Here is a 72,089-nt window from a genome sequence, read left to right on the forward strand (position 1 = left end):
CTATAGTAAGGTAATGAAATAGTGTCAGTGACTAATTGACAATCAGATTATATTCAGGGTTTAAAGGTGGTGCATGCAATTTTAACATGTTTGAATTGGCAAAATTACCATCAACATAATCTCTATGAGACCACTTTTGTAGACAAGTACAACCTTTAATTGAACTATCCAAGCATGACAATTAGAGAGCTAGAAAGTTTTGGATGAAGTTGAGAGCCACTGTTTAAGAATATAAGTGCATGCATGATTTCTGTTGATATCATTTCAAGGGTTAGAATCGGAGGTAGCAGTGGTATCCATATTGAAAATGGATAAGAAAAAATGTATGTGAAGCAAAGAATCTCTTATTAACATGTCATGAGTCAAGAATTACCAAAATCTTAAGCTGCATGTTAGATAAAAAAAATGATGATTTTATATTACCTGTCTAAAATGTATTAACCGTCTAAAATTTAATACTTCAATTCATTAATTTGTTAATTACATTCAATTCATGTGCATCAAAGATTTCTACATGCATGCTGATTTACCGATATATTGCTTGTTTCATTGGAATTCTTAAGATGTATTCCATTAATTGAGAAGATTTAGTTTAATTGATCGTACAAATGTATGAATTGTTATAAATTTTTTATACTTTTTATAATTCACACCAATAAAAAAAATATTCCACAGGGTATTGCCTTGATTCAAATGACAAGATTAATCAGCATTTTCGTAGACTTCAATCTGTTACTATATAATATTCTCTATGCACATATTTTTTTTTTTACCAAACACCCCGTTATTGTCGCTCTACTTTCTTCAAAAAAAGTAATTGTACCCTACTAATATTTTGAAAAGCCACCATCAATTTATATAGACAGCAAGGTAGATAACAAAGATCACTTTCTATACATTCACTTTTATTTCCTTGGGGACCAATTAATATTACGTACAATTTCATTGGTACAAGGAGGGCGTTTTTGAAAATCTGTCTTTTTGCTCCTTTCCATCCCCATCCAAATTTGCCAATAATTCAAGGAGCTATAATAAAGGACAATCCCCTGTTGATTTTTTCTTGTATTAAACTTTGTTCTTTTTTTCCATAGTGGAACTTCACTATTAATGCTCTCATATAATTCTTGATTGTGACCTTCCCGGAAAACACAGAAAGAAGATAGATAGTGACCTTGTTTACTATATAATACAACTTGACAGATTTTCATGACTAAATAATTTCTGGTTTGGGCATTATTTGGTGTCTCTCGTTCTTGCACTCTCTTTACATATATACATGGTCCCTACCATCTCTACAAAAGGGAATAATATTAATTAATAGATAATTAAGGCCTCCTTGATTCACCTTAATTGAAAAGGAAAGAAAAAGAGAGTCCTAGCTAGTGCAAGGTTTAGTTTTGCTTTCTCTGGCCCGGCTAAGAAAGCGAGTATAATCCTCTTAATTAATATTAGGTTACATGCATGGCAATATCATAATTGGTAGATTGAGATTATAGACTTATAGTGGTGGTCAATTTCATATCCATATGGACACAGTGCATGCCTCTTCAGCCTCTAAGATTGTTCAGAGACACATCCAATTAATTAGCAATCCTATCACGTACATGATTGACTGTTGTTAAGTAAATTATCACTTATTAATTACTTGTATTAAATTTGGTGGGGGCATAAAGAAGATTTAATTTCCATAGAAATACAATCATGCTTATTTCTTGTTGATAGAAATCTAACCATAAGTGATAACGACTTCATTTTATAATACTACGTGCTGTTCCAATGTTGACCATAAAGTTATCAATCATACACAGCCCACCTTATAGCACTCAATGCACCAGAGAGACATTGAGAGCTAGAGAAATAATGCGTGATACATATACTTTGTGTCGTTGTGTGTTTGTTTTTCAATCAAATATGAGATATGTTAATCTGATTTTTAATTCTTATTATTTATCCACAACTGAAGCCGTACACACAAAAAAACTAAAATATATATGTGTTCATAAATATAAAATATTTAAAATTTATTCCTGCAAAATGTGTTGTTTTTTTAATTTGAACTAAGTTTAGAAAAATTCAAAACTACATTTATAATTTTTTACATCAATTATACATATAACCGTTAATGTAAAATCTAACATTTTTAACACCAATTGTTATACATATAACTAATTAACTAATGTAAAATAACAATGTAAGTAGATTGGAATGTTCAAACCTTGTTTCAAATCTAACAAACAATACATTTTAATTTTGTGAGATAAAAAATGTAATAAAAATTTGTTAAAAACAAATTTCAAATATTTTTATATTTATCAGAATAAAAAACATATTTTTTTTTTTTGTAAATTTTCCCTATTATCAAGTTTGTACATTAGATGATGACAATGACACTTAATTTGTGACTTTTTTTTAATGGCCAAAAAGTGTTTAGGAGAACTATTTAAAATGTCTTCAATCATTTTTTGACGAATTTTGGTCATCATAAAATGTTTTCCTATAACTGTATTTCATAACATGACCTTCTTCTACGTACTAACCCAATACCCAAAACGTATTCCACTTATCAAGGTCAGGAAGCAAAAGCAAAATCCAACAAAACCAAATAAAATTTAAGTAACCTAAAGCATGAAATCAACTAAAAAGATTAACTCCCATAGGCAAAATCCAACAACATTCCCAAAACCCCCGAAAACACAAAATTAAACGAGAGTCAGAGTTAATTATGTGTTTACGTTGCGCCACCACTTGGAGCTCCTCTAGCTCAAGCGTCGCCGTTTCCCGAACCATGGTGGAGCACCATGGTGAACCTTGTGTGAAACAAACACTGGAATGCGTCCCTCAACAAAACTCACCTCCTCAACTTCACAACACAACCCTCTCACTACCCCCATTTTTTTTTTGTCTTTTAACTATTTTGTGATCTGGGTATTCTCTATGTTATAAATTGTTTATTTGTCGGCTTATAGGATGGAATCAAAACCCAAGATCCATCCATGCCATGATTAGATTGAATTGAATCATAGAGTGAGAGAGATAGAGAATTGGGGGTTATGGTTTTTGACTTGTTACAAATTTTAGGGAAACATTTTCTTGGTGGCTACCAAAAAATGGTAAAAGACATTTTATATAGTTGTCTGAGCAATTTTTGATGGTTTAATTTATAAAAGAAGGCCACAAATTAAGTGTTACGTCATCTTTTGATGAAGAAGTTTAACGGTAGAGACTAAAAATAAAAGAGATAATTTATAAATTAAGAATGGTCAAATAAAAATTTAAGGATTAAAAATATATTTTTTAAAAAATTTAATAACTAAAAACATAATTTATCCGCTTACAATTGGCCCAAAAAATAGCCCATTACAAATAAAATGGCAAAATAAAAAATACACTAAACAAAATATTAATATTTCTTATGAATGGTGAATTTTGTCTTTTAGTGGGTTTTGGATTGTAGAAGTTACAGATTTATCTTTAAATTCACTTTTAAACAAAATCATTTTTTTAAAATTACGTTTTCTAAATTAAGTTTGCCGAAGTACATTAAAAAAATCCATAGGTGATGGACAATGAATTATAATATATATTTGGAAAAATGGTATATTTGAAAATGTAAAACAAAATTACGAAGCTTTGATCTGTTACATTGTTATTCTAATGAAGAAACCTACTGGTGCAATAATGCATTATAAAGAAACCAAACATATCTCTCGAAAGTGAAGTACAAAATTTGCAAATCCAAAAGAATATTCATGCGCTGCCTTATTTTCCCCTGTAAAGTTGGTTGGCTAAAAACGCAATAAGCTGATCTTCTACCATCTTGACATGTGTATAGAAAATGACCTAAAATAAAAATAAAAATAAAGGAAAAGGAAGAATATTAAAGAAAATAATTATCAACTGAGTAACATAAAAAAGGCACATATTCTCCAGCTTTTGATAAGCAGAAGCATGTGAGTTCCTGTACTGGAATCCTAGATCTAACAGCAATATATATAGGTCAATTATTCCAATTTAATTAAGCTAAGTCTAACTCGTTGAATTTTTGCACTTTACAAGACTACCCTTTCGAGCTTTTAATTGCATATATGACATTATGTTAGTATGTGTTTTAGTTTAAATGTTAAAAATGGGTGATATTCATAATACGTATTTGGATGATATAGCTTGATTTAAAATATTGGAGCAGCCTAGAAATCAAATTGCTATTAACTCATAAACTATGTCTTTGTGGGTGAAAAAATTAATGACTAAATGTCAGTTGCTTGCATTCAAGTACATGCAAGCCTTCAAATTGCCAAGGGAATACTTTTTTTTCTTCTTCTTCTTTACCTAGATTTCTCAAACAATTCTAGAACATGTGTTTCTCTCTTCTAAATCAATTCTAATATTTGTTTTCTTCTTCAAAAGGACAAAGTAAGAAACAAACATAGCCTTGTTGACAACAATTTGCTTTTCCTAAATCTCCTTCTGTTTTCAAAACATGGCTACACTACTGTTTCTAATTAACTATGATAAGGGAGAAAGAGAGGAGATTATTAATTTGTGAGGGGGACCCCTATGAAGTTTGAATATAGGAATCTCACGAGGCCTTGAAAGTTGGAGTCTTTGGGTGAAGTGTTGGAGGGGTAGAGAATATTCTATTGCTACCACAGTTCAACAACAAAAATCCAAAGATTTATATTAAACAATGCTACAAAAGAAAAACATCATTAGATTATGATTAAGGATTAGGAAAATTAATAGTTAAAGTCAGCTCACAAGGAGACGACTGCTCAAACTTCCAAAAATTCACTGCCTTTGTCAGCTGGCTGTCTCCTTCCATTTTTATAGTAACTTCGTATTCCCCCCTTTTTCTTCCTTTTGTGGTGGTGACATGGTTGAATGATGGTATATTTTTCTTATTCCGAAAATACAGGTCAATTAAATTTAAATACTTTTATCCAATAGAAAAGAAAGAGAAAAAAAAAAAAGGTGCATAGCGTTGATGGTAAGCAAACTCCTTCCCCCCTTTTTCTTCCTTTTGTGGTGGTGACATGGTTGAAGATAGTGGAGAAGACTTTTGTTTCATTCATACCTCCGCTGCTAATCTTATAGTAGTATATACCTTATTAATGAATGAATTGAAAAAGGTAGATGCAGCTTTATTTAACAACCAATTATTCTGTTTTCGCTCTCTCCCTCTCTAAACGTTATCACAAGAAAAAACATCATTTTTGCGTCTAATTTAAACCATTATACTAGTCCTTAGGTTTAAACATTTCCAGCTAAGTTAAACCCTTTATTTTAAAAGAAAAAAGAAACTGTACGTTAAAGATGCTGAGAAAAAGCTAAAAGGTATAAAATATCTATCATCCAAAAATTTGCAAGAAAAAAAAGGTAATTATAAAGCTCGCCATATATTTTTCTTTTCCAGCTAAAATATTAATAGCCAAATCCACGTCTTCGTGGACCTTCAGTTCATGTTAATAAGTTAATTAATTAGTAAAATATATGCTTCACTGCTTGGTTACATCACACAATGATATGATGATAGTAATAGACTAATAGTTAATGATAAACTATATATATAAGCGATATAATAACAAGAATAATAAGAATTAAGAACACAGAAACGTACAACTACTAAAAACTATTATTAATAACGCTAGAAATTTCAGTTCATCATGTGAGACATGGTCATGTTATCATCTGGACGATTATTCCCTTTTTTTGTGTTTATTTCGTCGTTTCCTTTGAAAATTTCCCTTCTCTTGAGAGTTTGAAGAGTGCATGGACACACGTGCATGGCTGTTTTCTAGGAAGCTAGAGTTCAAAAACATGAACAGATAGATAGCTGTTCGATGTTTAAGATGGAAAATTTGCTCTTTCTCTTTCCTTTCAATATCCTGTGGCAAGCAATGGCATTTTACGATATTTTGGTATCTATGATATCAATCTTCAACGATAAATGACGTGCACTTTCGCTTTGACTAGGTTCAAAAGACTCAATATTTTGCCTTTTGTGGAACATGAACGTTTAAATAAAGAAAGGTCTATGGGACTGGGTAGGCTTCTCTTTCCAAGTCATACTCATCAACACATGAGACACAATGATTTCTCTTTAGGATAGAAATAGGACTTACCTTTGATTTAATTAAATAGCTGCAGTAGTTAGGGTAGTTCAAGCTGTCATATATTATATCTTATATATCTTCTAAATGCACCAGTTAATGCTTTTGAACAACCACTTTTACATAGGCATGATTATACAACTTTATATATATAAAAGAGTTTGATGGTGATGCAGTATAATATAACCTTTAATCACAAATTAATATTAATATTAATATATTTTTAAAATAATTATTAATAAAATATTTAATAAATTTTGATTAAATAACATCATAAAATTATTTAAGACATTAATACATAAATTATTTTTTCTATATGTTAATTATAAGTATGACCGAGGTAACTATATCGAAAGTAGCATAAGCTAGCTAGCTCTGTATTCAGTCACTAGTTAGTCTTAACTCACCAAAATTCTTGTTGAAGAAGAAAGTTTCGGCTTTGAGAAAAGATTTGAAATGTGTAATTTTAACATCGTAAAGTGTGTAAATTTCGATGAATGAATAAAAGTAAAACAAACAGATCTTTATAGATGGCAGTGACTAATTACACTTTTGTTTTCTTTTTCATTTCAATTCAAACGGAAATTGAGACATCTAAAGAAAGTTGTATTATTATTTTGGCGTATAGAGAAAACAAAAAATTGTATTGTGAAACAAATTTTTGTAAAGTCAATGAAATTAAAAGAAAAAAAAAACTAATGTTTCTTTCAAACCAACAACAAAATTTTAACACCTGTCAGGCTGTTATAACATGGCTTCACTAGAAATTAATTTTGATGGATTCACCTTTTACGATAAGATCTAGAGTATTGTTAGGTATAAGTTTGGATTGCATTTCAAATTACCCCAATTTACTTCTATGTTTTTAATTCTTTCAAAATTTATATCTTTTTTAATAGGCAAATTTATATTTTTGGTCCCTCAGTTTATTTCCAGTTTCAGATTTAGTCCTCAATAATTTAATTCACGAATTGTGTTATCTTATTTTGTAAAATTGTGCAATGTTGGTCCCCACATCACAATTGAACATTGATCGTTACAAATGATGTTGACGGCCACATGTCATGTTCTTATTGGATGATGACGATCACGAGTCATGTTCTGATTGGTCAATGAAAATAATAATGCATTTTATCTTTCATGGAGTTGACATCCAATCAGAATATGACACGTGACAATCATCATCCAATAAGAACGTGACACGTGGCACAATTGCTAACTATCAACATCCAATTGTGACTTGAGGAACCAACATTGTACGATTTTACAAGATAGGAGGACCTAATTCGTGAATTAAATTATTGAGGGACCAAAAATACAATTTTTCCTTTTTAATAACTATGTATTGATAATATTTTTTTACTTAATTGATAATATTTTGTATATAGTATGATATCGTATTCATATTGATATTATTTGTTTTGAAATAAGTACTATAAAATATACTTTTTTAATTTCATACTTTATTAAATTTATTATATATATATATATATATATATATATATATATTACAAAAATGTTATTTATTAACAGGAAAAAATGTCAAATGTTAGGATTGTCTTTATCTAGTATAATTAATAATTAATATTTTTTAATATAAAATTAACTATTAATATAGATATTATACATTAGATTAATATTTGATGTAATATTATATATCAATAATATTGTGTACCGATAAATAATTTGTTTGTATATCTTATTATAATACTATTAATTATAAACTTATAATGTTTAAAACAATAGTTTAATTATCATTTCTGAAAAAATAGTTTTGTTTTATTAGACACATTCTATATTAATAAATTCCAATCAATACAAAATTTTTAGTAAATGACATTTGTTTTAGTTTGTTGTTTAAAAAAAAAAAAGCAGCTAAAAGATACCTTTACCAAAAACAAAAGTTTGAAACTAGTGTAACATAAATTTTGAATGATTTGGATGGGAAGCTTCGATGGTCACATGTACACAACTAAAGCGATGAAATACCATATATGTTGCTTCAATGTTTTTCTACTTTCTAGCTAATTGAGTATTACTACACCGCAGTACATACACTTTAGCTTTCAATACACACATATAGTAACAGCATAGGGATTTCTTACTATAAAATAAACAAACCAGCTACCAGAAAGGGTTATTGGATGAGAAAGGATTAAAATAATAAAGAAAACATAACACAACAACAATTATGGGATAATCATTCCAAATGGAGATTAACTTTCTTCCGACCTCATCATATGTGTCATCATACACCTTTGCTTCACTTCTTCACCCTTTCTTTTCCCTCTCCCTTATCTCTCTCTTTCTTCTTTAACTTTTCACTGCCTCTCACAGCATCTTGAGTTTATTTTATTTTATTTTATTCCACCTAAAAAGTAGATAATTAAATCAACTGAAACATGAGAGAGATCTCCCATCTTGAATATACCACTCTGTGCTGTTTAGGGTTGGAGGCATATATAATTAACAAGGCTACCTGCCCATTCTCTTGGGTCTTTCTTAATTCAGCCACTAATACTTCTTCCCTCACTGAACTCTTTGTGTGAGTTTCTTATTGAAATTTGAGTCAAACTTAGAATCTGAGACACAGTTTTGAAGCTAAGAAAGATGGATGAAGGAGAAATCATCACACATACTGCTTTCCCTCAGAACCTAACTGCTTCTGCTGCATCTAATGATCATAACAAACCTCCTTCTGCTTTGAGGAGGAAAAGAAACCTCCCAGGAAACCCAGGCATGCTTGTTTCTTTCATAGTAGATTCTCTATTTTCTCTTCATCAATATCGCTTATATATAAGCTTTATTATTATATATAGGTATCACTACTAGAAAAATTAAATTAATAATGAAACAATTTATATATATGTAAGTTTTAGAAAAATTAATATCACTCAATTTTTTGTGAATTAGTATTAGTAATGAAAAAGAAATTTTGTTGTCACAAATTTTTGTCATAAATTCTTTGATTTTTTTTGTAGTGTATATTCAAAGCTAAAATGCTTTCTCATCAAGAGAAAAGAAAAAAAAAGTTATACAAAAGATTTAATATGTGAATCTTTTTTCCCTATCTGCACAGATCCTGAAGCAGAAGTCATAGCCTTATCACCAAAGACCCTGATGGCTACGAACAGATTCTTGTGTGAAACTTGTGGGAAGGGTTTCCAAAGGGATCAAAATCTCCAACTCCATCGACGTGGACACAACCTTCCATGGAAGCTTAAACAGAGAACGGGTAAAGAAGCAAGAAAAAGGGTTTATGTGTGTCCTGAGAAGAGTTGTGTCCACCACGACCCTTCAAGGGCTCTTGGAGACTTAACTGGGATTAAAAAGCACTTCTGCAGAAAGCACGGTGAAAAGAAGTGGAAGTGCGAGAAGTGCTCGAAGCGTTATGCTGTGCAGTCAGATTGGAAAGCACACTCCAAGACCTGTGGCACTAGAGAATATAAATGTGATTGTGGAACTATCTTTTCAAGGTAACTAATAATTATTAACCTATTCATCTGAGTTATAGATTTGCTCATGACATACCTCTCTTACCAGTCTTATAGCAACAAGTTATTTTGTTTTGCAAGAGTGCTGTAACTTGACCTTGAGTCCTAGATTATATATAGTGGTATAAAAACAACAACTCTAACTCAAAGGATTAATTGGTCTTTGGCTTTGGGTCGATGAATATTGGGTTCACATAAAAAAAACTCTCTTTCTCTAGGTTTATTCTGACTATTTGGCTTTCAGAGAAAAAAAAGAGAGAATATCGAGACCTAGTTCAAACAAAGGATTTGAAAGAAGCCAGTGCCACACAAGTTTTTGATAAACCTTTTTGGCAACCTTAGCCCTAAACGACAAAAGTTCTTAGTTTGGAATTATCTTAATTATAGTTACCTATTATGTGATTTTTAATTCAGATTTTCCTTGGTATATATAGTTTGAGGCTATAGACTAGTTATTAGTATCGTACAAGTCATAATGTCTTAGTCATGTTACCATGTTACTCATGTTGGACTTTTGTGGAGCTAATGTTAGAGGCGTACGTTTGTCTTCACCTAAGTAAGAATAATGCATAAAAATCCAAAAGTAACAACTTGTTACCAAGAAGCAAATAACATTATTTGAGTGATTAGGAAGAGGAAAACAAACATATTTGAAGTAAGTTTTATTCTACACGAATTCCAATGCACCAAAATGGGGAAGCAACATTTTATTAGTATCAATTATAACACATTACATAACCTTTGAATGTGTGTTTAATTTTTTTTTCTACAAATAGTCTAGCAACTAAATAATTTACTTTGTTATTTACTAAATACTTGAGAAATCATATTAACAGAAAATTAAACATACTTTGAGTGGTTGTTAAACAGATAAACAAACACCCATAATTTAGACTTCTTAAATGTATATATGTTTCTTTAGATTATTGTTATGATTATTATATATTATTAAAATTATTATTATTATTATTATTATTATTTGTTAACACTTTTGGTTGAGCAGGAGAGACAGCTTCATCACACACAGGGCCTTCTGTGATGCATTGGCAGAAGAAACGGCTAGGGTAAATGCAGCCTCAGACATAAACACATCCTTAGGGGGCAACAACATTGGTTACAACATAATGGGAACATCCCTAGGCCCTAATATGGCAACCCATTTCCCTTCAATTTTCAAGCCAGTTTCAAGCACTGATGAAACAAGTAACCAAACCTCAAGGGGACTACCCCTTTGGATGAGTCAAATAACATCTTCTCAGGCTCAAGAAAGAATAATGGTCAACACAAATTTGCGTGAGATTCATCAACTTGGTTCTGCCACAAGCTCATCATCAGGAACAATATATGATGGCAACTCAATTCTCCAATGCCCAAATCTTCCACCTTCTAATAACTATCAACTAAGTTGGGTGTTTGGAACTAAAATTTCCAATAACAGTAACAACCAAGAGTTAACAACTAGCACTACTACTTCACTTCCTCTAGGAAACACAAGTGCCATTCCTTCTTGGTATAGTTCCCAACACCAACCTCAACATCAACAAGCATGTCCATCAGCAAACATGTCAGCCACAGCTTTGTTGCAAAAAGCTGCTCAAATTGGAGCAACCTCAAGTGACCCTTCATGGCTTGGGAGCTTAGGTTTGAAATGTGGTAACAATAGCCAAGGTCAAGATGGTAATAATAATAAGTATAGTGGCATGTACGGATCAAGCTTGGTGCTCACAACCACTCTTGGGAGTGAAGCAGATAACTCTGGATGTGAATTGTCACAAATGCACCCTCACAAACGAAGACACGTGCTCAATGAAGAAAGTGGAGGGGGGCAAACTAGGGATTTCCTTGGTGTTGGTGTGCAAAACCATTTTCCACACTTCATCAACCAAGGGGTGGACTTGATTTGAAGATATGGGTTCAATGAAAAATGATTTTTTCCACACTCATTTGAGAATGTACACTTTGGAAGGAGGACCAAGAGAGTGATAATGTGATGAAGAAAAGGAAAGAAGAGATAGGCAAATGTGTAAGTAAATTAATTAAGTGTAAAATTGGAGTGTGAAAAAATCTTTTAAGTTGATATTTAATTGTGAAATTTAAATTAAATGTCTTTCTTTTCTGTATATATTTTCTCTGTCTATGTGAAATGGGATAATTAATAACAGTAAAAGCAAAGGTGGATGGAGTTGAAGTTAAAATTGGAGGAACAGAATTTAGTATCTGGAAACTTTGCAGAGAGGAAAAGGTGGGAATTGAGTGCTTGATGAGGCCTAAAAAGTTTGCTCTTAGAAAAACTATTGAAGGGTTGAAAGGAGAGAGATCCATGCATATTCTTTTGAATGCTGAAAGCTGACCCCTTTTTAAAAAAAAATTGGTGGCTTTAATTAATTTTTGATAAAAGGGTGGGACGGTTGTGGAGTAGTGGGGGCAAAGTAAACGACAAGCTTTGGAGTCCATTATTATTGCACAGTTGTTTCATTTCATCTGTGTTGTGGTTCATGTCTTTGTCAAAATGGGCTTAAAAGGAGAATTTCCAGTGACAAAAAAGCATCATTCTAGTACAAATAGGCTTTTAGCTTATAGGTTAAAATAAATTAATGTACCCCTTTTCGTTCACCCTGCAATGCATATTTGTAGTGTGACCAGATTGGCTAAGTTTTCTAAGCTAGCATGCGGAAAAATTGAGCTAAGAAGATCGAGGCACATTATATTATCTGTTTATTATTATTACAAGTTTTTCTCTTCATTTTAAATTTCTCTTGCTTTTTCTTTGTTCCATCCCTCCTCTTCTTTCCATGCACTCAGCGCGGAAAGTGCGGTAATATGCCTTTTTCATTAGTCTTTAGGGTTAATTATTATATATCGGTTTTATTTTTTAAGTAAAACTTTTAAAATAATTATTATAAAAATAGTAATTTTATTATTATTTTCTCATACATGAGATACCATAAAAAGTTTTATATGATAAATATATACCTAAATATATTCTTAATGGATATATCTTGTTGTGGTACACAGTGAAAATAAAAGAAATTAAGAACCCACCACGTAACATAAATAGTTAGTAGTTTAGATCTTTTAAAGTATATGATAGAAGTTTGATTATTGACTATTTGATTACAGTAATGCATATGTAAGAAATAAATTGTCCCTTGACTAAAAATCCTCCAAAAAACAAATGGACGAGCTACCTGTGGGTATAAGTTAGTGACTAGCCCTCGGTACATTTGACAAGAAACAAAATTAGAAGAGAGGGAGAAATATTAATTTTAAATTAAAGAGAAAGATATAATGTAAAAAATGAATTTTTATGTTTAAAATTCAATTTTTCATTTTAATATATAGTTATTCACACTCCTCCAACCACACGAGATGATTAAACCTTTCGCTGTTTTGGGTAATGTTTTGAGAACACACACATGTACATCTATCAATATATCCAGAAAGATAAACGTACAAAACTAGAAAAGTAGTAGAGAAATGGACAAAGATGGAAATATCACATAAGTGTTTACTATAAGAAAAATATCTATGCATCATTAGTACTCATTAAACTTTTCACTGTTTTATGTTGATGGATTTAACAGTGACCATCCACTATATATATTCGGTTGGTTGCATTTTATCAATCAAAATGTAAAATAAGCATAAGTATCAAAAGAAAAAGTATTAGGGGGAAAGTAAAAGGGAAGCCATATTCTCCAGTCTTGACGGCCGTACCCTCTGCTCTTTGATTTTGCTTTTACTTTTGCCTACGCTATGGCTTGTAGGGTGGGACAAGTTATCCAATGATTGTTCACGAGTATACCACAAAATCTATTTAATCCAAAACATAGAAAATATTTGAAGATTTGCAAAATGATAAGATGAGTATATATAAGGAATATGGGTCGATCGAAAGATGGTTGCCATTATTAGTCTAGGTTGTAAAAGCTTCTTCATGTCACGATTCACATTTTTCATTTGATCTGACAACAGCAATTATAGTTCGGCCTTTGGGTACGTACCAATTAAAATTTGTGTATGAAATATATCTTATTAATAAATAAAATTTAGCTTGTGATTTTTATGTTTCAAAGGGAATAAGAAATTTGATTTAGACTGTTCGCTACATTTTTTATTTTTTTCACTACTACAACTTTTTTGAACTATAAGGACACTTCACAGTGATGGTAGTGATGGTTTTGAACATAAAAAAGAAAGTCATTTTAATTAAGGTGACATATGCTTTTACCCACGTACACTGCACAAGTTGATAAAGTTTATATATTGCTTAAAACAATGACTTTTTTTATTTAATGGCTAAATAAATATTTAGTATATATATTGCAATTATAATTAATAATAATGAAAAAATTATAATATTCGAAAGAGAAACTTTGGTAAAAAAGAGATTTTAAATTCATTATATACTGTGAAATTTCTATTAAACTTGTTATTATATATATATGGATAAAAACCTTAATACCTTTCCACAAAAATATTATTAACCTTAGCTTGTCCTTGGGTAATAAAAAAAACGGGTCGTGTTTCTAGGATTCAACTTAGAATAAACCTGGTAAATAGTATGAAAATGGTTCTTCAAAACAAGAAATTTGACTTAGATCGAGTTACACCCAAAAATTGTCCATGCAAGTTAAAAATCTATAAGTATATGTCAATTTGATAATTTTAATTGTTGCTATAGTTTTAATGTAAGATTATTTTAATTGTCATATAATTAATTGGACAGACAAATATCACCAAAAAAAATTAATTGTGATTTTTTTTTAAAAAAATTAAGTCTTTTCGCAAGCAAAGTTATTGGCTGAATGAAATCTTTATAAGACAGATATACAATTTTTTTAAAAACACATTGCACAAAGACTAACTCACTAAGTGTCTTATAGCCGAATATACAATTTTAACATTTAATTTAATCTCCTAAGATGTTCAAAATATTTTAAGAACTTTTCTAAATTTTATAAAAATTTACCGATAATTTTTTACGTAAAGAATTTGAATGAATGTGTGTAAGGTTAATAACCTATTTCTTCAAAGTTTCTAGTGTTGGCAGAGGCAAAGGAAGTTGGGGAGTGCCTACAAGAGCCATGACCCCCTCAAGATTTTAAATTTTTGTAATATTATATATATATATATATATATATATATATATATATATAATTATTTGTGGCCTTCTCTTCTTAATTCTCTTTAGTATTTTTAACAACATATTTTAACTAAAAGTAAAAAATTTCTTCATTTTTTATTTTCCTCTTTTTTGACAATTAAATTTAATTTCTCATATACTTTCTAGCTTCTACAAGATGGTAAGCTTTTTTCATTGTTGTTGTTCTTGGTACTTTGTGTAATGAGTTATTTTTATTATGCTTCTAATATTTTCATCTTGCATTTTTAATCCTAGGTGATTTTTTTATTGTCTAAATATCTAATTATAATTATTGGTTTTCCAATTGCATCCCAAATGTATGCTAATTTTTCTTGCATCTTGTACCTTCTTTCTTTTTAATGTCTATTAAAGGTTTTTGAATTGCATTCCATTTATTATGAACATTTTTTTCTTTTTCTATTTTTTTGCATTCTTACTTATTAACTTTCTTTCATATTAAATAAACTATTGCGGTAGTGATAAGATTAGGCATCCCACTCAAAACTCCACACATGTGCTTAAGCTTTATTGTAATTAAATACTCTTTTTTGTTCCTATTTGTTAAATTCAATGACCTAATTCCTTAAGATTAAGAAAAATTATTAATTTAGTTAATAGAAACACATTTGTCCTAATTCTTTTCTTCAAAACATCATTGCTATTAATATTCATCACTCTCTTATAATTGTTTGATATATAACATACAATTAATTATAGATATTTTAGTATAAAAATAATTAATGCAATAAAAATTATGAATTGGATCATATAAAATAGAACAAACATCACTCTTAATTTGAGTCTTATAAATAGGAATGAAGGCGGTTATGAAATACTTAAAATAACTTAGTCTCTTTCGTAAAATGATTAACTTATAGAAAAATTACTGTTAAACAAATAAAATAATTGGTTTCTTGTAGTAATGTTTTTTGTTTTAGATTTATGATATGATCTCTATTTTTGTTAATGATACATCTATAATTAGTTAACTTATCTAAGCATTTATGCATTTATCATATGTAATTTATTCAATCAAGTAGTTTCTAAGAATTTTTCATGTGTGACTCAAATATTCATTTTTGAAATATTTTATATAATAAGCTTTGACTATAATAAAATTTTCTTTTCACCTAATTAAATGTTTTTTTTTACTTTCTTCTCATTTTGCTAAAGGTCTTTGGACGCTTATGTGTTGCTGAGACTCGTTAATTAGTATCTTTCTTATGCTCACAACACATTACATATTTCTTTTAGCTCATAATAAAATATTAGTTACATATATTTTAATTTTTTTTTATAAATGTCCTAATGTAAAATTTGAAATATTTTTTTTAGTTATGTTTTTTTTTCTATATTGGCTTTCCTTATATAAAAATCTTGGTTATGTCCATATTTATAAACATTCATCTTCAAGTGTCCATTGTCTTACAATGGATGAATTTCTTTACTTAAGTTCTTATGGTCGTTGAAGCATTTAATGTTTGTATTAAATGCAGGTCATTCCTAATGCAATGAAATCACTAATATTGTCTTTCATGTAGAATACTTTAGCAAAAAAACCACTTCCCTTTGCCTAGAGCAAGTTTGCACTATTTAACACATCTTTTTATGAAGATGGTGACTTTTAGATCTTGAACTTTCATTTATTATTCATAGGTTTCAACAAATCATAGAAAAGTATCTCTGCAAGACAAATCTTAGACACATAGTATTAAATAAAGTCTTAAAAATCATCCGATCTTGTGTTAGATCGTAGTTTTACCTCACTATCATGTGATACTTCAAACATAGACTCACGAAGCAAGCTCTAATATTGCATAAAATGAAACTTTCAACATTTGTACATATTTAATTGCATCTAATCAAAATAATTAGAAGTCTTGACTCATCTTAAGACACAAATATTTGTTGACTTAATATTAATTATAATTTATTGTATCTCGTTCAACATATCTATAGGTAAAAGTTATTGACTTATTGTTACAAATTTTAGCATTGAGAAAAAATTGATATTAGTAAAAAAAAATGTATACCCATAATTATTTTTAATATTAATTACATAAATTTTAGATAATATTAGTTAATATCCGAGATTGAATATCCTTTAGGGAAATATGATGCTTACAAGATTCATTAAAAGAAATCAGAAGTGCAATATGGGATTATGAGGTAGCAAGAGCCTTAAATCAAATGGTTATAACTTCTAGTTTATCAAATCCTTTGGTCTACCTTGAAACCTGATATTTAGAGAGTTCTGGGGGAGTTCCATGACAATGACTCAATGAGGTAATTCCTAAAGGGGAAAATCCATCTTTCATCGATCATCTAGAACCCCTAAAAATGATAATGCACATAGTTTAGAGAGAATATAGACATACTTATGTCATCGAGTATGTGTACAAAATAATTGCAAATATTTTATCCAAGAAGTTAAGGATGGTACATGATAATTGTCACCAATACTTACATTTTGTAGTATTTCATTAGCTATAAAAGGGAACCTCTTGACACATGAAGAAGGATTCTGAAATTGTGATTTTTTAGGCTTAGGACAAAGATCAGATTTTGTGATGGCTTACATGCTCAAAGCTTCTCATTGAATCATTCCTCCACCAGATTCTTCATTAATTATGGTTATAAGTAGTTAATTTTATCTTCATTGGGGTTTAATGTAATTAGACTACAACATGTCTACATCCATGTAATTACGTTTTATTCTCATTGTTATACAACAAGATTCTGCCATTTTGGGACCTAAGGGTCATGGTAATACTCTTGTTAATTGGGGAGTTGAGATAGATGTTCGAACTTGTCAACTTTTTTGTTGGGTTTGTAGCACCAACTGGTATTCTCTAATTCTCTTTGTGGTTGCGCATCTCTCACTTATACTAATATATTTTTGCTTATAAAAAATTATCTATAAAAAGAATCACAAAATTATTAGTTATATAACTTTTCTATATCAAATTTCTAGTTTACAACTGAAAAAAAAGTTGGTTTTCAAGTATGTGGAGAAGTTTTGACAACGGGAATTGGGAAGTGACAATTGAATCGATCAGATAACAACAATATATGGATAATTTTAAAGTGCTTCATGAGTACCATACCATAATATCTAATTAATGTTAACCTTACTCTTTTGGGAAGGAGAAATGAGGATAACAAATAAGAATTAACGGTAGAAATAAAGACAAATTAAAAAATATATATTAATCATCGATAAAACTGATACATATTTTGTAAAAATGTCATGATGGCTAGTAATTACAAAAATAGATAACTAATTAACATTTTAGAAAATAAACATTATGAATGAATATTCAAAATTAAATGAAATCAAATACAAATCTTAATGTTTTATAAAGTTGAATATGTGAATATGTCTCTTAACAATTCATGTTTCAAAGAGAATATTTTGAAAATTATATATATATATATATATATTAGGAAAAGACAGGAGAATTCTTTACTTAAATCGATATTCGTGATCAAATCATATATTAATTGTAAGTGTATGTTTTGTTTTGGTGGCAGACAAGAATTGATTCTGAGTTTAAAATTGACTTTTGAATGTATTTTCACGTACTTAGTCTCATGTTAGAAAATTTTAAAATTGATTATAGGTTGAAATAATTTTGAGTAACTTCAATGTTGCATCCAAAATTTTGTATTGAATTTTATGCCTAACATAAATCACATCACTTCAAACTCAATTTTAATCAAAATCAATTTTATCAACACTCATCCAAAGTCACACTAAATAGAAACAAACAAAAGTTGTTGTCATTCCTTGGTATTCACTTCTCAACATGACAAATGGAGAAAAATTAATAAAAGGAACAAATGACCACATGTACTTTAGGGAATTCATGTTGATTGGCACAAGACCTTTAGACCTTTTGTTTTTATCCGTAACAAACTTGCCAAATTCATCATCTTAATTAGAAACCATGTTACGTTTTTTGATTGACAAGAAGAAAAAAATATTGTCAAACTCTTCGGCCTTCAATATTGCTTCATTCTCACTTCATATTGCAAAATAAAAAGAGCAAAAAAATCTTTCAACTTGGACACAAAACTTTGTTGCCCATCCTATATATACACGCATGCACCTTTCATCTTTTGCACTTACCACACTACTCATTAATTACTTCTTAGATCATAATTAATAATCCAACTTATTTTGTCTCATTATTATAGCTTCTCTAGATGGAAGCTAAAACTAAGTCATGGGTAGTTCTACCTTTTCTTCTATTGGTTGCAATTTTCATGCAACAAAGTGTGCATCGAGAATCGTGAGTGCCCTACCTTTTTGTCTTTAGGGACTCTTTGTCTGGCAATGGAAATACAATGACCTTCCAACAACTACAAAGTCACACTAAATAGGATCAAATAAAAGTTGTTGTCCCTTCTTGGTGTTCAATTCTCAACATAACGAATGGAGAAAAATTAAAAAAAAAAGGAACAAATGGCCACACGTACTTTTGGGAATTCGTGTTCATTGTGCAAGTCCTTTAGACCTTTTGTTTATACTTGTAACAAACTCGCCGAATTCGTCATCTTAATTAGAAACAACGTTACGTTTTTTGATTGACAAGAAGAAAAAAAATCTCCTCAAACTCTTCGGCCTTCAATATTGCTTCATTCTCACTTCATATTGCAAAATTAAAAAAAGCAAAAAAATCTTTCAACTTGGAAACAAAACTTTGTTGCCCATCCTATATATACAACAATGCACCTTTCATCTTTTGCACTTACCACACTACTCATTAATTACTTCTCGGATCATAATTAGTAACCCAACTTAGTTTGTCTCATTATTATATCTTCTCTAGATGGAAGCTAAAACTAAGTCGTGGGTAGTTCTACCTTTTCTTCTATTGGTTGCAATTTTCATGCAACAATGTGTCCATGGAGGATCTCAAGTGCCTTGTCTTTTTGTCTTTGGGGACTTTTTGTTTGACAATGGAAATAACAACAAGCTTCCAACAACTACAAAGTCCAATTACAAACCATATGGCATCGACTTCCCAATAGGCCCAACGTGAAGATTTACCAATGGACAAATGTCTATTGATCTAATTGGTAACAGTTTCTTTTGGTCTGCAAAATATATTTTGTATTAAAATTAGACTATTGTATTCTTTAATTTCTCTATTACATCTTGGATATGTGGTAACAATTTGTTTTGGTATGCAAAATATATTTTGTATTAAAATTAGGCTATTGTATTTTGTTCTTTCACTATTACATCTTGCATACATGATAACAGTTCCTTTTGGTCTGTAAAATATATTTTTGTATAAAAATTATACTATTGTATTGGGTACTTTCACTACTACATCTTGCATATGTGGCAATAGTTTCTTTTGGTCTGCAAAATATATTTTGTATTAAAATTAGACTATTATATTTTGTACTTTCACCATTACATCTTGCATATGTCACAATAGTTTTTTCTTGTCTGCAAAATATATTTTGTATTAAAATTAGACTATTGTATTGTGTACTTTCAGTACATCTTGCATATGTGGTAACAATTTCTTTTGGTCTGCATAAATATATTTTGTATCAACATTAGACTATTGTATTTACACTTTTACTATTACATCTTGTATATGACATATATCACACTCCTAATAGTGTATTTAAACATGCTTTGGATGGTCCAAGATACAACACTGAAAGTGCATGAAAAAATGCCTTAAAATTGGCACCAAAGATACCTCCTGCAACTACATTTTTAACAGGTCCATATAGGTTCATCTACAAATTAATTGTAGATTTAAGGCTCCCCCATGATGTAAACATTGAACTAGTTAATGCTTATTTATGACAACCTTGGTCATAAATATAGCTAGCCCATAACCCACTAAAAATCATTAAATGTTCCATTTAATAACTATTGACCCATGATGTTATCTTTGGAAGCATAATTCACCATTTATCTGAAGATTATGATTTTATACATTTTTAATATAAATATTTTTATACTATCAACTAATCATAAATCATACTAGATAGTATAATTTTTAGTGTTGATATTATGAAAATCAAAGAACTTATCATACTTAATAAATTTTATAGAATGAATGTGTAAATAATCTTTAGACTATCCGTGCATGAATTGTTTTAGTGTTGTTCTTCATGCTTTGTGTTATGACTTATTTTTATTATACTTCTAATATTTTTCATCTTGCATTTTTATCCGGCATATTTTTTTTTATTGTCTAAATATCTAATTATAATTATTGGTTTTCCATTAGCATTCCAAATGTACGCTAATTTTTCTTGCATCTTGTACCTTCTTTCTTTTTAATGTGTATTAAAGGTTTTTGAATTACATTTCATTATTCTGAACATTTTTTTCTTTTTCTATTTTTTTTTGCATTCTTACTTATTAACTTTCTTTCATATTAATTTAACTTTTGTGGTTGTGATAAGATTAGGCATCCCACTCAAAACTCCACACATGTGCTTAAGTTTTATTGTAATTAAATATTTTTTTTGTTCTTTTTTATTAGATTGAATGATCTAACTCCTTAAGATTAAGAAAAATGATTAATTTAGTTAATAAAACACATTTGTCCTAATTCTTTTCTTCAAAACATCATTGTTATTAATATTTATCACTCTCTTATAATTGTTTGATATATAGTATACAATTAATTATAGATATTTCAGTATTAAAATAATTAATGCAATAGAAATTATGAATTGGATCATGTAAAATAGAAGAAACATCACTCTTAATTTGTGTCCTATTAATAGGAATGGAGTTTTGAAATACTTTAAATAACTTAGTCTCTTTTAACTTATAGAAAAAATAGTTTTAAACACATAGAATATTTGGTTTCTTTTAGTAATGTTTTTTGTTTTAGATTTATGATTTCTATTTTTGTTAATGATACATCTATAATTAGTTAACTTATCTAAGCATGTATGCATTTATCATGTGTAATTTATTCAATCAAGTATTTTCTAAGAATTTTTCATGTGTGACTCAAATATTCATTTTTGAAATATTCTTTTCACCTAATAAAATAATTTTTTTTTTTACTTTCTTCTCATTTTGCTAAAGGTCTTTGGATGCTTATCTGTTGATGACACCTTTTAATTAGTATCACTCTTACGCTCACAATGCATTACACATTTCTTTTTGCTCATAAGAAAATATTAGTTACGTATATATTAATTTTTTAAATAAATGTCATAATGTAAAATTTGAAATATTTTTTTAGTCATGAATTTTTCATATTGACTCCCGTTATATAAAAATCTTTGCTCTACCCTTCTTTATAAACATTCATCTTCAAGTGTCCATTGTTTCGCAATGAATGAATTTCTTCACTTAAGTTTCATCTAATGCTTATGGTCGTTGAAGCATTTAATGCAAGCATGAAATTCTCATCATTCCTAAGTCAATGAAATCACTATGATTGGCTTTCATGTAGAATACTTTAGAAAAAAAAACCACTTTCCTTTGGCCAGAGCATGTTTGCACTATAAAATGTGTCTTTTGATGAAGATTGTGACTTGTAGATCTTGAACTTTCATTTATTCTTCGTAGGTTTCAACATAGTATTAAATAAAGTCTTAAATATCATCTCATGTTGTATTAGATCTTAATTTTAGCTCACTATCACCTTATACTTTAGACACGGACTCATGAAGCATGCTCTCATGTTACATTTTCAACATATATATATTATTGCATATAATCAAAATAATTAAAACTCTTTATTCATCTTAAGACACAAATGTCTTTTGACTTAACATTAATTATAATTTATTGTATCCTGTTCAACATGTCTATAGGTAAGAGTTATGGGGGAGTTCCTTGACAATGACTCAATGAGGTAATTCCTAAAGAGGAAAATTCATCTTTCATCATCTAGATCCCTTAAAAATTACAATGTACATAGTTCAGAGAGAATATAGACATACTTATGTCATCGAGTATTTGAACAAAATAATTGCAAATATTTTATCCAAGTTAAGGATGGTACATGATAATTGTCACCAATACTTAGATTTTGTAGTATTTTCGGTGCAATTAATATTAAGTGATGTGTCTTGTGCTTTTGAGTTATGTTTGTTCTCAATTTAGTTAAATTTTCAATAAATGCTTCTTTTGTTTAGAATTTTCATTTTATTGTTTTTTACAATTGATCATTGGTTGTTTAATTTGTTGTTATTCTGTAGGAAATTTGTTGAAGTATCAGTTTGAAAAAGAGTTAAAGAGCATTGCCACCCAATACAAAAAGAAATAAAATATTTAGATTCATTGACTTGGCTTAAGCGACCCCTAAATGAGAACTTGCTTAAGCTAGCTGCTGATGGAATAGATTTGTTGTAGACTCATCATGCTTAAGTGTCCCCCTCCCCCCATTTGGTGACGACTTAAGCACAACCTTGAAAAGATCACGAGCCATTGACTTAAACATGTCTCCATTTAGGGTCTGCTTAAGCCTGTTTTAATGAAGAAACATATGCGTGAAAATTTCATTAGCTATAAAAGGGAACCTCATGACACATGAAGATTGATTCTGAAACTGTGATTTCTTAGGCTTAGGGCAAAGATTAGGTTGTGACAGCTTACATGCTCAAAGCTTCTCATTGAATCAGTCCTCCATCAGATTCTTCACCATTCATGATTATATGTAGTTAATTTTATCTTCATTGTGGTTTAATGTAATTAGACTACAACATGCCTATATACATATAATTACGTTTTATTCTTATTGTTATACAACAAGATTTTGTCATTTTGGAACTTAAGGGTCTTGGCAATACTCTTGTAATTAGGGTGCTGAGATAGATTTTCGAACTTGTCAACTTCTTTCTAGTTGCGTTCGTAGCACCAACTGGTATTCTCTATTTCTCTTTGTGGTTGTGCATCTTGCGCTTATACTAATCTATTTTTCTTATAAAAAATTATCTATAAAAAAGAATCACAAAATTATTATTAATATAACTTTTCTATGTCAAATTTCTAGTTTGCAATAGAAAAAAAAGGTTGATTTTCAAGTCTGTGGAGAAGTTTTGACAAGAGGAATTGGGAAGTGACAATTAAATCGATTAGACAACAACAATATATGGATAATTTTAAAGTGCTTCATGAATACGATACCACGATAAATAATTAATCTTAACCTTATTCTTTTGAGAAAGAGAAATGAGAATAACAAATAAGAATTAACGGTAGAAATAAATACAAATTAAAAAATATGTTGATTATCGATAAAATTGATACATATTTCATAAAAATGTCATGGTGACAACGTGACAAATTATCCTAGATTGTGACACGTAGACTGGACTTTGATGCAAAATTTAAAAAGTTGTTAAATATTTTTTTCTTCACTTGCTTCTTCTTCCTCAAATTAGGGTTTTTAAAGCTTTTCTCCTCTCAATTCCAACATGGTGGATTCTTAAGTGTGTTTCTCCCTGTTCTTATTTGTCCCCCTCGCTCCATCTTTTTCCTCCCCTCACTCCATCTTCTTCCTAGTGGGCTTTGATTTCTCCATGTCTGCAAGTGGCAGTTCTTCTGCATTTTCTGGTAGAACCATTCGCCAATGCCACCATGGAAGACATGCAGCTATTCGAACTGCAAGAACAAGGAGGAACCCAGGAAGGTTATTCTATACTTGTGCATTGCCCCAAGCAGACCTAGATAACTGTCAATTTTTTCAATGGGTTGAAGAAGAAAACCAAGTTTCTTATCCTTCTTTTGTCACAAGAGAATCAATGGTGGTGACTGATTTGAACTTACAAATTGAAGCATTGTAGAAGAAAATGAGAAATTTAACAAACATTGTGTTGTTAGGTTTTTCAATTTTAATTATAATGTTATTTTTAGGGGGAATATATTTTAGGAAAAATTTGTAGTAGCATTTTTCTGATATTATAAGTGTTGTTTTGCTGAAGAAATATTGTGAATGAAGTTCCTCAAGTTTTTGTTGCTACTGTCAGTTACTTTGCAATTCCTTAAGTTTTTCATTTGAAATTTGATTTGGGTCTATCTACTGTCAATTACTTTGCAGAACAATAGAGTGATGCTCAACTTGATCAAATATCATATAATTGGTTATACTTTTCTGGTGTTGATTACGTTGTTGTTTGCTAATTAAAGGGGAAAAATGTAGTTTAATTAATTCACCTAAACCCACTTCAATTAAATATATTTTTTATTTATTTATTTATTTATCATTATCTAAACATATTCATTTAAGTGTTATAAGTGCAACTTCTATTGCTTCTGGCTTTCTGCCACCTCTTCACCTTGCCTCCGCTCTTATGTGTTATGTGCGTGTTGATCAGTTATGTGCGTCTCATTGGCCTGCTATGCATTGACAGAAAAATATAAAGATCAAGTTAGGATTAAAACCAATTCTATACTCCCTAGGCAGATTTAAATTCAGCCAGAGTACGAAACTTCATCCTTACTTCCAACTTCATTTCACCAAATCGACTACTTTCATTATATTGAGGATAAACTTTGTGAACATCCTCATCTTCATCATCACTACTAATGGGGTTTTTGAGCTCCTCTAAATGATAACCATATGTTTCATATTCAACTTCAATTTTCTTCCTCATACAAAAGAAGTCTGTAAACCACATATCATCATCATTGTCATCTTCATCATCAGGATTACCAACATTTTCCTCTTCATCACCACCAACATCTTTCTCTTCACCACCACCAACATCTCTCTCTTCACCACCACCAACGTCCACATTAATACCTTTCTCTCCACCACCAACATCTGCATCAATGGTGACCAAGTACAAATAAGTTATATTAATCAATTATAAACATTAAATTCCAAAATTATTCAAAATTATGCTAACCATGTTGGACCAAGTAGAGATCAATTAAAATTTACCTTCCTTATGGCCAGAAATAGGTACATCATCTAAATCATCCTCATTACTAGCTTATGGAATTGGATGACATTTCAAGTCCAACATCAGTGGGACTTCTTTTGGAATTGGATCTACTTCATGATGAAAATAAATGTTTATCTCATTATCATTTTCCAAAACATCCTTCACTAAGTATAATATATCTCCATCTGTTGTACAACTCCTTAACCCATGATTGAAATCTAAGTCCTTATCAATCAACCAAAAAAAATCTCATGTCCTGCTATACTTCTTACATGCTTGCACCAGATCACATAGGATAAATGTGTTCATGTAATTTGCAGATATATCCTCCCAAACGTCAAATTCTCCGCCTATATATTCAACCTTTCCATCACTGGCACGTGGAGTGAATCTTCCTCCATGGTGCAATATTAAAGTTATCTTGGCATCCATTCTACACAATCAAAAACCACAAACAATGCCATATATTAGGAAATAAAAAACCTAACTCAAACATAAGCACATCGCACAACAAAATGCAATGTCATGTATAAAAATAGAGCACCATAAATCAAAATAATAAAGGACCATAAAACAGAGTAACAATGAATCCATGCTATATCAAAACCCTTCAACATATAAAAGCCCAAAAATACAAGAGAATATAAATCGTTCTTCATCAAACCTTAATCAACACATCATAATGATTTATATGAATGAAGAGCAAAACGACGAACTGGTTCACCAAAACAGAGACCAAAACAAAAAACAAAAATGCGAAAACCCAAAACAATCACGAAACAAAACCTTTCACGCAATAGGGCGATGAACACAAAAACAAAAATGACAACATAAACAGCTGCAAATGAAAATGATAATGTACATTATGTGAACCTGGAGCAACAATGAAAGCAAACACACAAAAATTTCAAATGATAACGTACATGATGTGAACCTAAGTGAAGAGCGAAGCACAAAGAGTGACAATGACCAATGAATGCCGAGAAACGTTTGCTACTGGCAGAGGGAGGGGTTGATAATGAGAACGAGGGAGACCATGAATGGAAAATGGAAGGAATACAAAGAGACGTTCTTGGACCACAGTGAAAAAACCCAATGCAATCGTAGTCTAAGGCAGTGAAACTGTTTTTGGAAAAATGGATTTACTTAATTTTGGAATGGTTTTTATCCTAACTTATCATAATTTTTCAATTTGGTCCAAAGACTTGCCACATGGGTTTGCTTACATGGACAAAGATTTGCCACATAGACATATAGACAAATGACTAATAGTGGAAATTAGATTTTAACGGTCGGGACTTATTTGCATAATGGATGTAAAGATAGAAAATACTTTTTACATTTAAAAAAGATAGGAACTAATTTACAAAGGGCCAAAAGTTAGGAACCAAAATACCTATTTACTAAAGAATTGACGGTAGAAATAAATACAAATTAAAAAATATATATTAATTATCGATAAGAATTGATACATATTTTGTAAAAATGTCATGATGACTAAAAATTACAAAAACAAATCACTAATTAACATTTTAGAAAATAAACATTATAAAGAAATATTCAAAATTAAATGAAATCAAATACAAATCTTAATATTTTATAAATTTGAATATCTGAGTATGTCTCTTAACAATTCATGTTTCAAAAAGAATATTTTGAAAATTATATATATTAGGAAAAGATTAGAGAATTCTTTCCTTTAATCGATATTCGTGATCAAATCCTATATCAACTATAAGTGCATGTTTTGGTTTGGTGGCATTCAAGAATTGATTATGAGTTTAAAATTGACTTTTGGATGTATTTTCATGTACTTGGTCTCATGTTTGAGAAAATTTTAAAATTGATTATAAGTTGAAATAATTTTTTGAGTAATTTCTATGTTGCATAAAAAAATTTGTATTGAATTTTATGTCTAACATAAATCACATCACTTCAAAATAAATCACTAAATAGAAACAAACAAAAGTTGTTGTCCCTCCTTGGTGTTTACTTCTCAACATGATGAATGAAGAAAAATTCAAAAGAAAAGGAACAAATGGTCACACGTACCTTTGGAGATTTGTGTTCATTGGTGCAAGTACTTTAAACCTTCTGTTTTTATTTGTAACCAACTTACCAAATTTGTCATCTTAATTAGAAACCATGTTGTTTTTGATTGAAAGGAAGAAAAATATCTCGTCAAACTCTTCGGCCTTCAATATTGCTTCATTCTCACTTCATTTTGCAAAAAATCTTTGTGGTTGTGAATGTTGTGCTTATACTAATATATTTTTGCTTATAAAAAATTATCTATAAAAGAGAATCACAAAATTATTATTTATATAACTTTTCTATGTCAAATTTCTAATTTGCAATAGAAAAAAAAACTGATTTTCAAATATGTGGAAAAGTGTTGACAAGGGGAATTGGGAAGTGACAATTAAATCGATCATACAATAATAATATATGGATAATTTTAAAGTGTTTCATGAATACGATACCACAATAACTAATTAATTAATGTTAACCTTATCCTTTTGGGAAAGAGAAATGAGAATAACAATAAGAATTAACGGTAGAAATAAATACAACTTAAATATATATATATATATATATATATATATATTAATTATCGATAAAACTGATACATATTTTGTAAAAATGTCATGATGAATAAAAATTACAAAAGCAAATCACTAATTAACATTTTAGAAAATAAACATTATAAAGAAATATTCAAAATTAAATGAAATCAAATACAAATCTTAATATTTTATAAAGTTGAATATGTGAGTATGTCTCTTAACAATTCATGTTTCAAAGAGACTAGAGAAAGACAAGAGAATTCTTTATTTTAATCGATATTCATGATCAAATCATATATGAATTGTAAGTGTATGTTTTGTTTTGGTGGCATTCAAGAATTGATTGAGTTTAAAATTGACTTTTGGATATATTTTCACGTACTTAATCTCATGTTAGAAAAAAATTTAAAATTGATTATAAGTTGAAATAATTTTGAGTAACTTCTGTCTTGCATCAAAAAATTTGTATTGAATTTTATGTCTAACATAAATCACATTACTTCAAATCAATTTTAATAAAAACTAATTTTGCCAACACTCATCCAAAGTCACACTAAATAGAAACAAACAAAAGTTGTGGTCCTTCCATGGTGTTCACTTCTCAACATGGCGAATGGAGAAAAATTAAAAAAAAAAAAGAACAAATAGCCACATATACTTTTGGGAATTCATGTTCATTGGCACATATCCTTTAGACCTTTTGTTTTTATTTGTAACAAATTTGCCAAATTCGTCATCTTAATTAGAAACCATGTTACATTTTTTGAATGACATGAAGACAAAAATCTCATCAAACTCTCCGGCCTTCAATATTGCTTCATTCTCACTTCATTTTGCAAAATAAAAAAAAATATTTCAACTTGGACACAAAACTTTGTTTCCCATCCTATATAAACATGCATGCACCTTTCATCTTTTGCACTTATCACACGATTCATCAATTACTTCTGGAATCATAATTAATAATCCAACTTATTTTGTCTCATTACTATAGTTTCTCTAGATGGAAGCTAAAACTAAGTCATGCGTAGTTCTACCTTTTCTTCTATTGGTTGCAATTTTCATGCAACAATGTGTCCATGGAGAATCGCAAGTGCCCTGCCTTTTTGTCTTTGGGGACTCTCTGTCTGATAACGGAAATAATAACAACCTTCCAAGCACTACAAAGTCCAATTACAAACCATATGGCATCGACTTCCCAACCGGCCCAACAGGACGATTTACGAATGGACAAACATCTATTGACCTAATTGGTAACAATTTCTTTTGGTTTGTAAAATATATTTTGTATTAAAATTAAACTATTGTATTTTGTACTTTCTATATTACATCTTGCACATGTATTAATAGTTTCTCTTGGTTTGCAAAATATATTTTTTATTAAAATTAGACTAATGTATTTTGTACTTTCACTATTACATCTTGCGCATATGATAACAGTTTCTTTTGATCTGCAAAATATATTTTGTATTAAAATTAAACTATTGTATTATGCACTTTTACTATTACATCTTGTATATCACATATATTACACTCCCAGAAGTTTATTTCAAAATGCTTTGGATGGTCCAAGATACAACAGTGGAAGTGCATGAAAAAAATGCCCTAAAATTGGTACGAGAGGTACATACTGCGACTTCAATTTCAACAGGTCCATCCACAAATTAATTGTAGATTTAAGGATCCCCATGATGTAAATATTGAATTAGTTAATGCTTATTTATGACAACCATGGTCATAAATATAGCTAGCCCAAAACCCACTAAAAACCATTAAATGTTCCATTTAACAACTAGTTAATGCCTATTTATGACAACCATTGTCACAAATTAATTGTAGACTTAATGCTCCCCCATGATGTAAATATTGAACCAGATAGTATAACTTTTAGTGTTGGTATCGTGAAAATCAAAGAATTTATCACTGCATGAATTGTTTTTTTGTTGTCTAGTTGAGCTCGTTCGTATCCTATCCCAATTCTATTTATTTTCTTACACCCCCATACTTTTTATTTGGTTAATTCACTTATTTGCTTTTAACTTTTGCAGCTCAACTACTGGGATTTGAGAATTTCATCCCACCCTTTGCAAACACTAGTGGCTCAGACACACTTAAGGGTGTGAACTATGCATCCGGAGCAGCTGGGATTCTACCAGAGAGTGGTACACATATGGTAATAATTGTATAAATTAATGTTTTGAATACCGTCCAATATTACTTTCTTTAAGAAAAATATATATTTTATTATTGATTTAAATTTATTGAATATCACAAAATTTTGTAGGTTTAATTTCTTATTTAATTAATCTTACTCATTATTTAATAACTTTTAATAATTTTTAACTAATAATAAAAATATAAAAAATGTATTAAAAAATATATTATTAACCATATTACACTCATAAATCAAATATAACCTTTATCTATCTTTCTTTGTTGATTGATCTCTACCTTTAATTGATTTAGAGGATTTGTTTCAATGCTAAATTATTGTTACACAACGTATGCAGGGTGCCAACATCAATTTGAGGGTACAAATGTTAAATCACCTATTCATGTACTCCACAATTGCTATCAAACTTGGAGGTTTTGTCAAAGCTAAACAGTACCTCAACAAGTGTTTGTACTACGTTAATATAGGAAGCAATGATTACATAAACAATTACTTCCTTCCCCAGTTTTACCTAACAAGCCGCATCTATACCCCTGATCAATATGCCAACATTCTTATTGCCCAGCTATCTCAGTATATGCAGGTATTTTATAATTTTCTATATTGTTTTCACTTTGTGTCACAAATTCGCTTGGGGTTATACTCAATACACTCTATTATAAACTGAATTTAAACTATATTGGATCAAGTATTTATTAAATTATGGTAGGGTGAGTTTTGGAGGTACTTTCTGGTCTTATATATAGTTTAAATGGCTGTTTTTAGGTCTATTTGAAGGGCTTTTTAGAAGCCTCCTGACTTAAAGTTTATCTAGGGTTTAGTGAAAAAATAATTTCATTTAATAATTAATAAACATAGGACACAAATAATTAAAAACTAAAAAATTAATAAAGAGTAACATGAAATAAGATGTGTGATTCACAGGTTTTTTTTTTTATTTTAAAACAATCAACTAATAAGAAAGAATGTGTCCAAGGAAAATGTATTCTTAACATTTGTCTATTTCAAAATATCATAGTCAAAAACTTGTCAAATTTAGAAAGATTAAATAAGAAAAAAAAAAGTGAGAGGATTCGATACATAAAATATTATATAAACTATTTATTTAAAAATTAAAAATTGGGGAACCAAATTAAAATAATGTAAATATTTTAGGAGTCAAAAACTTAATTATAAGCTTATACATATATATATATATATATATATATATATATATATATATATATATATAATATTAAAAAATATATGAATATTGATGTGTATTTAAATAATTTTTATATCCATGTATTTCTTATATCATGCATTTTAATTTATATAAATTCTAACTTTAAAAAATATTAATTTATTTCTAAAATTTCCATATTAAGGTCTTCTACACTGTTAAAATACATGTATTATTTTCTCTTATAATTATAAAAAAAATATTGTTTTGGGGGGTATGCAGACACTGCATGACGAAGTTGGGGCCAGAAAATTCGTGCTAGTTGGGATGGGTCTTATAGGTTGCACTCCAAATGCCATCTCTACCCATAATACAAATGGATCTTGCGTTGAGGAGATGAATAATGCTACGTTCATGTTCAATGCAAAGCTTAAATCTAAAGTGGACCAATTCAACAACAAGTTCTCTGCTGATTCCAAATTCATCTTTATAAACAGCACATCCGGAGGCCTTGATAGTTCTCTTGGTATATATACTAGTATTTTCTATAGACTAAAATAATTGAATGTCTTACAATTTGATTTGGATGCAAGAATATTATATAATTAACCATGGTTTCATGTGTTTTAGGTTTCACTGTTGCAAATGCTTCTTGCTGCCCATCATTGGGGACAAATGGGTTATGTATTCCTAATCAAACGCCATGCCAGAATCGAACCACTTATGTGTTTTGGGATCAATTCCATCCCACCGAAGCTGTCAACCGAATCATTGCAATAAATTCATATAATGGTTCTAATCCAGCCCTCACTTACCCAATGGATATCAAGCACCTTGTTGGGTTCTGAATGATGATTCAATTCAAACTATGATTGTGTCCTTGAATAATTTTTATCATGCAATTGTAATTTGTATTGAGCTAATCATAAACATGAAGTTACATGTTCAAAGTCTTGTGTGCTTTTTTCTTTATTCCCGACATATTTACAACTTCATCCATATCTTGTCTTCAAATTGACCAAATCTAACACGGCTAACAACCACCTAAAGCTTGTATACCTTGGATAAAAAGACTTATTCAAATTGTTTTTGTAATTTATGACCCAAAAGTGCATGTAGTTGTCAAAATGACTATTGTCCATGGTGTGACAACAACAATATATGGATAATTTTAAAGTGCTTCATGAATACGATACCACAATAACTAGTTAACATTAACCTTATTCTTTTGGGAAGGAGAAATGAGAATAACAAATAAGAATTGACTTTAGAGATAAATACAAATTAAAAAATATATATTAATTATCGATAAAAACTTATACATATTTCGTAAAAATGTCATGATGACTAAAAATTACAAAAACAAATCACTGATTAACATTTTAGAAAATAAACATTATAAAGAAATATTCAAAATTAAATGAAATCAAATACAAATCTTAATATTTTATAAAGTTGAATATGTGAGGATGTCTCTTAACAATTCATGTTTTAAAGAGAATATTTTGAAAATTATATATATTAGAAAAAGATTGGAGAATTATTTCCTTTAATTGATATTCGTGATCAAATCCTATATCAACTGTAAGTGCATGTTTCGTTTTGGTGGCATTCAAGAATTGATTATGAGTTTAAAATTGACTTTTGGATGTATTTTCATGTCCTAGTCTCATGCTAGAGAAAAATTTAAAATTGATTATAAGTTGAAATAACTTTGAGTAATTTCTACGTTGAATCTAAAATTTTGTATTGAATTGTATGCCTAACGTGAATCACATCACTTCAAAATCAATTTTAATCAAAAATAATTTTACAAACACTCATCCAAAGTCACACTAAATAGAAAAAAGAAAAGTTGTTGTCCCTCCTTGGTGTTTACTTCTCAACATGATGAATGAAGCAAAATTCAAAAGAAAAGGAACAAATGGTCACACGTACTTTTCGGGATTTGTGTTCATTGGCACAAGTCCTTTAAACCTTCTGTTTTTATTTGTAACAAACTTGCCAAATTTGTCATCTTAATTAGAAACCTTGTTACATTTTTTGATTCAAAGGAAGAAAAAAAATCTCGTCAAACTTTTCGGCCTTAAATATTGCTTCATTCTCACTTCATTGTGAAAATTAAAAAAAAAAAGAATCTTTCAACTTGGACACAAAACTTTGTTGCCCATCCTATATACACACACATGCACCTTTCATCTTTTGCACTTACCACACTACTCATTAATTACTTCTCAGACCATAATTGATAACAAATTATTTTGTCTCATTATTATAGCTTCTCTAGATGGAAGCTAAAACTAAGTCATGGGTAGCTCTACCTTTTCTTCTATTGGTTGCAATTTTCATGCAACAAAGTGTCCATGGAGAATCACAAGTGCTTTGCCTTGTTGTCTTTGGGGACTATGTGTATGCAATGGAAATAACAACAACCTTCCAACAACTACAAAATCCAATTACAAGCCATATGGCATCGACTTCCCAACAGGCCCAACTTGAAGATGTACCAATGGGCAAATGTGTATTGACCTAATTGGAAACTGGTGTTCCATTTAGAGCTCAGGCTATTATTTCCAATCCTACTGCGTGTGGTGAGTGGTTAGAACTTATAAGAATATTGCATTGTGTATTTCTTCACTTCATGTCTTGATTACTATTCGTTTATCTTTTGATTTAATTGCTATTGTTATTTCAGTGTGACTTGATAATGGTATTACTTGCTTTGCAAGTACGATGTTGATGGTTCCACCATTTGACTTGGCTCTATGTTTGATAATGTTATTTTATTGTTATCTTTTTCTAATATCCTTCACTTATGCATTGTACTCCAATTTATATTAACATAGAGTGTTTAGTGTGGACCCTGTGCTTCATAAGGAAAAAAAGAGACTTGGACTCTTGCATTGGAACCTTAAAAATGACTGCTAAGACTAAATTCTGGAGTTGAGGGACATTCATTTCAAAAGCATGAAGAATGATGCTAATTTTTTCTAAACGTCATTTGTCAAATACTCAAATTCATAGAGTTATTGAATATCATTCCTTTTTTTCCCCATAGAAAAATATTCTTTTCATTTTACAAGAGCATGCTTGTTTGTTCATTTCACAACCAGCTTGATGAATATTGAATAAAATAATCTAAATATCAAAGTCTTACTATAATATGTTGATGTTCCCACCTCCCATTTTCAACTTATGACTATGAAGAGTCATAAGTTTGTGTGGAGTTATCTTTCTATGTTAAATAGTAGAAGGAAAGAAGAACAAAAGAGATACAATTACACCAAAAAATGATTACATTCTACATCGGTTCTGGAAAGACCGTCGTAGAATGGTATCCATTCTATGATGGTCACGTGTGAAGGACCATCTTAGAATGAGTATCATTCTACATCGGCTCTTGGAAGACTGTCGTAGAATACACTACATTCTACATCGATTCTAGGATAACCGTCGTAGAATGCGTACCATTATAAGGCGGTTCTTCACATGTGGCTGTCTTAGAATGGATACCATTCTACAACGGTCTTTCCATAACCGACGTAGAATAGCCTATCCTTTTTACGACACCGCCTATGACAACAATCATAAACCGATGTAGAATGCAACTTTTCTAGTAGTGTTACATCCACATACTCAGTGTGGGATACCATTAGCATGTATGACAATTCACCATGTCATACCCATTTTTTATAACTCAAAATGATCCCCTCACATATGAGATGCGACCTTATTTTGTTCACTACATGTTGTCTCCCATTCCCACATTTAACACATGAATAGAAATATTTTTCACTCATAACTGGTGCATTTTGTTCACCAAATTTCAAGAATTGTTCAACCTCATTCTCATACTCGTCATTGATGTCTGATGCTTTCATCCAACTTCAATCCATGTTTCATCTTCTATCATACTCACAAGGTTATCAGATATGCATGAAGATCTTACTTTTTCATAAAAGGTGTTGCCTTATCCCATTCAGGAAGACATTTTTGTATATTTTATTCTTACGTCAAGGTTAAATCTCTTCACTTAAATCTAACAAAATTTCGATAACATTTCGCATTGGTTGTCAAGTAGACGAAATGAAAGTAGTGACACCAATTCCACCACAAACAAATATGCACTTGAAGAACAATATGAATTGCACTTTATCAAAATTTCATCAAATTTTTTTAAAAAAAGAGACTTAACCTTCACATAAGAATCAAGTATAAAAAATGACTATTCTCAAATTATCCAAACGAACAATTCAAGATTAAATACACTGATTAATCCAAATTATACATATTAATCCTTGTATTCAATTTCAAATAAGAATCTAAAGTTCACTCATAATGCACACAAATTTAATATAAAACAATAATAAGATGTGAACAAACATGTAATAAAGCATTAAGTTAAGGATTGAGATACTACCAAACACAAATTTTATGAAATAATTTCACACTTCTAACAAGCACAAAAGTGTTACAAAGAGATACGTACCTCAGAAGATGCTCACTAACAAAACAAAGAATATGGTGATGACAATCATATGTTATACAAAAGTTAAGATTCATAGAAGTTGAATGGAGCCTGGACCAGCACAACATGACAGAGGAAACAGAAAAATAATATTTCAAATCCAAACATAAAAAATAAGGCTATAGCTGAATGATATTAGATATACAAGATCAACAATTGTACCTCAACAAGAGAATGTCATAGCAATACTAGTCCACAGACTAGTATTTGCAAGCACATAAAAAAAGATTTCAAAGTAAATAAGAGCTCAAATAGCCAGATTTCTACCTTAGTAATTGCAAGCACATACCTGCACCTAGTTCAACTAATGATGTGGCACAAATTCATAAACCTTCCAATGCTTCATGCACATATAGCATTATATCTCCACCCCCACCAAATCGGTAATATAGTTCAACATATGTTCTTAATATTGACTAAGAAATCTAACCAAAGAAACACATGAGTAGCAAGGTGTCATGTATTCATGTAAGGAAAATGAGTTATTTCTTGGCTTGGTGCTTGCAATTAATTTGATGGAACTCTCTTTTATGCAAAGAAAATTAAGAACTTTGAATTATTAACTTAAATAGTTCCTCCAAAGGAATAAAGTGGCAAATAAAACTACACGTGAAGATATGTGATTCCTTCAAATTACCTATCAACAATTATATTCCCTATTTCGCCACCCAATGCATATACTTCATGAACAAGTTGGGACTTGTAGAACCAGAGGAATTCTTGGTGAACATTGTTGATAAATACTAGCACAATCATATGAACTTATCATTATTATCAAGAGCCGGTTTGACACCTTATAATGATCATTCAACTAACAATTACGAAAGGTAAGAAGGTAATCCATGGTTGAAATCTTTCGAAATGTACAAATTAACAAATAAGGTGCCAAAACAAATTTTATTTAATTACTAACAGTATCCTATTTATAGTCCAAACATACTAACTAACCTTTAAAACCAATGCTAATAATTAACTGCAAGGAACTTAAGTGAATAATTGTCATCTACATCCAAGATTAATAACTTAAATATGATTTGACTTAATAAAATGGTTAGGTATGCTAGAGAGAAAAACAGAAAGAGAATGATAGCAAGAGAAAAGTTCCCTTATGTTACTTAACATCATAGGTAGTGGATCCTCTTTTTTGCTTTCCAAATTTTACAGTGACATGATTGATTCATTAATTAAATCACAACCACCATGACTAAAAGCTTCTGGTTTCTGCCCTTAATTCTTTTTCTATTCTTCTGTATTTTTATACTTTTACATCATCATTGTAACTAATGCTACCTATTAAAAAACAGCTGAAATGATCCAATGATCCAATTCTAAATTGCACCGCAACAAATCAAATATCCCAATTCAAGGCAGAAATTAAGTTTGAATATCCTATACATGCATATCCTGCTGAAGACCAATCATAAATATCTATACATCTACATCTAATCCTGCTAAAGTTACCCCTTAAGACATTTTTACTTGACATTCAGTTCTAATCACGCATCAATTCAATATAGCTCTTTTGGTTATGAAACATATACAGGCTTTTCAAAAAATAACAATCACACACCATGACAGAAACAGAAAGAGTGAAACATAAAGAGGGTTTGAGGGTGTTCTTACCTTCGTCGAGAGGGAGAGAGCTTCGAGTGGCACATGATGGTAGCATGGGAGAGGCAGTGAGAGGGCATCATCATGATGGGCTTGGTCAGAGAGTGAAGCTTTGTCGCACGAGAGTGAGAGCGTCATGGCAGTGAGCTTTGGGAGTGAGGGCATGAGACTAACGAGAGTGAGGGGTTCATAGAAGGAAGGTTAGAGGGTGAGCGAAATAGAGAAAGAAACGTAGAAAAGGTATGAGGGTGTTCTCACTAGTGAAACAGATTCGAGTGGTAGCTTTGACAGCCACACTGGAAAGAAGGCGCCACCACCACGTTTTAGGGTGCATGAGAGACAAAGTGAGAGAGGGCACAAAGAGAGGGATCGAGTGAGACTCTCAAAGAGGGCATGAGAATCAAAAGCCAAAACTCGTCCCTTTCAAAGACGTTTGTTTCTTGATTTTGGTTAAAGTTTGGTTTTTAGTAGGGCATGTTTTTTAAACTCAAGAAGTTGAAACTTGAGGAAATCGAATTCTGTATAACTGAAACCAACTACTTGATTACACTATATATCTCATGCTCTTATATTGAAATGTAAAACTTAGTTATTAAAAAAAAATCAACAAATAATTTTATTGTAATTTATATTTTCAAATACTAACAAATCTTTTTTATAATTAATGATACCCATTTCTTTCCTTTATTAAGGAGACACGCATGTTTTAAAAAAATAATAAGAACCAAATATAATATAAAATATTTTAATTATTAATATTATTTTTTAAAAATATGTATGTTTAAATTTAAATTATATACAAATGCAAATGTATTTATAAAGATGATATTTTTTAAAACAAACATTTATTAAATTAAAATCATATAGGACATGTGAATTTAAACTTATATATAATATTTTAAAATAATTAAGAAATTAAATGCATAAAAATTAAAATAATATAAAAGAAATTATGAGTTGTAAACTCAACACACATTTAGCATACAAGCTATTACATTAATTAAATATATTTTAACATTTTATTAATTGAGTCGTGAAACTTCAACTACTACAATTTACGCCTATATAAATAAATTTGAATCTTTAACTTTCAATAAAAGCATATATATTTAGGAGTTATTCTTGAATAACAATATTTTTAGGAGTTATTTTGAATGAGAGCATTTTTAAAGCTTATTTTCACTCTTATTAGTCACATCATATTTTTTTTTTATCTTAATCCTATATATAAGATTAAGTTATCTTAATCCTATATATACCCTGAACATTTTTTTATTTCTTTTGAATATATTTCTTAATAATATTTTAATTCAAATTCAATTTGATTTAATAAACTAGCCCAAAAGGTTCCTTTGTCAACATCTTAAATTAATTACTCTTTTTTTATATTTTTATCTATATACTTGATTTTCTTAACTACTTATTACATGATTGAATTAAAATTTGCAAATATAAATTTGAATCAAAAGTATATTGGTAACTCAAGTTTCATAAAAAAAGAAATAATTTACTGTAATATGATTTATGTTTATATGTTGAAAAAATGAAATTGATTTAGATAAACTAATATTTAAAAGTACTTTTACTTGTTGCTATTGGATATCCTTCCGATGGAAAATGAGTTTTTAAAAGGAACTCCCAAATTGCTTATGTTTGAATCTCTGTTTAGAGCGAAACGTTGGTAAGAAAATGACTTTTGGAAGCAACCAAACATTATTTGTAATCCGTTTGAGGATCCAAAAGCATGTTTGAAGCCATTAAATGGTGAATCAAACGTACTCTTCTATCTTTCAATTTACAGTTTTAATCTTTATTTTTAAATTAAATTTTAATAATTTTTAAAAATAAATTGAGAATAATTTTCTATTGTAATTCCAAAATATAAATAACTTGTTTAAAAATATTTATTTATTACAAATTTTAATTATAATATAATTTATAATTCAAAAATATATATGTATTATAAATTTAAATTATATGAAAAATACTAATTTATTTTTAACTACACACTATATCCAGCTCATTTTTAATTCAAATTTAAATCTATAGTCAAGAATTTAGTTTGAATCGCATACTTAGATGTCTTGAGAATATTTATTTTCCTTATTTTACATTTAGGATTTAACTTTAATATATTTTCAGTCTAAAATTTATTTATGTTATTAACTAATTAGTTTCAAATATGACTTTTAAAATAATAATTCAAAAATCATCACCATACATGTTAATCCGTGATTGGATAATAAAAAAAGAAATCGGTTCTAGCTATATTTTTTTTTTGTTTTTTTATCTGTTATTCTTGTTATTAAATTTCTAAGAAGTAGTATTATTTATAATATAAAAGCCAATTAATTGCTTCCTTTTATAAAATTTCAAATTTGACAATGAATTGAAAACAAGTCAACAATATACCCGTTTGTTGAATTAAAAGAATAACATATATTTAGTAATTAAACAAAACAAACAGTAGAAATACATTAAGGACCTAATGTAATAACATGTGTATATAGATGATCCAATTTCACGTCACATATAAATTACAGAACAATCAACCTCTTTTTTTTCCTCGAGGACAAGAGATTACATTTATAATTGTGATTGTTACTAATTCTCTCAGAGGCAGGATATACGGTTTAATCTGTTGAGACGCTAAGTCCTATTATTATAACCATAGAGAAATGACATTCTCCAGGTTAGAAATTTCAAAATTAGTGACAACACATTTATTTTGTTATAAAGGCAAACATAATGACGTTTACAATAAATTAAAACTTCAGGGAACAAGGAAAACAAAAATATTCTATAGTTCGATCAAGACTTCTTAAGGTAAAAGTCATGTTTGTACAGGTTGATGGTTAGTCTTTAATTACACAAGCAAGGGCATGATGCATTTTATGTTAGACTAAACTTTTTAACCTGTGATGTTACATATTACAAAAGAGACACATGTCATTAACAAAATATGGAAAAATAAAAGTCAAATTATACTTTTAGTTATTGTCATGAAAGACTTGTCTTGTTTTAGTTTCTTCCAAGCGTGTTCTCGCTCTCTCTAGACGGTGTATCAGATGAATTGGAAGAGATAAGTTCAGGGACCAAATACATGTGCTATATATATGCATTCTACCATAAAAAATGAATTTATTAGCCATTACCATTCATTAGTGGTCATTACCACTCATTAGTGGTTATTACAACCCATTAGTGGTCATTACCACCCATTAGTAGTCATTCAATCTGACTTCTCAATTACAAAACTGATGAGTCTTTCATTTTCCAAAATGTTAAGACCAAAATTATTACATTCTCTCACTTGGTCCAAACATTTTGACTCAATGCTCAATCTTCCTAAGAAATGAATATACGAATCATAGTGATAGTTCATCTTTTAACGAGTAATATCATTCATGTATTACAATATGCTCAATTTTCCAAGCAGTATACTCAAAGTGATAATAAAACTTAATGAATAAACCCAATGTTTATTCTTGGTCCAAAACATAATTTTTCTCAAAAAAATCAATGTGCACATAAATATAAGAAAATATCACAATATAAAAGTTTCAATTTTAACATTGTAAGTATACAATCATAAAGTGGAACCAAGTCCCATTCTTTCTACATGATCTTTAAATTTAAATGGTGGCATGCCCTTAGTTAAAGGATCAACGATCATCAACTCAGTGCTTATATGCTCAATGACAACTTTCTTGCCTTTTACTCTTTCTCTAATGGCTAAGTACTTAATGACGATGTGCTTACTTTGACTTCCACTTTTGTTATTCTTAGTCATAAATACAGCAGCTTAGTTATCGCAAAAAATTCTCAAAGGCCTTGAAATAGTATCAACTATTTTTAGCCCAAAAATGAAACTCTTAAGCCATACACCATGTGATGTAACCTCAAAACAAGACACAAACTCAGCTTCCATGGTGGAAGTAGCAGTCAAAGTCTGCTTAACATTCCTCCATGAAATAGCTCCACCAACCATCATGAAAATGTATCCAGATGTTGATTTGTGAGAGTCAACACAGCCAGCAAAGTCTGAGTCTGAATAACCAATCACATCTAGATTGTCTGTCTGTTTATACATAAGCATGTAATCTTTGGTCCCTTGAAGGTACCTCAACACTTTCTTAGCAACTCTCCAATGGTCAATACTTGGATTACTCTTATATCTTCTTAACATTCCAACTGCAAAAGCAATGTCAGACCTTCTGCATTCTTGAGCATACATGGGGCGTCCAACAACTGAAGCATAAGGAATATTTTTCATTTGTTCCCTCTCAAAGTCATTCTTTGGACATTGGTTCAAATTAAACCTATCACCCTTCACAATGGGAGCAACACTTGGTGAACAATCTTTCATCCAAAATCTCTCTAGAATTTTGTTAATATAGGTTTCCTGTGATAGACCCAAAATACCTCGAGATCTATCTCTATGAATCTTAATGTTGATAACATAAGATGCATCACCCATATCCTTCATGTCAAAATTCTTATAGAGAAATTGTTTTACCTCATGTAGCAAACCCCGATCATTGGCTGCAAGTAAAATATCATCTACATATAAAACAAGAAAACAAGTTTTACTCCCACTGACCTTGTGGTATATGCATTGATCCATGGGGTTTTCATCAAAACCAAATGAAGAAATTATCCCGTGAAACTTAAGATACCACTGACGGGAGGCTTGTTTTAAACCATATACAGATTTATTAAGCTTGCAAACCAAATGCTCACCATTACTAGAGGAGAAGCCTTCAGGTTGTTTCATATAAACCTCCTCCTCTAAATCACCATTAAGAAAAGTTGTTTTCACATCCATTTTTTGCAACTCAAGGTCAAAATGAGAAACTAATGCCAAGATAATACGAAGAGAATCTTTCTTAGATACTGGAGAAAAAGTCTCTTTGTAGTCGATTCCTTTTTTTGAGTAAATCCCTTAGCAACAAGTCTTGTCTTGTATCTATCAATGTTACCTAATGAATCCCTTTTGGTCTTAAAGACCCATTTACATCCAATGGCCTTTGCCCCATTAGTAAACTCTACAAGGTTCCAAACTTTGTTGCTCTGCATGGAATTCATCTCATCCTTCATGGCATCATACCATAAATTTGACTCTTTACAACTCATGGCTTGATCAAAAGTTTCATGATCATTTTCAGCTCCAATATTATAGTTAGATTCTTGCATATATACAACATAATCACTAGGTATAGCTGATTTTCTTACTCTAGTAGACCTCTTTAATGTTGCATCAACATTTTCTTGGGGATCATGTTGTTCAATCGATTGTTCATCATTTTCACGAATTTGATGATCAACTTGATCTACTGGATTATCAACAATAGTTTTTGGAATGCCAATAATCATGTGTTGTTCATCATCCCTTTGAACTTGAGGGGTATGAATTACAACCAATCTTTCACTTGATGTGGAAGGTTAAGACTCTATATAATCAATTTTAGAACCTGAGTCCCTCAATTGATCACTCCCACTGATCAAGTCATTTTCAAGAAACTTGGCATTTCTTGATTCCACAATCCTAGTAATATGATATGGATAGTAAAACCTATAACCTTTAGACCTTTTGACATATCCAATGAAATACCCACTAATAGTCCTCAGGTCAAGTTTCTTCTCTTGTGGGTTATATATTCTCACCTCAGACGAACAACCCCAAATGCGCATATGTTTCAAACTCGGTTTCCAATCTTTAAACAACTCAAAAGGTGTCTTTGGGACAGCCTTGGTTGGAACACGATTTAATATATACACTGTCGTCTTTAGTGCTTCTGCCCACAAGGACTTAGGAAGATTGGAGTTGCTAAGCATACTCCACACCATGTCCAATAATGTTCAGTTCCTTCTTTCTGCCACATCATTCTGATTTGGAGAACCAGGCATAGTGTATTGGGCAACAATCTCATGTTCTTGAAGAAACTTTGCAAAAGGACCATGTGCTTGTCCATTCTCAGTATATCTGCCACAGTATTCTCCACCTCTATCTGATCTCACTATTTTTATTTACTTGCCACATTGATTCTCAACTTCAACCTTAAAGACTTTGAAGGCATCCAATGCTTCATTTTTGTTATGAAGTAAATAAACATTCATATATCATGAATAATCATCTATAAAGGTGATAAAATATTTCTAACCACGTACATCTATATCTGGACAACAAATATCAGTATGAATTATTTCTAATATGCTTGAACTCCTATTAGCACCTTTCTTAGACATGTTGGTCTGCTTGCCCTTAATGCAGTCCACACAAGTCTTAAAGTAAGCATAATCTAGAGTATTGAGTACCCCATATTTCACTAACCTTTTAATCCTCTCAATGGAGATATGTCCTAATCTCCGATGACATAACATAGAGGAATTCTCATTAATATTACACCTTTTAATACCAGTTTGAACATGCATTGAACTATAAGTGGCACAATTTTGTAAACCAAGAAGACAAAGACCATCAGACAAGATACCATTCCCAACACATTGAGAATTATAAAATAACTCAAATGACGTGTCTTTAAAATTAAAGGAATATCCAAAAGGTACAAGTCTAGAAACAGAAATCAAGTTTCGAGAAAAACTTGGTAAATAAAAGGTCCTTTCTAATTTTAAAATAAAGTCACTATTTAAAGTTAAAATGCAAGTTCCAATGGCCTCCTCATGTGAGCTTAGCGTATTGCCTGATAAAATGCTTTGCTTACTTCTCACTGGTTTCCTTAGGTTTTGCATACCCTGTAAAGAATTTGCAATATGAATAATAGATCCAGAATCAATCCACTAGGTGTTAATATTAACACTAACCATAATAGATTCATAACATACTAATGAGATTAATTTACCTTTCTTCGCAAGCCATTTCTGGAATTCGGGGCAATCCTTCTTCATGGGTCATTTCTTCTTGCAAAAGAAATCCTTTGCCACCTTCTTAATATCAGCTTGAGGTGGTATTTTACCATTCCCTTTCTGATTAGCTTGAGACTTACTTGTTTTGTTCTTCCCATAAGCAGTTGTCAGCAATGCACTCTCACCCATCTCCATTACAAGTCTTTCTTCTTCCTGAACACACATGGTCATTAATTCATGGATAGACCATTTGTCCTTATGTGTTGTAGGTTAAACGACCCATATTCATGAGGAAGGGTGTTCAAAATGAAGTGCACCAAGAAGGACTCAGACATATCAACCTCCACTTTCTTAAGTTAAGCTGAAATATCTTGCATTTTCATTATGTACTCACGCACACCTTTCACATTGTTGAGCCAAAGAGAGGAGAACTTCATGATCAAGGTGCTTGCTAAAGTCTTATCTGAAGTGATGAATTGGTCACCAATGGCCTTAAGCAAGTCTCGGACCTTTTCATGCTGGTCAACAAAACCACGTATCCCATCCGAGATTTTGGTCTTAATGAACATCACACTGAGCCAGTTGGATCGCTCCCACCGCTCATATAGCACAACATCAGCTGGGCTACTTTCATTAGTGATTGCAAGTGGTTCATCTTTCCTTATAGCATAGTCTATGTCAGTCCACCCCAATTGCAGAAGAAGTCTCTCCTTCCATATCTTATAGTTATTTTCTTTGAGTTTGGGAACATCACATTGAATATCAAAAAAACTAATAGTTTGAGAAGCTGCAAAATTCAAAGGCTTATGTCAAAATTTGAGGCATACTAATCTTAATTGTATCTTTTACCAATGTAAACATACCATAAAATTGAATCTTGTGACATAAAAATTGCTTGTGGGCTAAATTTTTAATTCAATAAGAAAAAATTAAACCTTATGATAGAATAATCAAATTGCATGCTCAAATTCATGCTTTTATGGGTACAACATGAAAATAATTTAATTTCTATCACAAATATTTACTTTATGATAAAATCGACAAATTATACATACCTCATGATGCCTGTGGGTAAACCATGAAAAATAATGTCATTTTATCCCAATTAATTATACAAATATAATGAAAATTCATGTGGGATAAAATTCATTATATAAGTACAATTAATTACAATATTATGTCTAATTCCTTATATGATCTTTAACCAACTTAATATATAATTTCAATCAAAATATAGATGTTGTGACTAATCCATAATTAATCAAAATTATAAAGATCACTTAGACATAAAACTTAATTATATGAGGATAAATCATATAATGCATTTCAAGATCAAGATATAATATAATTATGAATAAGATTCTCATATAATTTCATAATTGAAACATAATATTATGCAATTGATTTCATATATATATATATATATATATATATATATATATATATATATATATATATATATATATATATATATATGCATAGAATAAAATTTTCCAGAATATGTTCATGCATAAGTTAAATCAAAATTCCATAAATTGTAAAGCAGAATAAGGCTATAAAATATGAAAAACAATTATTATCAAAAAATCTTCACTGATTTAGTGGTGTGCACATGCTACAATATCTTGTCATGGGTTCGACTGCTAGGTAGAACAAAATCTAGGAATGTATTTAGTAGTCATTATCACTCATTAGTAGTCATTAAAACCCATTAGTGGTCATTACCACCCATTAGTAGCTATTCAATTTGGCTTCTCAATTCCAAAATTGATTTCATTTTCCAAAATGTTAAGACCAAAATCTCTTTCTTCCTTAATCGAGTATCATATCTCTATGCATTAGTTTTCAAATAAAGCAATCTCTCTCCTTATTCTTGCCCAACTTTCCCCATCCTAATGACAGTAGGTTATTAACTTATTTTATTTTTGCATAATATATAATTGTAATGCCTCAATATTATGAATATTCTATGTGTATATATTCAATATATTTTCTCCATAACCTTTCACCTTATAACTCTCCACCACTTCATTCAAGGAATGAAAGGAGCACCTTCATGGACAGGAAAGTGAGAAATTACTCGAGCATTTTGCCCTCCTTGATCAAAAGATATGAAATTTGAAGAATGGTAGTATTCAACATACCCATTATTGTTGTTGTTTTTGTTATTATTCATTACCTCAGCATGCACACTTTGACCCTTCATATGTTTCCCAGGAGGAGCTGATGAATCTTTCATGAGGGAACCACATTGTCTAGGCTGTGTTTGGTAGAAAACCTTGGAGACCACTATCTCCCATCCTTTCTCCTCTTCATCACTGCCAAGGTTGTATTGATGCATGACCCAATTTGTTTTCCATAGTTTGTGTAAAGCACAAGGATTTTCTTGTAACCTTTCAACTCGGCACTGTTGTAGACTGGTATGTTTTACCAGTTTTGTGCCAACATGTCCCACTTCCATCTTCATCTAAGTATTAGAGATAAAATTAGTTTAGTGAGTTAGAAGTTACTTATTAGTTTAGTTAGTTACAATTTAGTTTAGTTAGTTACAAATTATTTACAAGTTTAGCTATATATGACTCAATGTACTCATGTAAAAATTGATTTACTCATTTTGAGCATTATCCAGTAATACTAAAATACTAAGTTTCTCTTTTCTCTTCCTTCTATCTCTCTACCATAAGTTTTAACATGGTATCAGAGCAAAGTCAAACTTCACCTATATTTTTTTTTCCGCTGCTTGTTCATTTTTTTTGTTGTTGCTTGGTGCAAGCTCCTCTTAGGCAAACTCTAGCGCTTCTACTTTTCCATTCCGGAAGAGTTCTATCAATCGTTGTTGTTGAAGATGGAAAATAATTGGGGAGTTGTATCCAGTATCTCTGGATTTAAGTCATTCAATTTTTCAATTGCATCTTCAACGTTACCACTTTGTACTACCATTTTTAACAGCCATGCGATATGTTATTGTTGCAAGATCTATGTCTGGTTCAGTTCCAGACTCCATTCGGAATTTCTCAGCAGCTTCAACATAGCCTTCGGTGATGAGGAAATTCATTACCAATTTATTCATGTCTTCTTTGCTTGATGGTTAAGCTTTGATGCTTGCTTTGGACTCTTGGAAGAAGATTGAGAAAGTCGAAGTTGGTCAAAGATTTCTAGAAGTTTTTGTTTTGCCGGATGTATTTCCGGCATGTTTAACTATATTCTAAGTTTTCAAATTTTTCATTTCCTTTGATGTTGATGTATTGTCTTCTCTAAGCTGGAAGTGTTTTCAACACCTTCCAGCTTGTGGGGGGTATTAGAGATAAAATTAGTTTAGTTAGTTACAAGTTAGTTATTAGTTAAGTTAGTTACAATTTAGTTTAGTTAGTTACAGGTTTAGCTATATAAGACTCAATGTACTCGTGTAAAAAATGATTTGCTCATTTTGAGCATTATCCAGTAATACAAATAGTAAGTTTATTTTTTCTCTTTCTTCTATCTCTCTACCATGAGTTTTAACACTTAGTGCACCTTTCTCCTTTTCCTTGTTCCTGTTGTGTATGCCTTGGAAGTCCTGTGAAAGAAATGTTGGATTAGGCTATCTTAGCCTGCACTAAAATTTCAATAAATTGACAATCAGATGTGAATCCATATGATGAAAAATATAATAAAACTATATGTTTTCTTCTTCACCAAAAATATATCCCGACTAATAATCAGAGACTAATCATTTTGAGATTGTGTAAAGATCGCTAAAATGAATTTTGTTTTTCAATGAAGTTGTTTTTTTGTTTGCATGGTTATAAATCAAACCTCTTACACTAGTTTGAGAAAATTAATTATCTATTAATTATATTAGATCTTGTTGGTAGTAAAATTATATTTTTAAATTTTTTTAAGCATCTTAAAATATTAAGTCTTCTAAAATTAGGTTTATTTGAATTTTATTCATTTTCTTTTAAAATCATGTGTTTTTAATAGTTAGTGAGAGATTAAAAATATTTTTATTTTTGTGGAACCTAAGGAGAGAGAGACTAGAATAAAAAACAACATATTTTTGAATTATATGTTTTCAATAAGACTAATAATAACTTAACAAAAGAACATTTTGCACAACTAGCGTATGTGCATAATTAAGATAGGGAACAGAAGATAAGAAGCTAGGTACTACATAATAGCAAGGTTAGTCGAAGGGTAATATCCCCTTTCTCTAAATAGCATTCATGTCGGATGGAGATTTAGTCCAAGTTAAGGATAAGATAATATAAATAATTTAAACTTAATAAAGTGAATAATCACATCTTCTACCACAAAATTGTTGCTTCAATAAAACTGATATTTTCAGCTACTTAGTCTCATGTTAGAGAAAAATTTAAAATTGATTATAAGTTAAAATAATTCTGAGTAACTTCTATGTTGCATCCAAAATTTTGTATTAAATTTTATGCCTAACATAAATCACATCACCTCAAAATCAATTTTAATGAAAATTAATTTTACCAACACTCATCCAAAGTCACACTAAATAGGAACAAATAAAAGTTGTTGTCCCTTCTTGGTGTTCACTTCTCAACATGACGAATGGAGAAAAATTAAAAAAAAAAGGAACAAATAGACCTTTTGTTTTTATTTGTAACAAACTTGTCAAATTTGTCATCTTAATTAGAAAGCATGTTATGTTTTTTTATTGACAAGAAAAAAATCTCGTCAAATTCTTCGGCCTTCAATATTGCTTCATTCTCATTTCTTTGCAAAATAAAAAAAGCAAAAAAAATCTTTCAACTTGGACAGAAAACTTTGTTGCCCATCCAATATATACACGCATGCACCTTTCATCTTTTGCACTTACCACACTACTCATTAATTACTTATCGGATCATAATTATTAACCCAACTTATTTTGTCTCATTATTATAGCTTTTCTAGATGGAAGCTAAAACTAAGTCATGGGTAATTCTACCTTTTTTTCTATTGGTTGCAATTTTCATGCAACAATGTGTCCATGGAGAATCGCAAGTGCCCTGCCTTTTTGTTGTTGGATGTCCGACAATGGAAATAACAACAACTACAAAGTCCAATTACAAATCATATGGCATCGACTTCCCAACAAGCCCAACAAGAAGATTTACCAATGGACAAATGCCTATTGACCTAATTGGTAAAATTTCTTTTGGTCTGCAAAATATATTTTTTTTATTAAAATTAGACAATTGTATTCTTTACGTTACTATTACATCTTGCATATGTGGTAACAGTTTCTTTGGTCTGCAAAATATATTTTGTATTAAAATTAGACTATTGTATTTTTTTCTTTCACAATTACATTTTGCATATGTGGTAGCAGTTCCTTTTGGTCTGTAAAATATATTTTGTATAAAAATGATATTATTGTATTGTGTACTTTCACTATTACATGTTGCATATGTGGCTATAGTTTCTTTTGGGTTGCAAAATATATTTTGTATTAAAATTAGACTACTGTATTTTGTACTTTCACTGTTACATCTTGCATATGTCGTAATAATTTCTTTTGGTCTGCAAAATATATTTTGTATTAAAATTAGACTATTGTATTTTGCACTTTTACTAATACATCTTGTATATCACATATATTACACTGCCAAAAGTTTATTTCAAAATGCTTTGGATGGTCCAAGATACAACAGTGAAAGTGCATGAAAAAATGCCTTAAAATTGGTACCAGAGGTACCTACTGCAACTACAGTTTTAACACAGGTCCATATAGTTTTAACAGCCTCAAAAGCACAAGAGACATCACTTAATATGAATTGCACCAAAAATACTACAAAATGTAAGTATGGGCCACAATTATCATGTACCATCCTTAACTTGGATAAAATATTTGCAATTATTTTCTACACATACTCGATGACATAAGTATGTCTATATTCTCTCTAATTTTTAAGGGATCTAGATGATGAAAGATGAATTTTCCTCTTTAGGAATTACCTCGTTGAGTCATTGTCATGGAACTCCCCCATAACTCTCTAAATATCAGGTTTTAAGACAAACCAAAGGATTTGATAAACTAGAAGTTATAACCATTTGATTTAAGGCTCTTGCTACCTCATAATCCCACATTGCATGCACTTCTGATTTCTTTTAATGAATCTTGTAAGCATCATATTTCCATAAAGGATACTTCATCTTGGATATTGACTAATATTATCTAAAATTTATGTAATTAATATTAAAAATAATTATGGGTATACATTTTTTTTTACTAATATCAACTTTTCAAAATTTATAACAATCACTACTAAAAATATCCTATTTTACGACGCACATTCTACGTCGGTCATTCAGTAGCCGACGTAGTAGTCAACGCGGTGGCATTTACGTAATTATATACAATTTTTAAACGGTACATTTCGTAAACGACGACGTTTGAATATAACCCCGGCTTTGTACGTTTGGTTCAACTTATCGAAGACGGTGCTTTTGAATACACCGTCGTAGAAATAAAAGGATACAAAGACGGTGTTGCTTATACACCGTCTTAAATTTTGTACTATATATACTCGTCTTTCCATTGATTCAACACTTCATCTCCTGTATTCGAAAACTCTACGACGAAAACCTAAAACGTAGCGCACATTCTACTCATCCCACTCGATCTCTTTTGTGCCCACCCTCACATCGCCGTTCCCTGACCTCCGTCGTGCCCACCCTAGCTACCTGTTGTTCCCACCACCGCCATAGCCGAAGTCGTGCTCTTTGGAGTGGTGTCGCGATCTTGCTACTGTCAAGGTAAGGATGTCGAAGTACTCAGAGTTCTTGTTTGCTGATATATATGTGTTATAGTATTAGGGGTTTACTTAAGTAAGACTTTTAAAATGTGATTATTAATGTGTTGAGTTGCCCTAACAATGTCATCGTTGAATATGCCAAAAGGATTATCTAGTCTTGATATATATAGTGTCAGATTAATGGTTTAAGCCATGATACATATTGAGTTTTATCTAGTCTTTATTGTGAATTGAAAAACTCAACTACGTATCACGTAGAGATTGACTAAAACTATAGATACATAGATCATATCATAATTTCTACCAGACAATAGTATAATTTTCAAAATGAAGAGCTTCCGGTGAACATGAATGTAGCCAACATGAACAGTAGAAGTTGAAAACAATTTCAGTTGTTTTTTTGCTATATTGTCACTTATAAATGTGAAAATCCAATCATATATATTAAGAAACAAAACAGTGAAAAAAGTTTGGTGTTTCTTACTTGCAAGCCTAGCAACAGAGTTCCATCTGCCTTCACCATGCAACCTGACATACTCAACAAGCAACCTGTCCTCTTCAGCAGTCCAAGGTCCCTTCCTCCATACCTGCTCCTCTATGACACCTCTACCCATATGGCCAGTCATAACTTCCCCCCAATACATGGAATAAGGCTTGAAGTTTGTGCTTGGATAAAATATTTTCTTCCAATTTCTGTGACACTGATTTAGGTCTAGTGTTTGTTGCATATTTTGAGTCTAGTATTGCATATTTATACCTGCTTTGTTTTGATCAATAGTATGACACTGATTGTTAAGCTTGAACTGAAACTTAGAGTCCAACAACTGCTATTCGAGTTGGATAATTATTTGGCACTAGGTTTTGGAAAAGTCTAAAAGAAATGCTCTTGGGTCATGGCTGGAATAGAACTTTGAGAAAGAAATATGTCTGAGCTTAGTCCTAACAAATTAGAGTCATTAATTGTAGTTATTATTCAATTGATACCATTGTTAGGAACAACATAGTGTTAGGAACAGCATAGTGTTAGGATGCAGAGATGGCAATGCTGGTGGTTGGCTCTAACTTGGTCCACTTGGAAGCTTAGGAACAACATAGTGTTCTCTAATGCAACCTTTAATGCTAACAAACTGTTTGAAGATGCAATATTCACTCTATGGACGTGGCTCAAGCACTTTGAGAAAGATTTTACTATCCATTTTAATCAATGGTCAAGTAGCATTAGACACGGCTTTTGCATCAGTAGAGGATACATATTTTTGACTAATAGATGTACATTTACTGTACCCATATACTGGTTCCCTCTCAGACCTGTTTTGTCTGACTTTGGAACCATTTCTATGGTACCCATACTGCTGTAATATAGTACCTCTGGTAACTCTTTACATATCTATAAAATAATATCTTTGCTGATCAAAATAAAAATTGATACCATTGTTTTTGTTTTCATATAGTGACTCAGAATTTATTTTTAACATATCATCATAAAAATCTTATACTTTGTAGCTTGATAAATTTAAAGTGTATAAATAGTAATGTGCTTAACAACAAACAATTAAATATTGTTATATGATTAGGGATATTATTAGAAGAACTTCAATCTCGGTAATTTGAAGACGCGACTTTCTTAATGTGGACTTGGCTCCATAATTTGGAGAAGGACTTTACATTACATTTTAGTCAATGGTCTAGTAACTTGAGACATCATTTTTTGCAGCAGTAGGGGTTTCATTAGGGAGTAGGGATCAATATATGTATACTTTGCTTCCCATATTTTGGTTCCCAATCAGACTTATGATGTCTGACTGAGGAACCATTTTTATGGTGACTAACTCTGTAATCAGTACCTCTGGTACTTCCAGGTTATATATATATAATTTATCTTTGCTGATAAAAAAAAAGAAGACTAATAAAGCAGAAATTTGAAACTGCAGTGAACAAAGCTTCTTATTGTGGGTTTGAATTAATTTCGTTACATTTTTTCAGAGGAAGTTATATCAATTGGAAGAGTTACTCAAGAAGTTTTTGAACGTATTGCTGCCACAAGCATAAGGACTGAACAAGCTTTTGAATCTATTGCTGCCACAACCACAAGGTACTTTTTGTTTATTAAATATACTTTGTGCGTTTAGAAATGATTAAAAATATAAAATTTTCTTATGAGTTGTTATTGGTTGGTAACTTTGTGTATCTTAGTTTTTTTTGTTGATTGGTAAGTTGGTATTAAATGCATGCGTGTCAATTTTGATTGATGCTTTGCCAAGTGATTCAAATGTTTTCCATATGTAGAGTCACGTTCAAACCGGCTGTTATGAATGTGGATATTACATAATGCATTGGATCTGGAACATCATAGCCAACGACATAAAGAGTGATTGGTCCATGGTATGCATAAACTTCAGTACAATTGGAACTGAATTTTTATATTTGCAGTACTAACTTACAATTATGAATACTTGCAGTGGTTTGCTAATGACACACCGTTGGACATCGGCATCATCACCACAATTCGAAAGAAATGGGCAACATTTTTTTTAAAGACAGCAATAAGTCAAAACGGCTAATGATGGCGTTGGAGTATTTTTTTTCTCTGTATTTGAGACAATTGTTATGTTATTTGACACAGCGGCTATTTTATTTTCGGTCATGCTACTAATATTCTATTCTTAGTATTACCTACTCAATTTCATATAATTGTAGTAATATATTGTCTTTACCCCCTTCTACTGCATTGCATCTGCATTTGATTACCACAACAACAATTTAGTGCAGCTATAGTACCACCAAGCTTGCCACTGCAGCAGTTAAGTGAACAAATGAAGTGTCCACAGTCATTGGATGGTTGCTTGGTAGAGGTACATGCTAATAACTAATAAGATTTCCTGTGCAGGGTATCATTGTTTTTGCATGACTGATGGCTACCTTGGGGCTGGAGATTTTGGTTGAATCTGCCTCAAGTGTTATTTTGAAGGTAATTGAGATAATCTTTTGTTGTTGTTTGTTTATTATATACCTAAATTTGGGTTCAAGACTAGTTATTCAACATGTGGATTATCTACCATAAGATTGTTCTAATAAGTGATTTTATCATTTGAGCAGATGATATTATCATTTGACCTTGCTTTTGCTTTGATTCCGCTCCTAAAGTTCAGTAGCAGCAAAGTGACTAGCAGCACAAGCATTGAAGAGGTGTGTTTCCTCCTTGTTTGTGGATTCATGAACTATAAGTTAATACATGAAACTGAAAAATGTTCTAGTTCTAAAATTTGATTAGCTAGGCTTACATGAATTGTTGAATTGATCAGCTAGGCATACATTATATCAACTGTTAGTGTCATTTTTTCAGTCTAATAATATTTTGGTTGATATTATCATTATTATGTTTGCTGTATATAAATGTAGCTTTGTTTTTGAAATTTGAATGGTATAACCCAAATTTTGTGAGCAGGCAAAATACTTCAACGATGGTCCTTATGAAAACCCGTCTTTATAGTCTTATTTACCAACAACGACGGGTGCTCGAGCCACCGTCGTTGAAACCTCAAAGAACAATGACGGTGTCCTCACCACCGACGTTGACATACTACCAAACAACGTCGGTGGTGAGCCCGCCACCGATGTTGACAGGAAACAAAACAAATACGGGTGTTATGCATACCCGACGTTGATATGGACAACAACAACGACGAGTCTTGCTAACCCGACGTTGAAATGGACCAAAACAACGACGGGTTGTCTAATATGTGCGTCGTTGAATCCTTTTTTATAACGTCTATTCTTTTATAGCCACTGACGTTGTATTCTTGCATTACAAAGACGGGTCCTAGGATGACCGATGTTGTTGTTGTCGACATACAACGACATCTGGAACAAAGACGGTGTGGGGCCCGTCGTAGATATCGGTTTTCAACCGATGTAGAAGCTTCTTTTTGTAGTTGTGAATAAGTCAATAACTTTTACCTATAGACATGTTGAACGAGATAAGTAAATTATAATTAATGCTAAGTCAAAAGACATTTGTGTCTTAAGATGAATAAAGAGTTTTAATTATTTTGATTATATGCAAATAAATATATATATATATATATATATATATATATATATATATATATTGAAATTTGTGTTTTATGTAACATCAAAGCATGCTTCATAAGTCTATGTCTAAAGTATCAGGTGATAGTGAGCAAAAACTACGATCTAATACAACATGACATGATATTTAAGAATTTATTTAATACTATGTGTCTAAGATTCATCTTGCAGATATATTCTTCTAGGATTTGTTGAAACCTACGAAGAATAAATGAAAGTTCAAGATCTAAAAGTCACAATCTTCATCAAAAGAAAAATCATAGTGCAAACATGCTCTGGCCAAAGGAAAGTAGTTTTTTTCTCTAAAGTATTCTACATGAAAGTCAGTCATAGTGATTTCATTGCATTAGGAATGACGTGCATTTCATGCTTGCCTTAAGTGCTTCAATGACCATAAGCATTAGATGAAACTTAAGTGAAGAAATTCATTCATTGTGAGACAATGGAAACTTGAAGATGAATGTTTATAAATAAGGGTAGAGCCAAAATTTTTATATAAGGGGAGCCAATATAAAAAATCATAACTAAAAAAAAATATTTCAAATTTTACATTATGACATTTATAAAAAAATTAATATATATGTAACAAATATTTTCTTATGAGCAAAAAGAAATGTGTAATGCATTGTGAGCATAAGAGAGATACTAATAAACAAGTGTCATCAACACATAAGCGTCCAAAGACCTTTAGCAAAATGAGAAGAAAGTAAAAAAAAAACATTTAATTAGGTGAAAAGAATATTTTAAAAACGAATATTTGAGTCACACATGAAAAATTCTTAGAAAATACTTGATTGAATAAATTACACATGATAAATGCATAAATGCTTAGATAAGTTAACTAATTATAGATTTATCATTAGCAAAAATAGAAATCATAAATCTAAAACAAAAAAAATTTACTAAAAGAAACAAATTATTTTATTAGTTTAAAACTATTTTTTCTATAAGTTAAAACTAAGTTATTTCAAGTATTTCATAACTATATTCCTATTTATAGGACACAAATTAAGAGTGATGTTTAATTTGTTCTATTTTACATGATCCAATTCATAATTTCTATTGCATTAATTATTTTTATAATGAAATATCTATAATTAATTGTATACTATATATCAAACAATTATAAGAAAGTGATAAATATTAAGAACAATGGTGTCTTGAAGAAAAAAATTAGGACAAATGTGTTTCCATTAACTAAATTAATCATTTTTCTTAATCTTAAGGAGTTAGGTCATTGAATCTAATAAATAAGAACAAAAAGAGTATTTAATAACAATAAAACTTAAGCACTTGTGTGGAGTTTTGAGTGGGATGCCTAATCTTATCACTACCACAATAGTTTAATTAATATGAAAGAAAGTTAATAAGTAAGAATGCAAAAATTAAAAAAAAAGAAAAAAATGTTCACAATAATGAAGTGCAATTCAAAAACCTTTAATACATATTAAAAAGAAAGAAGGTACAAGATGCAAGAAAAATTAGCATACATTTGGGATGCAATTGGAAAACCAATAATTATAATTAGATATTTAGATAATAAAAAAATCACGCAGGATAAAAATGCAAGATAAAAAATATTAGAAGCATAATAAAAATAACTCATAACACAAAGCACTAAGAACAACACTAAAACAATTCATGCATGGATAGTGTAAAGATTATTTACATTGTCATACTATAAAATTTATTAAGTATGGTAAGTTCTTTGATTTTCACAATACCAAGACTAAAATTATACTATCTAGTATGATTTATGATTAATTGATAGTATAAAAATATTTATATTAAAAATGTATAAAATCATAATCTTGAGATAAATGGTGAATTATGCTTCCAAAGATAACATCATGGGCCAATAGTTATTAAATGGAACATTTAATGGTTTTTAGTGGGTTATGGGCTAGTTATATTTATGACCAAGGTTGTCATAAATAAGCATTAACTAGTTCAATATTTACATCATGGGGGAGCCTTAAATCTACAATTAATTTGTGGGTGGACCTGTTAAAACTGTAGTTGCAGTAGGTACCTCTGGTACCAATTTTAAGGCATTTTTTCATGCACTTCCACTATTGTATCTTGGACCATCCAAAACATTTTGAAATAAAATTTTGGGAATGTAATATATGTTATATACAAGATGTAATAGTAAAAGTGCAAAATACAATAGTCTAATTTTAATACAAAATATATTTTGTAGACCAAAAGAAATTGTCACCACATATGCAAGACATAATAGTGAAAGTACACAATACAACAATCTAATTTTGATACAAAATATATTTTACTGAGCAAAAGAAACTATTACGGCATATACAAGATGTAATAGTGAAAGTATAAAATACAATAGTCTAATTTTAATACAAAATATATTTTGTAGACCAAAAGAAACTATTGCCACATATGCAAGATGTAATAGTGAAAGTACAATACAACAGTATAATTTTTATACAAAATATATTTTATTGACCAAAAGGAACTGTTACCACGTATGCAAGATGTAATAGTGAAAGAACAAAATATAATAGTCTAATTTTAATACAAAATAAATTTTGTAGACTAAAACAAACTGTTACCACATATGCAAGATGTAATAGTGAAAGTAAAGAATACAATAGTCTAATTTTAATACAAAATATATTTTGTAGACCAAAAGAAACTGTTACCAATTAGGTCAATAGACATTTGTCCATTGGTAAATCTTCCCGTTGGGCCTATAGGGAAGTCGATGCCATATGGTTTGTAATTGGACTTTGTAGTTGTTGGAATCTTGTTATTTCCATTGTCGCACAGATAGTCCCCAAAGACAAAAAGGCAGGGCACTTGCAATTCTCCATGGACACATTGTTGCATTAAAATTACAACCAATAGAAGAAAAGATAGAACTACCCATGACTTAGTTTTAGCTTCCATCTAGAGAAACTATAATAATGAGACAAAATAAGTTGTGGTATTAATTATGATCCGAGAAGTAATGAATGAGTGGTGTGGTAAGTACAAAAGATGAAAGGTGCATGCGTGTATATATAGGATGGGCAACAAAGTTTTGTGTCCAAGTTGAAAGATTTTTTTGCTTTTTTTTATTTTGCAATATGAGGTTAGAATGAAACAATATTGAAGGCCGAAGAGTTTGACAATATTTTTTTCTTCTTGTCAATCAAAAAACGTAATATGGTTTCTAAGTAAGATGACGAATTTGGCTAGTTTGTTACAAATAAAAACAAAAGGTCTAAAGGACTTACGCTAGTGAACATCAATTCTCAAAAGTACATGTGGCCATTTGTTCTTTTTTTTTTTTTTAATTTTCTCCATTTGTCATGTTGAGAAATCAACACCAAGAAGGGACAACAATTTTTATTTGTTTCTATTTAGCGTGACTTTGGATGAGTGTTGGTAAAATTAATTTTGATTAAAAATGATGATTTTGAAGTGATGTGATTTATGTATAAAATTCAATACAAAATTTTGGATATAACACAGAAGTTACTCAGAATTATTTCAACTTATAATCAATTTTAAATTTTTTTTCTAACATGAGACTAAGTACCTAAAAATATCAGTTTTATTGAAGAAAACATCAGTTTTATTGAAGCAACAATTTTGTGGTAGATGTGACCATTCACTTTATTAAGTTTAAATTATTTATATTATCTTATATCCTTAACTTGGACTAAAGCTCCATCCGACATGCATGCCATTTAGAGAAAGGGGATATTACCCTTCGACTAACCTTGCTATTAAGTAGTACCTAGCTTCTTATCTTGTGTTCCCTATCTTAATTATGCACGTATGCTAGTTGTGCAAAATGTTCTTTTGTTAAGTTATTATTAGTCTTATTGAAAACATATAATTCAAAAATATGTTTTTTATTCTAGTCTCTCTCTCCTTAGGTTCCGCAAAAATAAAAATATTTTTAATCTCTCACTACGTATTAAAAACACATGATTTTAAAAGAAAATGAATAAAATTCAAATAAACCTAATTTTAGAAGACTTAATATTTTAAGATACTTAAAAAACAAATTAAAAAATATAATTTTATTACCAACAAGGTCTAATATAATTGATAGATAATCAAAATTTTTTAAACTAAGAGGTTTGTGAACAAAAAAAACTTCATTAAAAAAACAAAGAGGTTGATTGTTCTGTAATTTATATGTGACGTGAAATTATATCATCTATATACACATGTTATTACATTAGGTCCTTAATGTATTTATACTGTTTGTTTTGTTTAATTAGTAAATATATGTTATTCTTTTAATTCAACAAACGGGTATATTGTAGACTTGTTTTCAATTCATTGTCAAATTTGAAATTTTATAAAAGGAAGCAATTAATTGGCTTTTATATGATAAATAATACTAGTTCTTAGAAATTTAATAACAAGAATAACAGATAAAAAAACAAAAAAATATAGCTAGAACCGATTTCTTTTTATAACGATGTTGATTCATCAATGGTTCTACCAAAACAAAGAATTCAACGACGATGGTTCTACTAAAATCAAGAATTCAACGATGATTTCGACAAATGCCTTTGAAAGAGATGAATTTTGGCTTTTGATTCTCGTGCCCTCTTTGAGAGTCTCACTCGATCCCTTTCTTTGTGCCCTCTCTCACTTTGCTCTCTTGCACCCTAAAACATGGTGGTGTCGCCTTCATTCCAGTGTGGCTGTCAAAGCTATCTCCAGCGCCACCGTCAAAGCTACCACTCGAATATGTCTCACTAGTGAGAACACCCTCATACCCTTTCTACATTTCTTTCTGTATTTCGCTCACCCTCTAACCTTCCTTCTATGAACCCCTCACTCTTGTTAGTCTCATGCCCTCACTCCCAAAGCTCACTATGATGATGCCCTCACTCTCGTGCGACAAAGCTTCACTCTCAGACCAAGCCCATCGCGACGATGCCCTCTCACTACCTCTCTCGCACTACCATCATGTGTCACTCGAAGCTCTCTCACTCTCGACGAAGGTAAGAACACCCTCAAACCCTCTTTATGTTTCACTCTTTCTATTTTTGTCATGATGTGTGAATGTTATTCTTTGAAAAGCCTGTATATGTTTCATAACCGAAAGAGCTATATTGAATTGATTCGTGATTAGAATTGAATGTCAAGTAAAAATGTCTTAAGGGGTAACTTTAGCAGGATTAGATGTAGATGTATAGATATTTATGATTGGTCTTTAGCAGGATATGCATGTATAGGATATTCAAACTTAATTTCTGCCTTGAATTGGGATATTTGATCTGGCTATTTGAGCTCTTATTTACTTTGAAATCTTTTTCTTTATAACACTTGCAGAGTAGTATTGCTACAACATTCTCTTGTTGAGGTACAGTTGTTGGTCTTGTATATCTAAAGAGTGTTGCTATCATTCAACTATAACCTTATTTTTTGTGTTTGGATTTGAAATTTTATTTTTCTTTGTTTCCTTTGCCATGTTGTGTTGTTGCAGACTATGTTCAACTTCTATGAATCTTAACTTTTGTATAACATATCACTGTCATCACCACACTCTTTGTTTTTGTTAGTGAGCATCTTCTGAGGTACATATCTCTTTGTAACACTTTTGTGCTTGTTACAAGTGTGAAATTACTTCATAAAATTTGTATTTGATAGTATCTCAATCATTAACTTAATGCTTTATTACATGTTTGTTCATATCTGGTTATTGTTTTATATTAAATTTATGTGCATTATGAGTGAACTTTAAATTCTTATTTGAGATTGAATACAAGGATTAATATGGATAATTTGGATTAATCAGTATATTCAATCTTGAATTGTTCGTTTGGATAGTTTGGAAATAATCATTTTTTATACTTGATTCTTTTGTGAAGGTTAAGTCTCTTTTTTTAAATTTGATGAAATTTTGGTAAAGTGCAATTCATATTCTTCTCCAGGTGCATATTTATTTATGGTGGAATTGATGTCACTACTTTTATTTTATGTACTTGGCGACCAATGCGAAAGGCTGTCGAAATTTTGTCAATTTAAGTGAAGAAACTTCACCTTGAAGTAAGAATCAAGTATAAGAAAATGTCTTCCTGAATGAGATAAGACCACACTTTTTATGAAAAAAGATATTCTTGCATATCGGATAACCTTGTGAGCATGATAGAAAATGAAACATGGATTGAAGTTGGATGAAAGCATCAGGCATCAATGACGAGTATGAGAATGAGGTTGAACAATTCTTGGAATTTGGTGAACAAAATGCACCAGTTATGAGTGGAAAATATTTCTATTCATGAAATGTAGGAATGGGAGACAACGTGTAGTGAACGAAATAAGGTCACATCTCATATGAGAGAGGATCATTCTGAATTATATAAAATAGGTATGACATGGTGAATTGTCATACATGCTAATGGTGTCCCACACTGAGTATGTTGATGTAAGCATTAGAAATGATATAGAGGACGTGATAAGTGACCATGGACAATAGTTGATCATTTTGACAAGCTCATGCACTTTTGTGTCATAAATTACAAAAAAAATGATTCGAATAAGCCTTTGTATCCAAGGTAAACAAGCTTCAGGTGGTTGTTAGCAGTGTTATATTTGGTCAATTTGAAGGCAAGATCAGGGTGAAGTTGTAAATATGGCGGGAATAAAAAAAACACAGAAGACTTTGAACATGTAACTCGACATTTATGATCAGCTCAATACAAATTACAATTGCAAGATAAAAAAATTATTCAAGTACATAATCATAGTTTGAATTGAATCATCATTTAGGATCGAACAAGGTCCTTGATATCCATTGGGTAAGTGAGGGTTCGATTAGAACCATTATATGAATTTATTGCAATGATTCGGTTGGCAGCTTCTGTGGGATGAAATTGATCCCAAAACACATAAGTGATTCGATTCTGGCATGGCGTTTGATTAGGAATACATAACCCATTTGTCCCCAATGATGGGCAGCAAGAAGCATTTGCAACCATGAAACCTGAAACACATGAAACCATGGTTAATTATATAATATTCTTGCATCCAAATCAAATTGTAAGACATTCAATTATTGTAATCTATAAAAAAAATACTAGTATATATACCAAGGCAACTGTCAAGGCTTCCGGATGTGCTATTTATAAAGATGAATTTGGAATCAGCAGAGAACTTGTTGTTGAATTGTTCAATGCAAAGCTTAAATCTCAAGTGGACCAATTCAACAACAAGTTCTCTGCTGATTCCAAATTCATCTTTATAAACAGCACATCCGGAAGCCTTGACAGTTGCCTTGGTATATATACTAGTACTTTTTTATAGATTAAAATAATTGAATGTCTTACAATTTGATTTGGATGCAAGAATATTATATAAGTAACCATGATTTCATGTGTTTCAGGTTTCACTGTTGCAAATGCTTCTTGCTGCCCATCATTGGGGACAAATGGGTTATGTATTCCTAATCAAACGCCATGCCAGAATCGAACCACTTATGTGTTTTGGGATCAATTCCATCCCACAGAAGCTGCCAACCGAATCATTATAATAAATTCATATAATGGTTCTAATCCAGCCCCCACTTACCCAATGGATATCAAGCACCTTGTTTGGTCCTGAATGATGATTCAATTCAAACTATGATTGTGTCCTTGAATAATTTTTTTATCATGCAATTGTAACTTGCATTGAGCTTATCATAAATGTCAAGTTACATGTTCAAAGTCTTCTGTGCTTTTTTTTTATTCCCGCCATATTTACAACTTCACCTATATCTTGCCTTCAAATTGACCAAATCTAACACTGCTAACAACCACTTGAAGCTTGTGTACCTTAGATAGAAAGACTTATTCAAATCATTTTTTGTAATTTATGACACAAAAGTGCATGTGCTTGTCAAAATGAATATTGTCCATGGTCATGTATCACGTCCTCTATATGATTTCTGATGTTTACATCAACATACTCAGTGTGGGACACCATCAGCATGTATGACAATTCACCATGTCATACCTATTTTGTATAATTCGGAATGATCCTCTCACATAAGAGATGCGACCTTATTTCGTTCACTACATGTTGTCTCCCATTCCTACATTTCATGAATAGAAATATTTTCCACTAATAACTGGTGCATTTCGTTCACCAAATTCCAAGAATTGTTCAACCTCATTCTCATACTCGTCATTGATGCCTGATGCTTTCATCCAACTTCAATCCATGTTTCATTTTCTGTCATAGTCACAAGGTTATCCGATATGCATGAAGATCTTATTTCATAAATGGTGTGGTCTTATCTCTTTCAGGAAGACATTTTCTTATACTTGATTCTTACTTCAAGGTTAAGTTTCTTCACTTAAATCTGACAAAAATTTTGACCGTCTTTTGCATTGGTCGCCGAGTACACAAAATGAGAGTAGTGACATAAATGACACCACAAACAAATATGCACCTCGAGAACAATATGAATTTCACTTTACCAAAATTTCATCATTTTTTTTAAAAAAAAAGAGACTTAACCTTCACAAAAGAATCAAGTATAAAAAATTATTATTCCTAAACTATCCAAACAAACAATTCAAGATTGAATACACTTATTAATCCAAATTATCCATATTAATCCTTGCATTCAATCTCAAATAAGAATTTAAAGTTCACTTATAATGCACATAAATTTAATATAAAACAATAATCAGATATGAACAAACATGTAATAAAGCATTAAGTTAATGATTGAGATACTATCAAACATAAATTTTATGAAGTAATTTCACACTTGTAACAAGCACAAAAGTGTTACAAAGAGATATGTACCTCAGAAGATGCTCACTAACAAAAACAAAGAGTGTGGTGATGACAGTGATATGTTATACAAAAGTTAGGATTCATAGAGTAGAACGTAGTCTGCAACAACACATGACATAGGAAACAAAGAAAAATAGAATTTCAAATCCAAACACAAAAAATAAGGCTATAGTTGAATGATAGCAACACTCTTTAGATATACAAGACTAGCAATTGTACCTCAACAAGAGAATGTTGTAGCAATACTACTCTGCCAGTGTTATAAAGAAAAAGATTTCAAAGTAAATAAGATCTCAAATAGCCAGATTTCTACCTTAATAATTGCAAGCACATAACTGCACCTAGTTCAACTAATGATGTGACACAAATTCATAAACCTTCCAAGGCTTCATGCACATATAACATTATATCTCCACCCCCACCAAATCGATAATATAGTTCAACATATGTTCTTAATATTGACTAAGAAAACTAACCAAAGAAACACATGAGTAGCAAGGTGTCATGTATTCATGTAAGGAAAATGAGTTATTTCTTGCCTTTGGTGCTTGTAATTAATTTCATGGAAGTCTCTTTTATGCAAAGTTAATTAAGAGCTTTGAATTATTAATTTAAATAGTTTTTCCAAAGGAATAAAGTGGCAAATAAAACTACACGTGAAGATATGTGATTCCTTCAAATTACCTATGAACAATTATATTCCCACTACTAGAATTACTGTTTTCCATGTCGGTTATATAAGACTTTTTATGATGATTTTGAGCCGTCATAAAAAAGGGTGTAATAAAATGGTACAACATATATAACGACGGTTGTAGAATCGTCTTAGAAAGTTGACTATACTAAGACGATTATACAAATAAACATCTTAGAATGTTTGCTCTTTGAAGTCGGTTTTTGGTGCTAACTTGTCTTGGTATACTCGACATTCTAAGAGGGTTATTTGTATAACCGTCTTAGAATGTTAAAGATACTAAGATGATTGTTAAAATAACCGTCTTAGAATATCATTACTGTAGTTGTCTTTCTACAACGGTTATTTTGATAACCACCTTAGTATTTCTAACATTCTAAGACGAATAACCGTCTTAGAATGTTTTTTTCTTTTTTTTGGGGGGGGGGGGGTGGGGGCTCTTTTATTTTTGCTAGAATAAGCAAATAAGTACTTTTGTAGGTCATCTTGAAGATCTATCAACTCAGGCATAACCAATGCAAAAGCACGAACCTTAAGTACAAGTACCACTTATAAGTTTCCAAGAAAAGATGAATCACCAAAATTAAGCAATACTTATAAAAAAAATTCGATAATAATCAAAATAGACAAGCAACTTGGAATATCCCATGCATCATCAATGAGCAAGCATTACAAATAGTGATGTGATTCATTAATAAGGGTTGAAATATCCTGCGCTGATCCCTAAATAAGGGAAACTACAAGTCCATGTGATGTGATTCATTAATCGGACAGAAAATAAATTAGTGAACCAGTTTACCAACTACAGAACATATCCACCACATATAGTGTTTGGTATGGATTTTTATTCTTTCATTTTTTAGGTATTTTAAGAGCAGGAAATTACTACCAACTTAGAAAATAACAAGCCTTTTCACTAACAACTAGATAGAGTCCAGCCATCTAATGCTACTAATAATTTATGATGAATCCAGTGTCTAATAATATTTAAATGCAGAAAAGGACCAAGAAGATGAAGCATATGATGAATCCATAGTGTCTAATAATTTCTTGGAAAAGAAATGTAAAAGCAAATAAGAACAGGAGCACGCAGCAACATAGATAGAGGATGATGCCTTTTTTATCCTAACCTGTTATGACAACATCTCTAAGATTTTGACCATGAATTAAACTGCTATATCGAGGACCAGGATGCTCCCTTCCATACTCATATGAAGGCAATGCGGGCATCAATGGCCAATACTTTTCATCCTGTTAATCATCACATAGGATAACAAATATAAAGTAAGTAAAATGTTTTAATCAAGAGTGTGGAAAGAGACATAGGTTAGATGTAAAGCAAAATAGATAGAGTTCGAGTGGAATAGTGGGACCAACATTTGGTTATTATTATCAAACTCCTTGATTAAGGAAATTAAAAAATTAATTATAAGAGAATTTTGTTAAAATACTTCACAATGTAAAAATGCAAGATTTAAAGTTTGTAGTAAAAATATACTAACAGCCTAATGGCTTTGAGCTGATCTCTAGATAGCTAGTGAGGCTACTTTTTTTTTTTTATTATTATTATTATTATTATTATTATTATTATTATAATTGCGATGTACCTTTTAATTGGAGTGAGAGAAAAAAATGTACCATGTTATGATTACTTATAGAAATTGCACATTTGAAATATTACTAGTACCATGTGAACAACTAGTAGAAGCTCGAAAAGTAAGAACTTACCCTGATGGTATCATAGTAGCTCCATCCAACTTCAGATGACAACCTGCCCAGTATGCAATACTTGTGTCCTAACATATCAATGCATTTATTTCACTATCACAGAACAAATATTCTTCAATCAATCTCACCACAAAGAACACATTTCATACTAATGATCTAGAAATAGCATTATCTAGTGTAGGCTGAATGGCGGATCCTCCAAGAAATGTATATAATCATTTCCTATAATTATTAGAAATTATTTATTATTTATTACTGTTACTATTGTTTGAATTAAATTAAAAAGAAAATAATATACAAATATGACGAGGAATCTTTCCTAAAAGAAAAAAACAGACAAGAAGGGGTACCATAATATAAGAAGACATAATGGTTTCATTTATATCTCTAGCTAACAAACTCTCACACACAAGCCATTTGGGTTTTGAAACCTAATAAAAGCACAATACATAACTATTTTGTGCTGAAATTTACTTTAACGTAAACTGGGCTTATAATATAAGGATTGATCAAAGGGGTGAAATAAATTAAATATGACTACATACACAATTCTAAAAAGTAAGGGTAAATCTAACATATAGTAAACCTTTGCTTGACGAAGTTCATAGATCTCTAAGAACAATTGCTTCGTGTTGGATATTGTTTATTTTCTTGTATCTTGCTTTGTATATAGAGAGACAGTAGGGTTAGGTTATTTGTGTGTGAGTTGTCTCTCTCTTCTCATGTACTCTATATATATGCCATTTGAGAGTAATAAAGTTTAAGCTAAGTGAGAGAACTTTTCCTCACTAAAATATCTCTAGCTTCAACTTGGTATCAGAGCCACGTTCACCCCCACGCCGTCGTCCATCGCTGCACCGCCGCCGTTCGCCGCCACTTTTCTCCGGTGACAGTAGGGTTTGGTGCACCTCAAGAAGCACAACCTAACCCCACAACTCACATGGCCAACCAGCCACTCACGCGCCGTCGCTCATTCTTGCGCGTGGCCACCATATGCCGCCTTCCTGGCGTCGGAATCCCGCCAGACCGACATCAGTCCACTCGTCGGACCCTTCTGAGCCCATTCTAGTCTTCATTTTCCAGTTTCAACACTTGGAACGTGTTGGCCTGGTTCTTCTCCCATTTTCTCCACTAGGGTTTTGTGTTTTTTGAGTAGAAATGGCTTCATCTAGACCAGTGCTTTCCTTTTCCGGAACTCCAACCATCACAACTGGAAGAATTATTTATCTTGGTTTGCTTCAATGGAGTTGTGGTTTCTCGGCCAAGGTCACCACAACCACTTGGAGAAAAGTGTTGATGCTGTCCCAAATGATAAAAGACCTGAGTGGGAAAAGCTGGATTATCAACTCTGTGTTGTTTTATGGCAATCAGTTGAGCCAAATGTTTTAGAGATCCATAGATCATTCAAAACATGTCGTTCTTTTTGTGAAAAGGCCCAAGATATCTTTGCCAATGACATCCAAAGTCTGTTTGATGCGACTATGAAGGTTACGAATCTCAAGCAAATCAGCCATGACATGATTGCACATATGGGAAAAGCTAGGGCTATTGTTGAAGAGCTGAAGAGGTTTCTTGTGGTTGATTCATTAGAGGAAGTGAATAGAAAGCTGGATAAATTTTACATGGTTCTTATCTTGAGGAGTTTATACTCAGATTTTGATCATGTGCATGATCAAGTTCTTGTTGGAGATCAAGTTCCTTCAATGGACTCTCTCATCACCAGACTTCTTCGTGCCTCATGTATTGAAGGATGAAAATCTTGTTGATGTTGTGGAAGCCTCAGCCATGGTTGCATCTCATGGGAGAGGGGGAGGCCATAACAATAAAGGAGGTGGTAGTGGAAGAGGTGGATGTCTTCATTGCACTTATTGCTAGAGGATGGGCCACACTCAAGAGAATTGTTACGCACTGCATGGTTTTCCAGAAAAAGTAGCACTAGTGTCTAAGTTAGAGAAACCAGAGTCCAAATTCTCTGATGAGGAGTATCAAGAGTATTTGAAGCTCAAGTCCGAGAAATCCAGCAATCAAGCATCATCTTCATCGGTACCATGTTTCTCAACAGCTTGCGTTTCTCAGTCCATTGCTTGGATACTTGACTCAGGTGCCTCTGATCATATCTCTGGTAACAAGTCATCCTTTTCATCCATTTCTTTCTCAAAAATTCCTCACCTTGTTACTGTAGCTAATGGCTCCAAAGTTATGTCTCAAGGAAGTGGTCAAGTTTCATTATCTCCTTCATTGAAATTAAATTATGTATTATTTGTTCCTCAGTGTCCATATAATCTAATCTCATTAAGTCAGTTGACTCGCTCTTTAAATTGCTCAGTAACCTTTACCGCTAATTCTTTTGTTATTCAGGAACATGGGACGGGTCGATTGATTGGAGAAGGACATGAATCACAAGGACTTTATTATTTAGAATCCAGATTTCCGGTGTCCTGTTTTGCATACTCAAAACCCAAAATTTTGCATGATCGTCTGAGTCATCCAAGCCTACCAAAATTGAAAATGATGGTTCCTAGTCTCAAGAATCTTAGAGTCTTAGATTGTGAGTCTTGCCAACTAGGAAAACATGTTAGGTCATCATTTCCTCAAACTGTACAAAGATGTAACTCGGCTTTCTCTACCATTCACTCTTATATTTGGGGACCAAGTCGGGTTACATCTTTTGGTTTTTGATATTTTGTAACCTTCATTGATGAGTTTTCCATATGTACTTGGGTTTATTTAATGAAAGACAGATATGAACTTTTGCCTATATTCATGTCGTTCTTTAATGAGATTGAGAATCAATTTGGCAAATCAATTAAGATTTTCAGAAGTGATAATGCTAAAGAGTATTTCTCTCATGATCTATCTTCCTTTTTATCTTCAAAAGGTATTCTGTATCAGTCTACATGTCCTCATACACCTCAACAAAATGGTATAGCAGAAAGGAAGAATCGTCATCTTCTTGAAACTGCATGTTCCCTAATGTTAAACTCTAATGTTCCTACCCACCATTGGGGAGATGCAGTGCTTACTGCTTGTTTCTTAATTAATAGGATGCCTTTTTCTTCCCTTGAAAACCAAGTTCCTCATTCGATTATTTTTCCTCATGATCCACTATTTCATGTTTCTCCCAAAGTGTTTGGTTGTACTTCCTTTGTCCATGATCTTTCTCCTGGCTTAGATAAACTTTCTGCTAGGTCAGTCAAGTGTGTCTTTTTGGGGTATTCTCGTCTTCAAAAAGGTTACAAGTGTTATTCTCCAACCACCAGACGATACTATATGTTTGTATATGTAACCTTCTTTGAAGACACACCCTTCTTTTCACCTTCTATGGATCATCCCTCTTCTCTCCATGAAGTTCTTCCAATTCCTTCTAATTGTCCTCCAGGTAATTTAGACCAAAATGTCAGTGTTGTCCCATCTTCTCCTCCAAATTCACTTGAAGTTACATATCAAAGCAGTACAAGGCAAGTTGGATCTACCGTACCTGAAGTTTCTTCTCATGATTCACATCTTTCTTCAACCAGTCTTCACCTCATGGATCCTCCTTCTCCTTCCACTTTTTCTCATCATTCTGACTCAGACTGGCCCATTTCCATCAGGAAAGGTACTCGTTCTACTCGTAATCCCCATCCTATTTATAATTTCTTAAGTTATCACCGTTTGTCTCCTACATATACTTCCTTTGTTTTCTCATTGTCTTCACTTACTATTCCTTCTACTGTCCATGAGGCACTTGATCATCCTGGATGGCGATAGGCCATGGTTAATGAAATCCAGGCTCTTGAGGATAATGGTACTTGGGAACCATTTCCCCTTCCTCCTGGCAAGACAACTGTGGGTTGTAGATGGGTCTGTACTGTTAAAGTTGGGTCCAATGGTGAGGTTGATCAGCTTAAGGCTCGCTTGGTAGCTAAAGGCTAAACACAAATATATGGTCTTGATTATTGTGATACTTTTTCTCCTGTAGCCAAAATCACTTTTGTCCGCCTGTTTCTTGCTATGGCTGTCATGCGTCATTGGCCTCTCCATCAGCTTGATATTAAGAATGCCTTCCTCCATGGTGATCTTGAGGAGGATATTGATATGGAGCAACCTCCTGCATTTGTTGCTCAAGGGGAGTATGGTCTTGTGTGTAAGCTTCATCGATCTCTCTCTGGGTTGAAGCAATCTCCTCAAGCCTAGTTTGGTAAATTTAGTCATGTTCAACTTTTTGGGTTGAAACGAAGCAACACTGATCATTATGTATTTTACTGTCATACATCTCCTGGAAAATCCTCACTCTAATGGTTTATGTTGATGATATAGTGATTGCAGGGAATGACACTACTAAGATTGTTCAACTAAAAGAGCACTTATTCAGCCATTTCCAAACCAAAGATCTGGGACATTTGAAGTATTTTCTTGGTATTGAGGTGGCTCAATCTGAAGATGGTGTCATGATCTCTCAAAGGAAGTATGCTCTAGATATTCTAGAGGAAACAAGCATGCAAAATTGTACACCTGTTGATAGCCCTATGGACCCAAATCTGAAGCTTATGGTAGATTAGAGTGAAGTTCATCCTGATCCCGAGAGGTATAGGAGACTTGTAAGAAAGCTCATTTATTTCACCATTACAAGACCTGATATCTCTTTTGTTGTTGGAGTAGTTAGTCAATTCATGCAGAATTCTCATGTTGATCATTGGAATGTTGTCATGCATATTCTTAGATATATTAAAAGAGCTCCTGTACAAGGATTGTTGTATGAAGACAAGGGTAATACACAACTATCAGGATATTGTGATGCAGATTGAGCTGGTTGTCCTATGGATAGGAGATCTACATCAGGTTATTGTGTCTTCATTGGAGGGAATATTATTTCTTGGAAGAGCAAGAAGCAAGTTGTTGTTGCTTGGTCCAGTGCAGAAGTTGAATATCGATCCATGGCAATGGTTAAATGTGAGCTCATGTGGATTAAACAAATTCTCCAAGAATTGAAATTCTGTGAAGTTGTGCAAATGAAGTTATTCTGTGATAATCAAGCTGCTCTTCACATTGCCTCAAATCCAGTCTTTCATGAGAGGACTAAACACATAGAGATTGATTGTCATTTCATTCAGGAGAAGCTATTGTCCAAGGAGATTGTCACTGAGTTTATTAATTCTAATGACCAGCATCAAGATATTTTGACTAAGTCCTTAAGAGGACCTAGAATTTAGACCATTTGTTCCAAGCTTGGTGCATATGATTTATATGCTTCAGCTTGAGGGGAGTGTTGGATATTGTTTATTTTCTTGTATCTTGCTTTGTATATAGAGAGACAACAAGGTTAGGTTATTTGTGTGTGAGTTGTCTCTCTCTTCTCATGTACTCTATATATATGCCATTTGAGAGCAATAAAGTTAAAGCTAAGTGAAAGAACTTTTCCTCACTAAAATATCTCTAGCTTCATCTCTTCAAAGCTCTTCTAAGGCCAGAACTTCTCCTTCCAAGCCTTTAATATGTACAAATTTGACAAGAATAGTTTAAAATT

At 31.1% G+C, this 72,089-nt stretch overlaps 2 protein-coding genes and 1 pseudogene across 2 annotated transcripts; 2 read left to right on the top strand and 1 right to left on the bottom strand.

Moving 5' to 3' along the window:
- Positions 1-8,500: 8,500 nt before the first annotated feature.
- LOC114417166 (zinc finger protein NUTCRACKER-like) lies at positions 8,501-11,726 on the top strand. The gene is made up of 3 exons (XM_028382275.1): positions 8,501-8,847; positions 9,190-9,586; positions 10,608-11,726. The coding sequence occupies exons 1-3, from the start codon at positions 8,721-8,723 to the stop codon at positions 11,506-11,508; spliced, it is 1,425 nt and encodes a 474-aa protein (XP_028238076.1). The 5' UTR covers positions 8,501-8,720; the 3' UTR covers positions 11,509-11,726.
- Positions 11,727-29,216: 17,490 nt separating this feature from the next.
- On the top strand, positions 29,217-32,396 carry LOC114416352 (GDSL esterase/lipase At1g29670-like). Its single transcript, XM_028381216.1, has 5 exons — positions 29,217-29,466; positions 30,262-30,386; positions 30,724-30,969; positions 31,831-32,074; positions 32,179-32,396. The coding sequence occupies exons 1-5, from the start codon at positions 29,217-29,219 to the stop codon at positions 32,394-32,396; spliced, it is 1,083 nt and encodes a 360-aa protein (XP_028237017.1).
- Positions 32,397-46,553: 14,157 nt separating this feature from the next.
- On the bottom strand, positions 46,554-51,920 carry LOC114416353 (annotated as a pseudogene).
- Between the last annotated feature and the right edge of the window lie 20,169 nt (positions 51,921-72,089).

The sequence above is a fragment of the Glycine soja genome, chromosome 6 (genome assembly GCF_004193775.1).
Source record: "Glycine soja cultivar W05 chromosome 6, ASM419377v2, whole genome shotgun sequence".
Lineage (NCBI taxonomy): Eukaryota > Viridiplantae > Streptophyta > Magnoliopsida > Fabales > Fabaceae > Glycine > Glycine soja.

Coding starts and splice junctions, on each gene's coding strand:
- LOC114417166 (XM_028382275.1), top strand. CDS start 8,721: ATGGATGAAGGAGAAATCATCACACATACTGCTTTCCCTCAGAACCTA. Junction 8,848..9,189: donor AAACCTCCCAGGAAACCCAG/GCATGCTTGTTT, acceptor CTATCTGCACAG/ATCCTGAAGCAGAAGTCATA. Junction 9,587..10,607: donor TGTGGAACTATCTTTTCAAG/GTAACTAATAAT, acceptor TTGGTTGAGCAG/GAGAGACAGCTTCATCACAC.
- LOC114416352 (XM_028381216.1), top strand. CDS start 29,217: ATGGAAGCTAAAACTAAGTCATGCGTAGTTCTACCTTTTCTTCTATTG. Junction 30,970..31,830: donor AGCTATCTCAGTATATGCAG/GTATTTTATAAT, acceptor GGGGGTATGCAG/ACACTGCATGACGAAGTTGG. Junction 32,075..32,178: donor AGGCCTTGATAGTTCTCTTG/GTATATATACTA, acceptor CATGTGTTTTAG/GTTTCACTGTTGCAAATGCT.